This window comes from Bos grunniens, chromosome 7, assembly GCF_055505025.1.
Source record: "Bos grunniens cultivar Pamir isolate PY7600 chromosome 7, Bosgru_T2T1.0, whole genome shotgun sequence".
Classification (NCBI taxonomy): domain Eukaryota; kingdom Metazoa; phylum Chordata; class Mammalia; order Artiodactyla; family Bovidae; genus Bos; species Bos grunniens.
Window position 1 is genome coordinate 38,844,920 of NC_141171.1, and position 70,449 is coordinate 38,915,368.

At 49.2% G+C, this 70,449-nt stretch overlaps 3 protein-coding genes across 6 annotated transcripts in view; 2 read left to right on the plus strand and 1 right to left on the minus strand.

Moving 5' to 3' along the window:
• Window positions 1-19,433: 19,433 nt before the first annotated feature.
• Window positions 19,434-39,972, minus strand: LMAN2 (lectin, mannose binding 2). The gene is made up of 8 exons (XM_086410915.1): window positions 39,754-39,972; window positions 39,467-39,585; window positions 25,032-25,149; window positions 24,322-24,401; window positions 24,017-24,178; window positions 23,814-23,928; window positions 21,309-21,428; window positions 19,434-20,119 (listed from the first exon to the last, which is right to left on the minus strand). The coding sequence occupies exons 1-8, from the start codon at window positions 39,956-39,958 to the stop codon at window positions 19,959-19,961; spliced, it is 1,080 nt and encodes a 359-aa protein (XP_086267041.1). The 5' UTR covers window positions 39,959-39,972; the 3' UTR covers window positions 19,434-19,958.
• A 7,703-nt stretch (window positions 39,973-47,675) lies between these two features.
• RGS14 (regulator of G protein signaling 14) lies at window positions 47,676-62,702 on the plus strand. 4 transcript variants are annotated; one of them, XM_086410942.1, is made up of 15 exons: window positions 47,798-47,983; window positions 54,984-55,005; window positions 55,195-55,373; window positions 55,715-55,807; window positions 55,893-56,036; window positions 56,419-56,562; window positions 56,679-56,781; window positions 57,124-57,236; window positions 57,691-57,894; window positions 59,588-59,664; window positions 59,919-60,045; window positions 60,123-60,204; window positions 60,311-60,357; window positions 60,436-60,550; window positions 60,831-62,702. In XM_086410942.1, the coding sequence occupies exons 1-15, from the start codon at window positions 47,939-47,941 to the stop codon at window positions 61,031-61,033; spliced, it is 1,698 nt and encodes a 565-aa protein (XP_086267068.1). In that variant the 5' UTR covers window positions 47,798-47,938; the 3' UTR covers window positions 61,034-62,702. The 4 variants fall into 4 exon arrangements, with proteins under 4 accessions (XP_086267069.1, XP_086267068.1, XP_086267070.1 ...); XM_086410944.1 differs by lacking the exon at window positions 47,798-47,983 and adding an exon at window positions 53,095-53,370; XM_086410943.1 differs by lacking the exon at window positions 55,195-55,373 and having other exon boundaries at window positions 47,676-47,983.
• A 6,102-nt stretch (window positions 62,703-68,804) lies between these two features.
• SLC34A1 (solute carrier family 34 member 1) overlaps window positions 68,805-70,449 on the plus strand; it is a 17,572-nt gene continuing 15,927 nt past the window's right edge. The window contains exon 1 of the mRNA XM_086410923.1: window positions 68,805-68,944. Coding sequence (XP_086267049.1) covers window positions 68,806-68,944 — 139 coding nt within the window. The 5' untranslated portion in view covers window position 68,805. The remainder of the gene's footprint in view (window positions 68,945-70,449) is intronic.

Below are 70,449 nucleotides of genomic sequence, written 5' to 3' on the forward strand. Positions count from 1 at the left end.
TCCGCACAGCATTCCTATTTGTCACAGACACAGCGAGTGTCATTGGTTCTGCTGGATCATGAGGCCCAAGTGTTGGGGAAGCTTTTACTGCTGCACAGCCTGCCCTTGTTCTGGTCTCCTCTCAAGGCCAGGTGGCTGGGACTTCCCTGGTGGAGCTAAGACTCCAAGCTCCTAACACAAGGGGTCCAGGTTTGATACCTGGTCAAGGAAATAGATCCCACATGCCTCAACTAAAAGATTCTGCATTCTGCAACTAAAGAGTGCTATAACTGAGACCTGATACAGCCAAATGGATAAATAATAATAATAATATAAAAAACAGGTGGCTTTCCAGGCGGGTCTCGCTGGGTAAGGGATCAGACACAAACATGGTGAGTGTTGTCTCTCCACTATGAAACGACTCACCAAGAACTGTGCCTCTCTTTTTTGGTGGTAGGTTGTGGAAGGTGTGTTTGTCTTTTATCAGAGAAGAGATATATTCCAGACCATTAGACTTCCCAAATGAAGAAGGGGTGGACCCCTGAAATTTTATGAGGTTTTATGAGGTTCATACTACTCACCATATGACTTGCATGCATCTTATTAAGACATCAAAAGTATCTGCTGTTTCTTGTTTATCAGACCAGTCAACATCACGTCAGTGCAGAGGATCAGCATCAGGTTTTCTGGAACGTCAAGGTGGTCAAGTGGTCTATGGATTATATTACAACTGAGCAGGAGAGCTGACATATCCCTGAGGTAAGACCGAAGGCAAGTTGCTGGTCCCAGTAGGTGAAAAAAAAACACTGTCTTTGGAGAGCCTTACAAATGGTATAGAGAGAAAGGCATTAGCTAGATCAACAGCTACCAACTGTCAGGAGATGTGCTGAATTGCTCCAGTGACAGGCTCCAGTGACGCCTGGGACAGCAGCTGCAATCTGAGTCACCAGCAGCCAACAGCTGAGTTACGTGGGGATGTGGCATTAAGCTCTGCAACTCCCCTTGGGAGGCAGTCTTGTTTCCAGGTTCCTATTTTGGTACAGAGGAGCAGCTTCTGGAGCTTTCACTCCAAGGGGAAGGGAACCAACATCAGCATTCTTCCAGTTGCCAGGTATCTCTTTTCCAATTATACATTCAAGAATTGAAGAAATATCAATCGAGGGACTTCCCATCCAGTGGTTAAGAGACCACTGGCCAATGCAAGGGACACGGGTTCAATCCCTGGTTCAGGAAGATCCCACATATGGTGCAGCAACTAAGCCCAAGAACCACAACTACTGAGCCTACATTCCTCAACTACTGAAGGCTGCATGCCTAGAGCCTGTGCTCCGCAACAAGAGAAGCCACCGCAATGAGAAGCCCAGGCGTTCCAAGTAGGGAATAGCCCCTGCTGTCTGCAACGAGAAAGCCCATGCACAGAAATGAAGACCCAGTGCAATCAAAAATAAATAAATGTTTTAAAAAAAGAAATATCAATTGATTTTTGACAAGGGTGCCAAGACAATTCAATGGGAAAAAAGTCTTTTCAACAAATGGTGCCAGGATGACTGGATACCCATATGGAAAACAATGAAGTTGGACCTCTTTCATATACCATGCACAAAAATGAACTCAAAATGGATTGTGGGCCTAGATGAATGAACTAACACTATAAAATTCTTAAAGTGTAAAAGTAAACCTTTGTGACCTTGGGTTAGGCAAAGCCTCTTTAGATCTGACATCAAACACACACACACACACAAAACACAGATAAATTGAACTTCATGAGTACATCTAGTACTTGATGAACTAGAGATCTTGATTTCAAATACCATTCTCCAATGAAAGGAACCAGGGCTCCTTGGAGAAATGGCTGATTGTAGGACCAGGTAGTAACTATATAAGATGAGACTGAAACATCTTATAGTGCCAGAAAGTAAGTAAGTGATGAACATACACACACACACACAGTGATGGGAAAATGTCAAAGGAACCCAGGACAAGCTGAAAGCAGAGTTGGAACAATTTGAGCAACAAAATAAAGTAGTCATGGTGTATAAAAGAGTCTATACTGATACAGATAAACAACTGACTAAATAAATGAGAAGAGACAAGTCACCCATGCAAAAGAATTCTAAATAATGTATATGGCTACTCTGCCCTCAAGGAGTTGGCATAACTCCACAGTCCTTACATGGAGGCTGCACAGAGTGTGGACATAACTCCAGTTTAATTAAGAGAGATACATCAATTAAAAATAAAAAAAGAAAAATACATCAGATAAACTCAAACTGAAGAACATCCTAAAAAAAAAAAACACCTAACCTGTACTCCTCAAAACTGTCAAGGTCATCAAGAACAAGGAAAGTCTGAGAAATTGTCACCACCCAGAGGAGCCTAAGGAGACATGATGACTAAATGTGACACGGTGCCCTGGATGGGGTCCTGGCACAGACGCAGAACATTAGGTAAAAATGGAAGAAATCGGAATAGAGTATCAATATTGGTTCATTAATTGTAACAACTGTGCCATATCAATGTAAGATGTTAATAACATGGGAACCCAGGTGTAGAGTATATGGGAATTCTTTGTACAATCTTTGTAATTTTCCTGTAAAACTCTTCTAAAATCAAAATTTTATTTTTTAAAAACGTAAAACTTGTGAAGGACACCCTAAATAAAGTGAAAGGAAACCCAGAAGATTAAGTATTTTTCCTAGGAGAGAAAGGTCCAGAAAAGCAGGCGGGGCCAGTGATGCCGAGTACTTTCCACGTGCTCACTGGCCATGATGCTGAGTACTTTCCACGTGCTCACTGGCCATATGTATGTCTCCTTTTGTGAAGTGTATGTTCAAATCTTTTGCACTTGTAATATTGAATCAACTGTCTTATTACTGCCTTTTGAGTGGAGTTTTATTGGCTTAAAACAACATAAACTTATTATATTATAGTCAGGTAGATCAGAAATCTCATTGGGTTAACATCAAAGGGACAGCTGGACTGGGATCCCCCTAAAGCCTAGAGGATCATTATTTCCATGCCTTTTCCACCTTCCAAACCCACCTGTGTTTTTTGACTTGTAACCCAGTCCTCCATCTTTAAAGCCAAGAATGTAACATCCTCAAAAATCTGTTTTTCTCCGACTCTGCCCTTTCTGTCTCCCTCTTTTAAGGTCACTGTGATTACACTGGGCCCAACTAGGTAACCAGGCCAGTCTTCCCATCTCAAGATCCTTTATTTAATCACAACTTCCAAGTTCTTCTGCCATCTAAAGTAACATATTCATAGGTTTTAGGTATCAGGATGTGGACATCTTTGTGGAAGCCATTAATCAGCCTACAACACCCACAATCTATCATTAAGTATAAAAAGTTGGCAATAAAGAATGCACACAGATTCATTTGCATAAGAAAAAACACTGTTATCACTGAGTGTTAAGAGCTCTTCATATACTCTAGATCAAGTTTTTTATTTAATTAATTATTATTTTTGGCTGCACTGGGTCTTCGCTGCTGTGTGTGGGCTTTCTCTAGTTGGGGCGAATAGGGGCTTCTCATCATGGTGGCTTCTCTTGTTGCAGAGCGCTGGTCCTAGGCACTCAGGCTTCAGCAGCTGCAGCACTCAGGCCCTAGGGCATGTAAGCTTCAGTAGCTGTGCTGCACGGCCGAGTTGCCCTGCAGCATGTGGAATCTTCCCAAACCAGGGATCACCCACGTCCCCTGCATGGGCAGGCAGATTCTTAACCACTGGACGACCAGGGAAATCCTAGATCAAGTTCTTTGACAGGGATGTGTGAATACCATCTCCCAATCTATGACATGTTGCTGCTAAGACACACCACAACCAAGACAGATCTCAAGAACATTATTCTGAGTGAAAATGACCTTACACAAAAAATTATACTGTATGACTCCATTGAGAAGAAGTTCTAAAGGAGGCAAGACTAGTCTACGGTGGAAAAAAAATCCAAACAGTAGGAAAAGCCCTGATATTTGTGAAGCTCAGACCCAGGGGGCCCTCTGCTTAGGGCAGCTACTCTGTGTTTCAGGCTTCTGCCCTCCCAGCAGATGTTGAATATAAATCCTTAGCAGTCCATTCTGTCTGCTTTACCCTGTTCTCAGCTTAGGGACCACGGTAGAAAGAACGATGACCCCCAAGGGTGTCCATATCCTAACCCCTGGCATCACACATGTGAATATCTTAATGCTACATCACAAAAGGGGAATTAGAGTGGCAGATTAGCTGACTCTAAAATAGGATGATTATCCTGGATTTTCCATGTTGGCCCAATGTAATGATATGGGCTCTCAAAGGCAGCAGCAGAAGATGGAGAGATGCAATGATGGAAGCGACTCAAAGTGTAGAGGGATTGGTCTGGTATCGAGGGCTTTGAAGACGGAGAAAGCAGGTCACGACCCAAGGAATGTGGCTGGCCTCCAGAAGCAGAAGCAGGGGATGGCTCTAAGCCGACAGCCAGTGAGAAAGCAGGGACTCAGCCCTATGTCTGCAAGGAAGTGAATCCTGGCGACAACCTGGATAAGCAAGCACACCATTCTCTTTTAGAACCTCCAGAAAGAATCAGGGCCTTGATGACACCTCGATTTCAATTGGTTGAGGTTCACCTTGAGCTTCTGACCAATGGAACTGTAAGAAAGAAATCTGTGTTAAGTCACTACATTTGCAGGCATTTGTTAGAGCAGCAATAGAAAACTAGCACAGGAACCAAGCTATGTGCTCATGAGTCCATTAATTCTGTTTCACCAGGCATATCATAGACTATTTCCAAGCCCATCTTATCACATACATACACCTTAATAAACCCTAAAGCCCAATATATTTCGTGTGCACTTTTCTTAACCTAATACATTTCTCTTCTCAGATGTTCTGTCCCCAGGATATGCTGCTGCCACCCCCAATCTACTCCCACCCCAAGTCCTGTGTCATTCTGCTCTCATCGGGGCAGGCGCTTCTTAAGCCTCTGCCTCTCTGTGGGCCTGTGTCCGCCCACTGCTATTCTTCCGGGTTGGAAGAAACAACTAGAAGAGTTTAAAAAGTTGTTCCCTGGGAGGGTGGGGACCATAGAACTGGTGTTTTTCACGCCAGAGGGAACAGCCTCTCTTAAGATTTTCTCCTGAACAAAGCACAAGGGCAAAGCTTACAAAGGCCACAACAAGATCAAAAACCACAATCTCCAGACTGAATGGTCCATTTAGTGAAGCCTGTGGGTGGTCCATTCAGGACTGGCTGGGTTGGGCTGGTTACTAATCTGTGAACTTGCGGTTTTCCAGAAGACTGTTTTGGCTTATCCAGTCTATGACATTTTGTTTTTTCTGGGAGCTGTGCCCATTTGTTGCCTGTCCTCTGCTGATGGTGGCAAAGCCAACCCAGAGCAAGGAACCAAACAAAGATAGGATCCAATACTTACTGTGGTCAGGGCCTTCCTAAGTTTCCCTTTTGGCCACATTCTGCACTTGGCAGGGATGGGAACAAGCATTAGGTGTCAGTGTTTAGGCTGGACTAGATGGGTTTCTAGGCTAGGTCCTTCCCCTCCTTGAAAGCTGTGGCTGCCACCAGGGCTTGTGTGCGACTGGGTTACTTTGATAAACAATCCAAATAAACAGAAATGGAGGCCAAGGAAATGAGAGCGAGAGGCAAGGAAGTCAACAAATACCAGGGGGTTTCGGGGACCCGGTAACCTCGGTAGGTCACTGAGACTCAAAATGGCCAAGAGGAAGGAGGTGCCCCCGGGCATCCGGCACAGACTGAACAGTATTTGCTCAATAAGATACTGTGATACAAAATCACAACACACATGCAAGTACGTCAGACAGTTACAACTTGATCACCAACAACACTGTTCCTTGGAAAAGCCAACCCGTTCATCCTGACACTACACCAAGCAACCAAGAATTCCACCAGTGAGGTGGGAACCGTCACCATGTTTTGAATGTATATAATTACCCTGATGTGCAGGGCTATTTGGCGCATTTTCCCTATAGGGTAAGAGCTGTTCTTTAACACTTAGAGCCTCCTCAGGAAGCTGACAACACTCCACCTTGGCACTGAGTATGGGGCTTGCTAAAGCCCCCAGTCACAGTTTCCATAAAGCCAGAAGTATTAGCTAAGGTTCTCGTCAGTTCCTCCACTTTGAGTTCAGGAACCAAGGGCTATCACAACTAGCCTCTACCAGGTTTCATGGGCATAACCTTTAACTAGAGGGGTATCATCTTTCTTGAGATCCCAAGTTCGCCAGCATGTCTGACCTGCCAGGAAGTGACCTCCTTACTGCCTGTAGACTGGGACTACGCAGGCCATAAACCAGCAGCAGGTCAGCTTCCTGAAATACTCTGCAGGTATCTTTTCCATGTGTGTTCCCTGGAGGGCAGCCAGCCCTGAGTGAGTGGGACACAGCTGAGCGAGTCATAGTCACAAGTCCAGTCTATCCAGCAGTAGGAAGGCAGCCTGGTTGGGCCTATGCCAAAGATTACAGCACCAGGCAAAGTCAGGTTAAACACAAAGTTAAACACAGAATTACTATAAAACCCAGCAATGCTACCCTAGGTTTATACTCAAAAGAACTGAAAGCAGAGGCTCAAACAGAAATACTTGTCCACCCACATTCACAGTAGCCTTTTTAACGTATCTGGCTGTGCTGGGTCTTCCTTGCTGCCTGGGCATTCTCTAGTTGCGGTGAGTGGGGCTACTCTCTAGCTGTGTGCTCAGTTTCCTCACTGTGGTAGCTTCTCTTGTTGTGGAGCACGGGCTCTAGAGCATGTGGCACGTGGGCTCAGTAGTTGTGACTCCCTGGCCCCAGAGCAGCATGGGCTCAGTGGCCCCACAGCAGTCTTACAATAGTCAGAAGGTGCAAGCAACCCAAGTGTCCATCAGCAGATGAACAAATAAAATGTGGTATAGCCATATAATGGAACACTATTTGGTCATCATTGCTGATACTTATTAACCTTTAAAAAAATATTTATTTGGCTGTGCCAGGTCTTGGTCACCGCACACTCAATCTTTGACCTTCATTGCAGCATGTGGGATCTAGTTCCCTGGCCAGGGATTCAACCCAGGCCCCCTGCATTGGGAGCTTGGAATCTTAGCCACTGAATCACCAGGGAAGTCCCCCTGATACTCATTAACTTGAAGCCCTAATCCTAACCTTGAAAACATGTGAAATGAAATAAGCCAGACCCAAAAGGATAAATATTACATGATTCCACTAAACGTGGAATATACAATAGGCAAATTCAGAGACGGAAGGTAGAATAGAGGTTCCCAGGGGCTGAGGTGGGGCAAAGAGGAGTTACTATTTAATGGGTAGAGCTTCCGTTTGGGATGAAGAAAAAGTTCTGGAAATGGACGATAGTGATGGTTGCATAATACTGTGAACACACAACTTAATGCCACCGAGCTATATACTGAAAAATGGTTAAAATGGTTACTGTTATGTACATTTTATTAAAAATTTTTATAAAAATGTGGTCAGTACTAAGTCCACAAACTTGGGTAGTTTTATGCTGCTAAGTCACTTCAGTCATGTCCGACTCTGTGCGACCCCATAGCCCACCAGGCTCCCCCATCCCTGGGATTCTCCAGGCAAGAACACTGGAGTGGGTTGCCATTTCCTTCTCCAATGCAGGAAAGTGAAAAGTGAAAGGGAAGTTGCTCAGTCGTGTCCGACTCTTAGCGACCCCATGGACTGCAGCCCACCAGGCTCCATCATCCATGGGATTTTCCAGGCAAGAGTACTGGAGTGGGGTGCCATTGCCTCCTCCGAGTTTTATAGATAAAGCCAAGTCAATACGTCCTATTTTCAAAGAATCAATATCTTATTAAGATCTCTAATTATTAGCCTATAATCTACATGATCTCCCAATGGATATTTTTCCTTAGTACTGACAGTTCTCGTTCAGTTGGAAGAATATATCACTCACAGACTGCTTCATTCTAGTTTGTACAAGCACAGCCTGGTAAGCTAAAGACTAAAGATAGGCAAGAAAAAAGGTCAAGTGCTTCCTCATATGCTGCTCAGAAAAAAGAACATTAAAAAAAAAATACCCCTATGTTCTTGCATGAATAAAAAGTTATCAGAAATACCAAAAGTATTCTAAAACAAATGACCTCAGTTGGTTTTTCTCATTTTTCATCACACAAAACTAAAAGGAAAAATACAGAGCATCTGAGGAATAGAACAAGGCCGATCTAACACAGACAGATCAAACTCCACCTCTGAAAACTAACTGTGCGATCACAATGCAAAAGCTAATCTACACTTTACACCACAAAGAAAAGCTCACCTCACTACCAGAAGAATACAGACCAGATCCCAAGCGAAGGCACATGCATCTACTTCTCTCCTCTCCAAAAACCCCATTAAAATCATTAGAAAACACACATCCCATAATTTCGAGAGAAATTTCTAGAAGTTCAGTACAGACTCACAGAAAAATGAAAGCACCAAAAAAAAGCCCAAAACACACAGGATGAGACTATTCAGAGGTTAAGCACAACACCAAGGAGAACGAGTAGGAAGCGACTCGGGTGGACAGCACTCAACGAAAGAGAACCAAAGTAAGACACTGGTTTCCATCTGTCTGGTCTAGGGAGGTGGGCATGTAATTTCCTCTACAAATAGTGAGCAGATCCTGGAGCAGACCAGAGTAGACTGGGTATAAATATCCGGGGGAGTAGAGAGCTCTAGAAAGAACCGAAAAACTTCAGGGAACGGGAAACAGAAGCAGAAACAGCTGAGTAAACGTGAGCCTTTAGGTGAGACTCACAGCACACGAGAGATGACAGCAGAATCATAAACATTTTTAGTGAAAATGCAGCTATTCCTTTTCTACTTTCAAATATGGCTTGAGCCCATTGTATATAGCACAGATGAACTATATTTAGTATCCTATGATAGGCCATAATGGAAAAGATTTTAAAAAAGAATAAAGAATTTACATATATATATATAATTTTTATAATTATATGTATATAACTTTTATAGTTATATATATATATATATATATATATATATATATATATAATTTTTCCTGGAGGAGGGCATGCAACTCACTCCAGTATTCTTGCCTGGAGAATTCCAGGGACAGAGGAGCCTGGCAAGCTACAGTCCATAGGGTTGCAAAGAGTCAGACATGACTGAAGTGACTTAGCATGCACACACACACAAAAAGAGTTTGTATTTATATATTATATATAAATATATATATATATATAACTGAATCACTTAGCGGTACAGCAGAAACTAACGCAGCATTGTAAATCAACATACTTCAATAAAAATAAACATACTACAAACAGGGAGTGAACCGGAATGAAGAATTAGGTCCTAGACACATTCTTGTGTAAACGTACGTCACTTCATAGTTAACTGCGACTTTTCAGAATCATCCTTTAGGGAAACCAGTCTTTTCAGTAAATAGTTGAAGTCTCTCATGAATCCATTCAGTGCAGTCCAACTCTTTGAGACCCCATGGACTGCAGCACGCCAGGCTTCCCCATCCATCACCAACTCCCGGAGCTTACTCAGACTCATGTCCATTGAGGCAGTGATGCCATTTGAAACTGAATTAGGCTGCCAGTGACAGAGGGCCAACCTGGGGCTTAGTCCCATAGGGCTTTTAATTGTTTTTAAGTGATGTATGGGTGACTTTAACTATATCAGTTTCAGGTGCGCAACACAGTGATTCGATATTTTTATAAATTGCATACCAAAGTTATTATAACACATTGATTATATTCCCTGTGCTGTACATTATACCCTTGCATCTTATTTACTTTATACACAGTAGTTTGTACCTCTTAATCCCCTCCATTGATGTCGCCCCTGCCCCTACCCCCACTCTGCGGTGACCAGCAGTTTGCTCCCTGTATCTGTGAGTCTGTTTCTGTTTGGCTTTGTGGCGGGGCAGGGGGCGGGGGAGGGGGGTGCACAATGAGCAGTATGCGGGATATTAGTTCTCTGACCTGGCATCCCAAGCCCCACTGCAGTGGAAGTGTGGAGTCTTAACCACTGGACTGACAGAGAAGTCCCAGTCTGTTTTGTTATATTTTGCTTTTCTCTCAGGAAACAAAGTGTTCAGCATCAGGTGTGCAGGGCTGGCAGGACTGCTGCAGCCAGCAACTCCTGCCTTTCTGCTGTGACACGGGACATTGTCCTGGAGTTCACCTCTTGGATGGCCACTGCACTTCCAAACATTAGGTGGACATCCCAGGAAGGAGCAGGGGCAGGGGCAGAAAGGTGAGCATCAGGCTGAGCCAGCCCCTTCAAAGAACATGCTGGAAGCACCACTTGATGACTCCCACTAACTTCTAACCTCACCAGCAACAGAGCTGGAAAAGGTCACCCTGGATTAAATCTAGGTTTTGACCGGCATGAAGGAGATAGCACCTATCTGGAAGACAGCGTTCCCCCAACTGAGTGTGTGAAGCCTGTGGGTATTTTTCATTTTTCAGATCTAGAAAATCTTTTATGGTTTGAGGGTGATATGATTAGAAAGTTAAAAAAAAGCTATTGGATTCCAACTAGCTCAAAATTAAAATTGCTTATTTTTTAAAAGAGGGATCAGGAAATATATTAGAAAAAATTTGATAAAACTAGATTGAGCTCAACATACAATAAAATAATTAGAATAAAAGTCATGAGAAATAGGAATTTTTAGACAGAAAACTACCAACTTTACTGAGGGACAACTAATTTCCACAGCCAGAGAGTCCATGTTACAAAATGGAAGGAAGGAGCAGCATAATTTGTATTAACAGTAACAGTTACTGGGGGCTCTGTCTTGGCAGACAGACATTATTATTCCATGTAATGGGTTCATGCACGCGTTGCTCTCAGGAATCCTGAGGCAGATGCACCTGACCCCCTATTAAGATGACACAGAGACACCCAGGAGTTGAACTTGCTCCTCTCAAGATGCAAGGGTGAAGGAAGGATTCAAACACAGCCAGAAATCTACAACCACTGCACTTGTCAGTATTTCAATCTAAAATTTCACATAATTCCTCCCAGGTTTGCTGAGGTACCATTGACATGTAACATGTGGGTCAAGGTACTGTCTTTAAGGTATGTTTGGGAAGGAGGGGTCTGGAGCTGTTGGGTGCGTGTAACAGGCTGAGGCGGACGCTTGATTGAAATTCTGTCTGTCCTATCTCTAGAGTTGGGAGGAGAAAGACAACCCAAGGTCACACCAGGGGTCAGAGTTTAGATTTTGGCTAAAGTAGGCACTCGTGCCTACGAAGAAAGAGAATGAAGCCCAGGAGGAGGAGCTCTGACTCAGGAGGGCAAAGAACCTAGGGATGGAGCACCTGGGCTGGAGGGAGAACGACTGGGAAAGGAGGCGGAAATGCTGTGGAGGAGCTTTAGGGAGGCCTGAGGATCTGTACACGGGAAACACTGCAAGTTAAAAACGAGGCGAGTGGCAACCCAAGGAAAAGCTCAAAGCTGCACAGTCAGGCACTGGAACTGGGTCGGCTCTACCTGGCTTGAAAGTAGAATACATTTGCATCGTGATAATGATCACTTATTTAGCTAAAAATAGGGACATAATCACATTTGGAGGTTGGGGAGAAGGCGGATGTAAAAGAGCTGAACCTCAAGTATCGTACAAGGAAGTGAATACATAATGCTGAACACTTAGATATTCAGACAAAACAGGCATATCATTTAGAAACACAAAAGTAACTGCCAGGAAAAAGAGCTAAAAGAGTTGAAACTCCCTGCCCCTGGAGAGCGAACTGGGGATCGTGGAGAGTGGTCATTTTTGTTGCTGCTGCTATGGCCTTTGATATATTTGATTTTTCAATCATTTCATGTATTATTAGATGTGGGTTTTATTTTTCTTTTTGATATAGACCATTTTTAGTCTTTATTGAATTTGTTACAATAATTGCTTCTGTTTTATGTTTTGGGTTTTTGGGCTGAGAGGCATGTGGGATCTTCGCTCCACAACCAGGGAATGAATCTGTATCCCCTGCACTGAAAGGCAAAGTCTTCACTGGACCACCAAGTTCAGTCAGTCAGTTCAGTCGCTCAGTCGTGTCCGACTCTTTTAGACCCCATGAATCGCAGCACGCCAGGCCTCCCTGTCCATCATCAACTCCCAGAGTTCACCCAGACTCACGTCCATCGAGTCAGTGATGCCATCCGGCCATCTCATCCTCTGTCGTCCCCTTCTCCTCCTGCCCCCAATCCCTCCCAGCATCAGAGTCTTTTCCAATGAGTCAACTCTTGGCATGAGGTGGCCAAAGTACTGGAGTTTCAGCTTTAGCTGGACCACCAAGGAAGTCCCTATTTGGTGTGTTTTAAAATAAACACACAACAGAATTGATACTACCTGTAAGTTATTTCAATGAACCCATGTAATTGTTTTTAGCAAAGTCTTTTTTCTCCTTGGCAAAAACTTCAGTTCCTGATGTGATTGATAAAGTTTCTGCTTTGAGGGGGTCTCCTTTCTCAGTCACAAATGTTTCTGGGGTGTGATTCTCTAGAGTCTGTCAGGGAGATGACACCTTCTTACTTAAATGGCGAGTTGGCCTATTTACAGGAACTTGTATTGCTGTGCACACTCTACGTGACATTAACTTTGTTCTCAGATGATGTGCATGGATGAATAGAAACATAAGCAATTCAAGCAATGTTAAGAATTAGGCTGCATCCTAAAAGCATTTGTTTTTGCATTCCAGGTTTATATTTCTGTAAGTAGATTTTAGAGTCTCCTTATCAAAATTCTGAATCAGAATGCTCAAGGCTGCAGAGCTGCCACAAAATGTCGCTCCAGCCCACGAATCTGGGACTTCAAACACTAGCACAGGAAAAAGTGGAGGCTCTCCCTCAAATGAAGTTCCCTTCAAGGGAGACCATGTTCTTGGAAACTGAGGGAACTCTGACACTGGGTCTCCAAGAGAGAGAATATGAGAGTAAAATTCTAACGATTCCATCCTAAGTTTGAGAATTACCTTACTAGGTAATATTTGACTGGAGTGTTAGCAGGAATGAGCTGCCAAGGAGTGCTTTCTGGGGCTTGTCCTGACCCTGTTCCTTGCACTCACCCTTAAATGGAGATTGGTTAAGGAGATTGATGCTTGGGCTCTTGAGTTACAATGCTGTGCTTGTCTGCTTTCTTGGGGAGAGTAGGGAGTACTGTTACCAAATGGATTTTGGGTCCAAGATGATGAACACTGAAATTTCTCCAGTTTCATCCTAGATAAAGCAATATTTCTACTGGACTGTTTTACTGTTATCATAGGTTTTCAGAATGCTTTGTAGTGAGTTTGTGGAAGCCACCAGAGAATGCTAACATGGACAGCTGACTCAGTGTCTATGCTGTGCACAGACCTCCTCTTCTTAAAAAAAATGCATATTCCCAGGCTCTGCCCCCCAGCAGTTTGGGTCAGTTGGCCTGGTGCCCCCCAGACCCCACTCTGAGAGCCATGGTCTACCTTATGCTGATACTTGGATGTCTGCACCCAGCCCTCCCAAGACGGGAAAGGGGAACACTTACGGTCCTCAAAGACCTGGGCTTTGGCACCCAGTGCTCTGATGGACTTCTCCTTTATTAGCTGCAAGCATGCCTACAGTATGTTAACGCAGGTGGAGGAGGTCAGCAGCCACTTAACCCGACAGCCACCCTGTGGCCCTGTAGGTGCAGGGACTGCCCTTCCCCACCACCAGAAGTGGGAGGAGGCCGAGAGTGATGTCCCTAAGGGTTGGCACATGTCAGTCCAAACATCGCCCATCTGGTCAGCAGAGTCAACTCAAGGCATTGGCAAGAGGCTCACATCTGCTGGGGGAAATGACTGTCTTCCAACAACTGGATGACCAAGAGCCCAGGACAGCAGGGTGATCAAGGCCAAGGCACTTCCTCTCAACTGGAGCTCAGGAGAGAACCAGGAGATGGTGAGGAGCAGTGGTGGGGGTGTGTGCATGGTCCAATTATCCACTGCTGCATAAAAAGCCACCCTGAAACTTGGTGATGGAAAACAGCAATCTCTTTTTGTTGCTGTTAACAATTTGTTTATTCGTTCACTTACCGATGGACATTCAGAATATTTCTTTTTCTTTTGGCTGTACCACGGGCATGCACAGGATCTTAACTCCCCTACAAAGGATTGAACCCATGCCCTCTGCAGTAGAAGCACAGAGTCCTAACCCCCGGACCACCCTGGACCACCGGGTAAGTCCCAGAAATCCCTTTAGGACTCTGTGGTTCAGGGATGTGGAAGGAGCAAATGAATTGCTCCACATCCAGTCCACGACATCTGGGGCTTCTGCTGAAGGACCTGACAGCTGATGCAGGAGCCCGGATGGCTTTTTCCCTCACATGTCAGCACCCGGAGGGTGAGGGACGGGACCAGCTGGGACTGGAGGCCTGCTTCCATGGTGGCTCGGGGTTCCCAGGGCCAGTGTCCCAGGCAAGCGGGTGAAGCTGCCTGGGCTTTAAGGCCGGCCTCAGAAGTCACAGCACCTCACCTCTGCCACATTCCACTAACGGAAGCAAACAGAAACCCAGCAGACTCAAGGAGGGGACAGACAGGGCAGACCCTACCTCCTGAGTGGAGGCACATGAGAGAACTTTGGGCAGTGCTGTAAAACGAACACAGCAGGTCGTCAGAAGACTGAATGATATACGACAGTAACAGAAGAAAACTTCCCAGAGCTAAATAAAGACACAAATGTCAAATTGAAAGGAGATGCCTAGTGCCAAGGAGGAGAAGGAAAGAAAAAAGATTCAGACCCAGAAACATCCTGGCCATGTTTCAAACCATCAAATATAACTACTCCTAAAAACTTCTGGAAAGAAGAATCAGAGAGGAGCAAGAATCAGAAGATGACATCAGACTTACAGTTGACCTCACTAAACACAAGTATAAAATCAAAATAAACCTGTTTTCAGACAGAGAAGAATTCAGAATGATAACTCCCCCTGAACCATCTCTAAGAGAGTATCTAATAGGCATATGCCACAAAACACAACACAAAATGCAAAAGGACCTGGAACACAAGAATTGGAGAGCAAAGAGACCAGGAAGGCAAGTCAGTGCATATTTTTAAAACAGCCATTTATAACCAAAATCCCAAACAATTTCTGTTGGTTTCCTGTTCTGCCCCTCCCTCAGAATGGCGGTTTAATGCTGATTACTTAAGATTAGTACCACAGGATACTGAGGGGACCCCAGTTCAGGCACTGAGATTTCTGGAGTGCTCAGCCAAGCAGTGGTGTCTGAGTGCATCAGCTGAGACTGGGAGCGTCTGCCTCAAGCCACCCAGTTTATTATGAATCCCTGTTTCCTCCACAAGGCTTCAAGCAAGGCAGAGCAGGGTTTGCCCACTCCCCTCCTAACATCCCCTCTCCACGAGATCCACTCCCTCCCACATTCTCAATGACAAGTGAAGTTTCTACTAAATTTACCAACTTAGCCATTTAACGTCATTCCTCCTTGTACATATTAGATTCTCCTTCTGATCACCCTTGCTTGAGTTGGAATTAACTTCAACCATGAGTAAAAGGAAACTACACATGCATGCAAGTTTGACTTCTCTCCTTGTGAATGCCCTCTGCAGCAGTGGCGGGCCCAGGGACCCTGGTGTGCCACCCCCCAGGCAGCCGCGTGCCCAGCAGCCTGCTGTCTGCGGGTTAGTCGTTGTCTCTAAGCCACAAGCCCACATTTTTATACTGTTGTGTGGTGCTGTGTCTGGAACTCTGTAAACTATGCTTGCCATGCTCCTTAGCCAGCCAGCCTCCTGCTGGGTTCTGCTGTTGGGAAGTCCTGGATGGAGACTAGGAGAACAGACAGATGGGACTGCTCTCCTTTTTTCCAAGGGAAGCAGCAGTAGCCAGAGGCTCCCGCCCGTTCAGCACTCACAGCAGCACAGACCTTGCCCCATTCGTCAGCAGAAGCAACTGTTACACTGCGCTCCCTCCCTGCTGGGAGTCCAAGTATCTGCCAGGTCCCACCTTCTCCAAAGTCTGGGCCCCAACCAAAGGGCACCCCAATTTCTTAATGCCTCTTTGAGGATACAAAGATCCTCTACTGACGAGAAAAGAAAAACAAATGAAGACTTTTGTATATTCATCAGACTACCAAAAATTAAGCACTCTTAACATCATCAAGTGCTGAGAAGCGGCAGTGGGCTGGCAGCCAAGATGGGTGTGGAATGGATGAGACCCATTTTGGAGAGCATCCTGACCTGTAATAAAACTGAAACTCATGGGGGTTACAACAGTAGCTCCTGTACACTTGTGCATGAAGACTGCTCACGAATTGTGCAGAGCAGAGCTCTAAGGGCAAATCCTGGAAACCGCCTAAATGTCCAGCAGTGCAGAATGGAACTGGAGTCTGCTCAGGCCACATCTTGAGCTACATGTAGTCCAAAGGCTCACAAACAACGCTGACTTTTAAACACTGAGAAAGGGAATTCCCTGGTGGTCCAGGGGTCAGGACTCCAAGCTTTCACTGCCACAGGCCAGGGTTCAACCCCTGGTCAGAGAATGAGGATCCTGCAAACCAAGTGGTGAGGCCAAAAATAAACAGACACTGAGGAATACATCTGTGTACCATTTGTAATTTTTTAAATGCAAAATAGTACTATGTACTGAGGGATACACACTTCCATGGTAAAATTTTTTAGAAACACATAAAAAGTCAGAACCAGCAGTGGTCACATCTGAGGGGAGGGCACAGGTTTAGGGCAGAGAATGAAGAGGTATGAAACATTTTGAAATGTTTTTTCTCACACTGCACAGCAAGTCCAGGGATATGCATTTAGATATAACTTTCAGATGATCAAATAACTCAATTTTTAAACACACTTGGCAAAAACATAGATTACAGCATCATGACCCCACAGGTATGAAAAGACATATTAAGAACATACATCTAACCATCTAATTTTCTGAGAAAGCACCCCTGGGTGTGAATTTTGAGAGGAATATAAACAAGACCCTGACAGTCAAGCAAAGACCAACACCATCACTTTACGCTCTGCCTTCCAATCAGTGACCTGACACCTGCTGGTTCTCAAGCCTGGATTCTCATCAGAATTACCTGGGCGAGGGAGGGAGTACTTTTAAAACTGCCCTTGGGCTTCCCTGGTGGCTCGGTGGCAAAGAATCCACCTACCAATGCAGGAGACATGGGTTCAATCCCTAGTCCAGGAGGATCCCACATGCCACAGAGTGGCTGCGCCCAGGTGCCACAACTACTTACCTGTGCTCTAGTGCCCAGGAGCTGCAACTGCTGAAGCCCGCGTTCCATATGAGCAGCCACCTCAACGAGAATCCTGAGCACTGCATCGAGAGAGCAGCCCCACTCTCTGTAACTCGAGAAAAGCCTGCAGCAATGAAGACTCAGCACCACCAAAAACTAAATACATAAAATTATATATATATTTAAAAAACAAAGCCAAAAAAGCCTGCCCTTGCCGAGGCCCCACCTTTTTATACCAGAGCTGGAGAAGAAGGCAGGCTCACTTTCCTTGTCTTGGTGACTTTAACATACAGTCAAGGGTGAGAATTATAGAGTAGCAGATGCCAACTTGTCTACGTCAGGAATTCAGGGAACACAGAGTATGGCGAGTGGGCTTCAGATGACATGGCTGCTGCGGTCATGGAGGGGGGTCCAGGCTCCAGGCCTCGGCTGTGCACGTCAGTGTGGACATGGAGTTCCTCTCCAAGAGGGAAATGCTCAATGAGGCGGAGCCTCAACGAGCTCTCCCTACAGATCTCCTGCATCCACAAGGGCATGGAGTGAAGTGAGTTAACCCCTGTCAACCGCTTAGAACCAAATCCTTGGGCACAAAGTGCGCATTCCACGTTAGCTACTTTTCAAGTAAAGAAACCATTTTGAGGTAAGTGCTTAATAAAACATTTCAATGAGGAACAGCATATTTACTCTTATGGCTTCATGAACAAGCTCCCAAACCCATATGATGGAACCACAGCTCAGACCTCTCGAAGTCAAGTGTGTGAACAATCTCTCGACACCTAAGCCATACACACAGGAAACATCGAGAGGGACAGGAGATGGTTAAGAGTAGACCAACTAAGAGCTCTGGGAGTGAGCCTGAAAGACTGAGAAAATAAGTTCTCACTCTTCACCTCATCTACTTTTACACTACCTATTCTACAATGAAAGTCTGATAATGTCAATTACAAAAAGCCTGCCCACAACTGGAAGTGAGCGTTTGCGCTTGCTTTAAGATGGAGGTTCTATTGCTTCTGTGTCCTGGTGCTGCATTGATGCTAAAAAAAAAAAACAAAACCCATGTGGTTCTTTAGCCAAGATGTTTGAGGAAACCCAGACCCCAGACCAACTGACAGAGGAGGAGGTTGAGATGTCTGCCTTTCAGGAAGCAATTACCCAGTTGATGTTACTGAGCAGCAATACTACCACTCAAACAGTCATCTCTGAGGGAGCTTTGTTCTAAATCATCAGATGCTCTGGACAAAATTATGATATGAAAGATTGACAGACACCAGTAAACTAAAATGTGGGAAAGAGCTGCACATTAACCTCATTCCAGACGAGTAAAATCGAACCCTCAGGGCGGTGGACACCAAAATAGGGATGACCAAGGATGTGCTGATCGATAACCCTGGTGCTACTGCAAGTCTGGGACCAAGGCACTCATGGAGGCTTTGCAGGCTGCTACAGAGCTCTCTGTGACAGAACAGTTTGGTGCCGGGTTTTATTCTACCTATTTGGCTACTGAAAGTGGCTGTTATCACCACTAGAGCCTTCTGTAGGAGGATCGTCCAGTTAGGACCATTAGAGGCAAACCTATGGGCCGAAGAACAAAGGCTATTCTGTGTCTGAAAGACCTAACCAAGTTCTTGGAGGAAAGAAGAATAAAGGAGATTGTGAAGAAACACTCTCAATTTATCGGCTGTCCCATGACTCTCTCTGTGGAGAAGGAACATGATAAGAAGTCAGTGGTGGCTGAAATGTTTATCTGGGAGTGGGAAGGTGCTGGGCTGGATGGGGGCCCGTCCCATGGCGGGCGGGGGTCAGGGGAGACTGAATGCAGCAGCCAGCTGCACTGGGAGTGAGCCGCAGAGGCTTCCACACGTGGCACTTACTGTGAGCTTTCCTCACGTCCTGAACCACCTTTGACCAGCCATGACACCAACGGGAACACCACTGCTGACCCACAATCCCTTGGGTGGGAACCACACCCTCCGTGTGGGAACCACATCCTCCCCTCAGTGGGTCCTTTCACAGAGGCCCCGGGTGCGTGGAGACAGTGCAGGCCTCACCCCACGTTGCCAGTGGTTGTGTGCCACCAGGCAAGTTTTACTTGACCTCTAAGAACTGTGATTCCCCAACTAGGAAATGGAGACCCCAGCACCTGCCTCCTGGGGCCGTGCCACGCCTGAGGGGACGAGGCTTGAAGCTGGAAAGCACCTGGAAGTCAGTCAAAGAAGAGAAAAGCAGACCTCTTAGGGCAGCCACACAACTGAGGTTGGTTATTTCACTTTATTTAGCAAACCATCATACTCTGGGCCCCACCAAACTGCTCCTCCAGCCTCACCCGAGGGTCGGCCTTGGGAAGAAGCTCGGAGCGTGAACAGGAAGACCCAGGCTCCCCAGTTGGCCTCCTCTTCTGCCACACACACCACACAGCACAGAACAAGATCACTGCTTGTGTCCTCAGGCGCCCACCCCAGTGTGGCCTGGGGGGCCTCCAGTGTTCACAGCCACCTGCCAGGCTCTCAGCCCAGCACCAGGCACAGACCCCCTGCTCCTGAGAGGCCGGCACAGGGCCAGGGCCTCTGCCCCCGGCTGTGGGCATGGAAAACTCTTATTCCCCAGCCCTGCAGCCTTACTCCCCATTGGGCAAGAAGCAAAATATATGAAAATACTTTAATTATTTCTTTGAAACGGTTAAGAAATAAGGTCATCTTATTTTCCTTTTACAATCCTAGTAAAAAAAAAAGTTCACATTAGCGCCAGGACCCTTCCCCAAGCCACGGGCTGGCTGCTCAGTAGAAACGCTTGTTCCGTTCCTGCCGCTTCTGAAACACCACGGCCCCCACCACGGCGCACACGATGATGCCCAGGAGTGCGCATAGCAGCAGCAGAAACACCCGCCACCCCGTCAGGGGTCCGCTGCGAAAGTTCCCCGTTGGATCGTCCACATTGTCTAAAGGAGGAGAGAGGGGTAAATGAGAGGCCGAATGGGCTCCCAGGAGACAGCGTGATAAGGCCCCCATCCCACCCTCGAGGCAGCAGCTGTGGCCTGCTCGCAAGGCTCCAGCATGGGGCAGGGGCATGCACAGAGCGACAATCTCACTGGGAACAAGGCTCCCCGGGATTCAGGCTGAGGTGCCTTCTGCTGCAAGAAGCTGGTGAACTGCACGCCTGGGATCTCCCTGACAGCCCGAGTCTGCCTAGGTGGGCCCAGGACCTGTTTTCCCAAGACCACCCCCAGCCCGGTGCAGTGGTCTGAGGTCCCCAGCTGAAGAAACATGGCCCTGGCCACAGTCTGCCCTCCCTCACACGTGGATGCATTCCATGCCTCCTGGGGGGGCTCCCAGGGCCCTGACCCCCAACCTCCGTCCTTTCGCTTTGACCTTCTAGCCCAGTGGGCCCACTTGTCTGACCGGGAATTAACCCCTGCCAGGCCAGCCACATGGGCTGCTGGGTGGGCTGGAGCAGATGTGTCCAAAAGCCTTGGCAGCAGGAAGCCTTCAACGAAAGGCCGCAGATCAGTGGTCTATGGCAGGGTTTGTTTGGCCCCCAAAACATTTAAAAGCAACTTGAATCTTTAAAAAGTGAAATGTCACATAAAATGTTGGGTTCCAGTGGTACTCTATCTCCCGCTGGGCCCACACGCACGACTTTGGGGCTCCTGAAGTACAGTTCGCAACACACACACACACACACACACACACACAGGGGCCTCACTCCCCATCCATCCTGAAAACCCTCTCTCTGTGAGGATGGAGTAGTGGCTGACTACTACCCTGCAAAGGGCTCAGACTTGGAGGTCTGCCAAAACTCAAGTTTGCATCCCGCCTTTTTACCTCTTTTTAGCTGAGGAAGCCTAAGGATCAGCTCCCGCAGCAGTTGTAAGGATCTACTGCAGGCTGTTCACTGAGGCCACGCACTGAGGTACCAGCACGCCTGCACCAGCAAACAGCCCCTCTGGCTTCACCAGCCGTGATCCCAGCACTGAGTGCAGGACGATGCAGAGGCCAGGGGCTCACACACCTGTTCATGAGCACTAGCTGCTGATTCAAGGGCTGAGTTGGTCCAGGGAACGGCAGATGGACCCCAAGCAGCTGCCTAAGCCAGCCCAGGCCCCACCGGGAGGGGCTGTTCGTGCATACCTTTGGGCGACTTGAGGAAGTTGACGCTGGGCTCGATCTTGGTCCAGTCGATGCTCTCCTCGTCCGGTGTGTGCTCCACCATCAGTTGGAACAGCTTCATGGAGATGATGTCATGATTGTCTGCAGGACAAGAGTTAGCTTCTAAGGGGCATGGAGCCGCTTTGGCACACGAGCTCAACCCTCTCCCACCCCACACCACACAGAGTGGCCAGGTCCCCTGGGGAGAACCTAGCAGCCTCTAGCAAGCAGTATTCAGGGGCTGGAATACTCCAGAACTCAGCAATAAGAAACCTGGGAGGAAGCAGAGCAGAGAGGAAAAAGCACAGGTTTTACAATCAACATCGCTGGTTCTAATCCTGGCTCTGCTACCCTCTTTGAGGCTCAGTCTCATTTGCAAATGGGGGTGGTAATCTCCATCTTGCGGTTACTGAGGCATGTAAATGAGAAAGTACAGACAGGGCCAAAGGTACACTGCCTGGAGGTAGCATGTCCTTGAAAACCGAACCGGATAAAGACCCACACACTGCTGCATGGCTGGTTGAGAAGCCTGACCCTTCCGGGGGCGGGCAGCCACCAGACGCTCAGCTGTGACAGTCATCGATTGTACCTGGGGAGACTTGAGGAGGGCCGGGGTCCACTAAGTATGGGCAGGAGAGAACCCCTGCCTGACGCTGACAGTAACTGACAACCCCATTTGGAGATGGAGAGGTTGAGGCTCAGAAATGAGACGAGGGTCCCAGTCAGCCTGCCACCAGCTCTCAGCTCAGCTAACTGACTGGAACCTGAAAGTGTAAAGAGCAAGGACCCTGCGGCCAGGCCAGGCAGAGGCCAGCGCACTGGACAGCTGGTATGAGTGGCCCTGGAAGCCCAGGGCCAAGCAGGGGCCCTGGAGTCAGACAGCAGGGCCCATCTGAGCTCTGTCACTTCCTGGGTGCCTGAACTTGACATCCACCTCCCTTCAACTCCCAAATGCCCAATGGTCTCAGCTGTACAAAAGGGGAAAGAGACAGCTACCTAACTAAGAACACAGCCACGAGACACCTGCAGGAGGCGGGCATGCACACCCCTCTGCCTAAGGGTCACACTACCGCAGGCATGGCCCCTCCATCGCCCTTCCCAGGGCCTCCCACAAATGAAACAAGACAGGCTGTGAGCTGGTAATTATTGAAGCTGGTTAACAGCAGTAAGGGGCTTATCACACCATCTTCCCTCTTGTGGGTACACAATTGGAATTTCCATATTAGAAACCTTTAAACAATAGACACTCCGAGAACCAAATGGACCCAGATGCTTCCATGGTGACGGGGACGCTCCTGGACAGTGGCTGGCTCACAGGCCCTGGAAACATCTATCCTGACAACAAACAAGCCTCTGTCTGGTCTTCTGGACATTGCTTCTCAGCTCTGGTCAACAAGAGCTGGCCCTGAGAAGGGACTAAGGGCCAGCGCCAAGGGCCACCAACAAGTGCCACCCAGGCCTGGTGGTCCCAAGAGGCCTGCACGGGCAGGTAGCACCCCAAAGATTCCAGCACTCACCATGGGCCAAACAAGACAGAGCCCTGACTCCATGCAGCTCACAATTCAGTGAGGGAGACACGACAATGAAATAAATGACACAGTGGATACCAGGATGGTTAAATGCTATAAAGAAAAATAAAGCTAGAAAAGGCGACAGGAAGTGTGCAGGGGACTGGGGTGTGTGTGTGTGTGTGTGTGTGTGTGTGTGACTTTAAATGAGGGAATCAAGGATGGCCTCACTAGGGAAGAAATATCTGAGCAAGACCTGGAGAGACACAGGCACAAAGGCCCGAGGCAGGAGGGCAGGGGTGGATGTGAAGAGTAGCTAGGGGCAGTGTCACCAGAGAGCAGAGAGGATGCGGCAGAGGGAATGTGGCGGCAGGCAACAGGGAGGACAGCAGCCTCAGCCCTGAGTGAGGCGAAGGAGGAGCTCGGCTGTGGTGCTGGGAGGAGGGCACCCTCGGGAGGCTCCTGCAATTGTCCAAGCAAGAGAGGACGGTGGCCCAGACCTGCCTGCAGTAAAGGAAGAAGAGTGGTCTGCTGCAGGGTGAAAAGAAGACACAGCCAGCAGGACATGCCAACAAATGGGAGGCGGCATGTGAGAGAAAAAGCAGAGGCCGGAAGAACACCAAGGCATTCTGACCCAAGTAACCACTAGAGCAGAGGCTCGTTTGCCTCTGGCTGTGGGTGTGTGAAGGCTGAGAGGCCTGCTGGGCACGTTGCTGGTGACTCAGGTCTGGCGAGGGAAACGTGGGGGTCCACTGCTGGGTTCACCAGATTCAACCCCCCCCAGCTCACAGATGACAGAGAGGGAAGATAGCTGAAGGACCGCGCACACACACACGTGGGAAGAGCGGGAAGAAATCCAGGCACGGGTGGAACCAAATGGAGGCAAGTCGAGGAGGAAAGGGATCTGCCGTGTCCCAAGCTCCCGACGGCAGGGAAGGCCAGACTGAGACTGGATGCCTTGCACTGCCCGCACACTCACCGGACAGGTCGCCGGTACCGGCAGAGGCTCCAAAATAGTAGCCGGTGGGTAGGCGCACTCCCGTGATGTCAATGCAGTTCTTCCACTCATTCTTGTCCTCCAGGTCAGTCATCACCTGCGGCCAGCCGGCAGGTCAAGGGTGGCCCAGGGCTGGCCTGCCCGCCTTCCCAAGCCCTGCAGAGCTGCCCCTCCTGCCTGCTCACCGTCAGGCGACCCCGGGAGTAGCGCACTGCCAGGAAGGTGTCGTGATCGCGGTTGCGGAAGTCAGCCGTGCAGCCCGCCAGCTCAGTCCAGCGGCCGTCCTTGCTGTGGTCGTAGGACAGGGAGCCATTGTTCACCATCACGGAGATGTACGGGAACACGCGCTGAGACAAGACACCGGTCACTCCGAGGGCAGCCCAGCCAGTGGAAGGCCACGGGGCACCCACCACCCTGACCCCTGAAGGCTGCTCTCACGCAGGGCCCAGGGAGAAGTCCTGTCCTGCTCTGCAGGAGAGCAAGGGCCTACCTCTGTGGTTTCATCGTTGGGGTATGTGTCCAGAAAGATGGCTAAGCCATGGAAGTTGTCTTTGCTTCCAAACACAGGCCCTAGAATTAGAAGGAGATGCTCCTATGACGGGAGAAATTGGGAATTGCCCAAGGGGTACCTGAAAGACAGAGTAATGCCAGCATGGATGGGGTCAAAAGATGTTAGTGCACAGTCATGCTCCCAGGAGAAAGAAGGAATCTCTAAGTGGGGTGGGGGGTGTTGGAAGGGTAGTCTCAGGCATGTGGCAGAGAGGACTCAAGTTTGAAGCCTGAACTGTGAAAGAACAGCACCTGTCCATGTGCTCTGAGGTGTCGGGGGCAAGGGGATACCTAATCTGTAAAAACCAGATGGTCATGCAGTAAGGACTACCCCTGAACCCAGGGGTCACGAACTTTCTGTCCAAGGCCAGAGAGCAAAGATTTGAGGCTTTGTGGGCCACAGATGGTCTCTGTCACAGTCTCCCTTGTTTTTTGCTTCTTAAGATGATAGGACGGTAAAACCCACTTAGCTGGTGAAGACCAGGCCACACTGGGCAGAGTTGACCACAGGGTCCTCTTCTACAGGGACGCTCCCTCCAGCCACTCCCCAGGCCCCATGTTTCCTCAAAGAGGAGCAGCAGTGCCCTAACAGGGAGTGCAGAGTGAAGGATTCCTGGCCACAGCAGCCCACCTGTGCCAGCACCACCCTACCTGGCACCAGGCGGTCCCGGGTGTACCACAAGGCAATGCCATCTCCATGGAGATTTTTCTTTCCTGCGCCATGAACTTTGAAGTGAACGTGCATCTCCCAGTCTTTGAGGAAGCAAGGCTAGAGGGAGAGCAGAGAGGGCTGTCAGAGCTCCCCAGGCTTGCCTACTCAATGGAAGTGACCTAGAGTGAGTCGGGACACTCAGAACAAGGCTAAGCAGCAGGGCCCCAGTAGGGAGGGAGCAGGAGGCCACAGACTGTCCCAAGGCTGCTGAGGTCCAGACTCCACCCGCCCTGGCCCCAGTCTTCTCCTGTGCTGATTCTCACACCTTGACTTACTTTCCTTGATACCAGCCAAACCTGTTAGCCCTGTTTCTTCTCCATCCCCATTGTTCCTGTCCCCTGGGATCTTGTGGAAGGATTACTATCCCTATTTGAGTCATGTATTTTATAAAAAGAAAACACATTCAGAGATGAAATAACTTGTCCACAGTAGGTAAGTGGATGTCCTGACACACGCCCAGGACTGTCTGACTCGGAAAGTTCTGCTGTTGCCTACAGCTGCCATGGCCTTCAGGCCTGTAACACAAGCTGCACCAACTCCTTTCTGGCTTTCCATCCCCACTGTGTTCCCTTCAAACCAACCCTCAAACTGACCCACACCCAGGTCTGGCAGACTTGAAGCCCTAGACTCTCAGCCAGCACACCACCTCCCTCTTGCAGTCTCAGCCCAGCCTGAGGGTGGTGATGGTGATATCAGGCCTGGGGGCTGGAAGGGCAGCTCTGGGGCCTCTGGGCTACTGTGATGTGAGGGAAGGAAGGCACAAGGCTGGGCCCACAGCAAGGACACCAGCCTGGCCTTGCCTACCAGGAAGCTGCTCATGAAAACTATGGTATTGACACTCTAACAAGAATCTGCTCAGGGAAAGTCTGCAGATGGGTGTGTGAGCAAGTAATTAAACAAAGGCCTAGCTGAAAGGCAAACTAAAACAAGATATTGCTGACTTATCAGATTGGCAAAGCTTAAAGAGATCATGAGCAGCAATGCAGACAAGAATGAAGAGAAACATGGCCTAAATCCAGAGAACAGTGGATGCTCCCATCTTCTTGGGGGCAATTTGGCTGTTGCAGCTTTTTAACAAAATGAGGGAGATCCATAAGCTCTCACAAGTCAAGATCAAGATGTCAAAGATACTAAGAGGAAAGATAAGCTGAAAACAGTATCAGCGCTATGTGCTCATTTAAAAAAAAATATATTAGTCAATGTGCAGAGAAAGAAGGAAATGAAGGAAATATGAGCAACATTAATGAAAGCTAACTCTGGGAGGGGAATGTTTACTTTCTACATTTTCAATCTTCTATACTGAACATATTACTTCTGTAATCATAAAAAAGTCAGGTAAAGAATAAAAAATAAAAACCCTATGTCCCATCGTGGCTTGTGCATCACTGATTCACCAGGCAGTGTTCTGGGCCTGGGCTCCAGAGGCTCAGGTGAGAAGACGCGGCCCTTGAGAACACAGGGTTAGCAGGCACCTGCTCGGCAGTCTGACACAGTGTGAAGTCAGCCCTCCCAGTTTCTGACAGTTCACTGGCTCTGGGAGACCCTGCAGGTTCTGGAGGGGGGCAACGGTGAGGTGATAAAAAGCAGGTCTCCGTGACAGATGTGCAAGGAATCTGAGTCCAAGACCTGCTGAGGGGGTGGAAGGACTGGTGAATCAGTCTTGCTTTGCATTGAGGTGACAAAACTCACAACTGAAAAGAACGAATGAGAAAGGGCTCTCAGGGACTGCAGCTCAGCTGTGAGTTCTCACAATCCCTGAAATTAGACTAAACAGACTCACTCAGGCCTCATACTTTTAACAAAATATTGTACAAACACAATATCTGGGACACAACCAAAAATACCAGGCACATGAAGAGACAAGATAGGAATAAAACACAGAGAAAGGCAAGGAGGGAGAGAGAACCACCACCGCCATCACCATCCCAGGGACCCTTAAAAGTAACCAGAAGGAAAAAAAAGATTAACTTCAAAGGAGCTATAATTTGCCTGATACTAGAATTTTCAACAGAAACACTAGGAGTAAGAAGACAATAGACTGATATATTTGGAGTTGAAGGAAAATAACAACCAACATAGGAGTCTATACTCAGCACGTGTATCCTTCAAGAATGAAGGTGCTCTTTGGCCTCGGACCTAATTTTCGGCAACAGAGCTAAACACACTAAGAAGAGCCAGTAAATATGGGATCTGCTATTTCCCTCAGGAAAATGGTGAAGAGAATGGAAATCAGCCAGCACAACAAGCACACTTGCTCCTGTGACAAAACCAAGATGAAGAGGCAAGCTGCGGGGATCTGCTGCTGTGGTTCCTTCGAGAGAACAGTAGCTGGTGGTGCCTGAACCAACGCCACCACTTCTGCCATCACAGGAGGTCAGGCCTCAGAAGACTGAAGGGCCGGCAGAAGCACCACCACTGCCAGCCTACAATAAACAGTTTAATCTATGTAATCCCCTTTAAAAAAAAAAGAAGGCGAAATTAAGACATTTTCAGACAAAAACACTAAGACTGTCTTTCATTCTTCAGGGAGAAATGTGATCCAGATTCGGACATGAAGTCAGAGATTCAAGAAGGAATGAAGACCAATGACTAAACTAAGTATGAGACTAAAAATACAAACGAACACTTGGCTGTATAAAACAATACTGTTTTGTGTGATTTAAAACAGAAAGATTAATAACAGCAAGGTGAAAGGAGTTAAATCGTCCTAAAAGCCTATCATTGTCCTGGAAGGAGTTAAAAGTACATCTTATCAGTACTCTTTGGTAAAACATGATCTGTGTTTTAAACTCCAGAGTAATCACCAAAATCTTGGCAAATAAGCACAGAACTTTCAAGCTAACAGAAGAATAAAAGTGGAATAAAAATTAACCAACTCAAAAGAAGCCAAGACCAGAGAGAAAAGTGAACAGAGGATAGCCAGGACAAACAGAACGTCAATAGTAAGATGGTAGATTAAATCCAAATGCATCAGTGACTTCACAAAATGTAGACAGACTAAATGCTGGCAGGGTACCCAGGATCTCCCTGTATTCTTTTCTTTCTTTTTTTCTAAATGAAATATAGTTGACATACAACATCAGTTTCAGGTGTACCACATAGGGATTTGACAGTTACATACATTACAAATTGATCACCACAAGTCTGGTAATATCCGTCACCACAGAAAGTTATGGTAATATTATTATTATCGCAATATTATTGACCACATTCCCTATGCTACACATTACATCCCCATGACTTATTTAATTTTACAACTGGAACTCTGTACTTCTTAATCTCTTTATTTTTTCTTACAACTACATGTGAATCTACAATTATCTCAAAAAAATAGTTTAATTTTAAAAATAACAGATCAAAGACTTAAACTAAAGAGCTAAAAGTATAAACTCTTAGAAGAAAACAGGGGAAACACTAGATTTAGCAATAATTTCCTGGATATGCCACCATAGCACAGACAACAAAACAATTAGATAAACTGGGCTTCAATGAAATTAAAATCTTTTACATGTCAAAGAACATCAAGAGAATGAAAAGACAATCCACAGAATGAGAGAAAATATTTCCAAATCATATACTGATAATGTCCAGAATACATAAAGAACTCCTAAAACTCAACAACAAAAAACAACCCAAAACTGAACAAAGGATTTAGATAGACATGTTTTTCATAGAAGATAATAATTTGTATATAAAAAGCATATGAAAAGATGCTCAACATCATTAATCATTAGAGAAATGTAAATCAAAACCACATACCACTTCACACCCGTTTGGATGACTATTATAAAAAAATGGAAAATATAGTATTATAAAAATGTGGAGAAACTGGAACCCTGGTGCATTGCTGGTGGGACTGTAAAACGGTGTGGTTGCTGTGGAAAACAGTTTGGTGGTCCTCAAAAAGTTTAACAAAGAGTTACCATATAACCTAGCAATTCCACTTCCTAGGTATTTACCAAAACAAGTGAAGGCAGGCACTTCAGTAGCCACCTACATCCACCCATGTACACAGCAGCACAACAGCCAAAAGGTGGAAACTACCCAGTGTCCACCAACAGATGAATGGATAAACAAAATGTGGTGAACACACACAGGAATATTATTTAGCCATAAAAGAATGAAATACTAATACATGCTACAGCATGGATGAACTTTGCCTATGTTATGCTAAGTGAAATAAGTCAGATACAGACAAATATTCTATGATTCCATTTATGTGAGGTACCTAGTAGAGTCAAATTCAAAAACAGAAAGTAGAATAGTGGCTACCAGGGGCTGTAGAGAGGCAGAAAACAGGGAGTTAGTGTTTAAGGAGTAGTTTCAGCTTCCGATGATATGGAGATGGATGGTGGTGATGGCTGCACAACAAAATGAAAGTAGTTAATGCCACTAAACTGTACACTTAAAAATGGTTAAAACAGTCAATTTTATGTCATGTATATTTTACCACAATAAGAACATTTGAGAAATTAAAAAAAAATTTTTTTCATACAGATACATATTTACAGTAATTCAAACTAATTTTTTGTTGGTAGACGTTACACTTTTAAAAATTTTACTGCAGACTGATTCACAATATTGTGTTAATTTCTGCTACACAGAAATTGTAGAAATTGAGGAAAGTGACTCAGTTATACATACATAGTCTTTTGCGTATTTTCCATTACAGATTACCACAGGATACTGAATACAGCTCCCTGTGCTATACAGTAGGATTTTGTTTATTCATCCTATATTAATAGTTTGTGTCCACTAATCCCAAACTTCCAATCCTTCCCTCCCCAACCCCCTGACAGCTCGGCAACCACAAGTCTGTTCTCCACGTCTGTGAGTCTGTTTTGTATATATGTTCATTTGTGTCTTATTTTAGATTCCACATAAGTGATATCATAAGATACTTGTCTTTCTCTAACTTCACTTAGCATGGTAATCTCTAGGTCCATCTGTGCACGCATGCTAAGTCACTCAGTCGTGTCTGACTCTGTACAACCCTATGGCGTCTCCGTCCATGGAATTCTGTAGACAAGAGTACTGGAGTAGGTTGCCATGCCGTCCTCCAGGGGAATCTTCCTGACCCAGGGATCAAACTGGCATCTCTTGTTTACTGCAACAGCAGGTAGGTTCTTTACCACTAGCGCCCCCTAGGTCCATCCATGTTGCTGCAAGTGGCATTATTCTTTTTCGTGGTTGAGTACTATTCCGTTTGTGTGCATATGTGTTTACACACACACATCTTGATCCATTCATCTGTTGACAGACATTTAGGTTGTTTCCATGTCTTGGCTATTGTAAATAGAGCTTTAACGAACATAGGGATGCATGTATCTTTTCAAATTAAGAGTTCTAAGTATATGTCCAAGAATGGGATTGCTGGATCATATGACAACTCTATTTTTAGTTTTCTGAGGGCTCTCCATGCTGGCTGTACCAATTAACACTCCCATAAACAGTGTAAGAGGGCTCCTTTTTTTCCACACCCTTTCCAGACCTTATAGTTGGTAGATTTTTTAATGATGGCCATCAGATATGCAGATGACACCACCCTTATGGCAGAAAGTGAAGAGGAACTCAAAAGCCTCTTGATGAAAGTGAAAGTGGAGAGTGAAAAAGTTGGCTTAAAGCTCAACATTCAGAAAACGAGGATCATGGAATCCGGTCCCACCACTTCATGGGAAATAGTTGGGGAAACAGTGGAAACAGTGTCAGACTTTATTTTTCTGGCCTCCAAAATCACTGCAGATGGTGACTGCAGCCATGAAATTAAAAGACGCTTACTCCTTGGAAGGAAAGTTATGACCAACCTAGATAGCATATTCAAAAGCAGAGACATTACTTTGCCAACAAAGGTTCGTCTAGTCAAGGCTATGGTTTTTCCTGTGGTCATGTATGGATGTGAGAGTTGGACTGTGAAGAAAGCTGAGCGCCAAGGAATTGATGCTTTTGAACTGTGGTGTTGGAGAAGACTCTTGAGAGTCCCTTGGACTGCAAGGAGATCCAACCAGTCCATTCTGAAGGAGATCAGCCCTGGGATTTCTTTGGAAGGAATGATGCTAAAGCTGAAACTCCAGTACTTTGGCCACCTCATGCGAACAGCTGACTCATTGGAAAAGACTCTGATGCTAGGAGGGATTTGGGGCAGGAGGAGAAGGGGATGACAGAGGATGAGATGGCTGGATGGCATCACTGAGTCGATGGACGTGAGTCTGAGTGAACTCCAGGAGTTGGTGATGGATAGGGTGGCCTGGCGTGCTGCGATTCATGGGGTCGCAAAGAGTTGGACACGACTGAGCAACTGAACTGAATAACTAGCTTCCCAAGTGGCTCAGTGGTAAAGAATTCACCTGCCAACGCAAGAGATGTGGATCTGCACTGGGAAGATCCCCTGGAGAAAGAAATGGCAACCCACTCCAGTATTTTTGCCTGGAAAATCCCATAGACAGAGGAGCCTGGGGGCTACAGTTCATGGGATCACAAAGAATCTGACTTAGCAACTGAGTATACACGCCGGCATTGGCCATCTGTATATCTTCTTTGGAGAAATGTCTATTTAGGTCTTCTGCCCATTTAAAAAATTTTTTTTAATTATTATTGAATTGTATGAGCTATTTGTATATTTTCGAAATTAAACCCTTGTTGGTCTCATCATTTGCAAATATTTTCTCTCAATCCAGGCTTACCTGGTAGCTCACTCAGTAAAGAATCCGCCTGCAATGCAGGAGACTCCAGTTCAATTCCTGGGTCAGGAAGATCTGCTGGAGAAGGAACAGGCTACCCATTTCAGTATTCCTGGGCTTCCCTGGTGGCTCAGATGGTAAAGAATCCTCCTGCAATGCAGGAGACCTGGGTTCAATCCCTGGGTTGGGAAGATCCCCTAGAGAAGGGAAAGGCTACCCACTCCAGTATTCTGGCCTGCAGAATTCCATGGATCACAGTCCAAGGGGTTGCAAAGAGTTGGACATGACTGAGCGACTTTCACTTTCTCCCAATCCATAGGTGTCTTTTCATTTTGTTTATGGCTTCCTTTGCAAAAGTTTCTAAGTTGGACTAGGACCCATTTGTTTATTTTTGCTTTTTACTTCTATTGCCTTGGGAGACTGACCTAAGAAAACACTGGTACGATTTATGTTAGAGAATGTTTTATCGATGTTCTCTTCTAGGAGTTTTACGGTGTCATGTCTTATATTTAAGTCTTTAAACCATCTTGAGTTTATTTTTGTGTGTGGTGTGAGCATGTGTTCTAACTTCACTGATTTACATGAGGCTGTCCAACTTTTCCAACACCACTTGCTAAAGAGATTGTCTTTTTCCCATTGTATACTCTTACCTCCTGTGTGGTGACCATTTACACTTTTAAAAACTGTCTCAATGCCATTAAGTACCGTGCAGAAGAGAATGGTTTGAAAAATTAAACTGTTTAAAAATAAAAGACAATAAAAGGTTAAATGGGGGACTCCCCTGGTAGTCCAGTGGCTAAGGCTCCAGGCTCCCAATGCAAGGGCTTGGGTTCAATCCCTGGTCAGGCAACTAGACAGCATCTGCCTCAACTAAGATTCGCATGCCACAATTAAAGATCCACATGCTGCAACTAAAGACTGAAGATCCCGCATGTTGCAGCTAAGTCTAGGCAAAGACCAATAAATAAACTTCTTTTTAAGAAAGGTTAAATGGCAAATTGTTATGTTACTGTATTTTATCACCATAAAAATAAAAGGATAACCACCCAAAAGCCTGGTTATATGCTGTTTACAAGAGACAACTCCAGAAGAGGTAGGGGAAAGCAAAGGACCAAAAAAGACAGCACATGCAAATGCTAAGCAAAAGCAAGCTTGTGCAGCTGCGCCAATGACAAAGTTTAGAAGAGGACTCTTCTCCGTGACAAAGGACTCCATTTACCAGGAAAATGTTGGTCTCAAAATATATGAAGTAGAAACTGACAGACTATAAAGATGAAGGCAAATACACACAGACATTTTAATACACCTCTTCCAATAACTGATAAAAACAAGCAAAACGTCAGAAAGATAGAGAAATTTGAGCCCAATCAGCAAACAGACCTAAAGATCTAAATGGCACACTTCACTCAACCAGCAGAGAATCCACATCTTTTGCAAGCACACATGAATGTGTCCCCCAGATCCTGATCACTTGAAGGACCACCTGCAAGTCTCAACAGATGTCCAAGGACTGAAATCACAGAATCCGTTTCTTGACCATGAAGAGATTAAACTAGATATCGATAATAACAACTTAAAAAATAAAGATAACTAGAAAAGGACTTATATATTTGAAAAAAAAATTAAAAACGTAACTTACATACACAAAAGTCAGCCCAGAAACCAATATTTCAAATGGTCTCTTTGGTGCCCAGGTGTTTCCTGTCCCTGGGAACAAAGCACCCCAAGCTAGTAGGAGGTGTGCCTCGGAGAAGGGCAACTGTGCCCCGGAGGATGGGAGAGGAAAACCTCCCCGCCTGTCCCCAGCATGCCTGCAGGAAGGTCAGTTTTAGGAAAGAGTACACACACACAGAATTTGAAGACCTGGAAACTGATACCATCAAGACTATCCAAGCCTTGGAAAGTCTCCCCATACTACACGTAAAACTGCAGATCATCAGAGAGAATACTATGATAAAGACAGTACAAAGGAGGATTTTAAGCAGATGAGGTATGGGCTGGAACTAGTGTAAAGCTGCTTTTGGGAACAGAATATGACATGGTCATGGCCCTCCATCCCAGCTGAGCCATGTAGGGAGCTGAGAAATCTTAATGCCCTGGCCCTCCCCCAGGCCAACTAAATCAGAATCAATCACTTGGCAGTCATGAACCATTTTACAGCTAGGTGGTTTCTATGTCTTGGCGTGCAACAAAGTGAAAGGCAGAGCTAATCTAACAGTCAGTTGATACCTCATTAACATTTTTTTCCATTAAAATTTCTGATGAAAGATCACTACATTTGGGGTTTATAAATCAAAGGAGTTCAAAATATTGAATGACCCCTGCTATAACAAAACTCCTTGCATCTCCATCTACTACTTCAGTTCAGTTCAGTTCCTCAGTCGTGTCTGACTCTTTGCGACCCCATGAATTGCAGCATGCCAGGCCTCCCTGTCCATCACCAACTCCCGGAGTTCACTCAAACTCACATCCATCGAGTTGGTGATGCCTAAGCGAACACAAATTTTCAGCATTCATGTGAACAAAAAACAGAAGTCATGCTTAAGCTTCTCATTCTGACAATGACATTCATTCAAATGGGGATGGGGAGATGACAGCTCATTTTGAAATGCTCAAGTAAGCATTTCAAAAAATGTTTACTTGGTGTAATAATTACTCAATTTGTGTAATGTGTAAGGCATTTCTTTTGATCAATTGTGTACCAGTAGTAACTATAATAATCCCAAAGAAAATATTAAAACTTAATTTCAAGGTCCCAACAAAGTTAAAAAGCTTAAATTATTACACTTAGTCACAGAAGAACATGATAGGCTAATCAATAAGATTTTCAAGCATTACATACACTGCATTAGGATAAAATTCTGTGTGGGATATGAAATGAAAATATAAGTTCAATTTTAAAAAATGACATACAATTTGGGTTTATTAATAGTGTTTAAAGGGCCTCCCCAGTGGCTCAGGCTCCTGCCTGCAATCCAGGAGCCATGGGTTGGATCAGGAAGATCCCCTGGAGGAGGGCGTGGCAACCCACTCCAGTATTCTTGCCTGGAGAATCCCATGGATAGAGGAGCCTGGCGGGCTACAGACCATAGAGTTGCAAAGAGATGGGACACAACTGAAGTGACTTAGCACATGCACACAGCATTTAAAAGAGTGGACCTCAAATTGCAATATTTAGATTCCACTAAACAGGAAGATAAGAGAATTATATTCCAGATTGAAAATCTGATGATGGCAAGTGCAGAATTCTCTCAGCCCTGCGATATTACCAACCACCAGTGACTTCCAATCATAATTAAGTTACTTGTAACTGAACCAATTTCTAGCAGTTTCAGCACAATTTGTATCTCACTTAAAAAAAAAAAAATTTACTCTATGCTGAACTCACTTCCTTGAAAAATTTCATTCTTAGAAGTTATTCAAGGAGAGAGTAGCGTGGAAGCATATACACTAACATATATAAGTAGAAAGCCAATGGGAATTTGCTGTATGACTCAGAGAACTCAAACTGGGGCTCTGTAATTACCTGGGTTCAAACCTGGGTTGGTAAGATTCCCCTGGAGGAGGACATAGCAACCCACTCCAATATTCATGCCTGGAGAATCCCCATGGACAGAGGAGCCTGGGGGGGCTACAGTCCATGGGGTTCGCAAAGAGCTGGACACAACTGAGCAACTAAGCCCTGCACAATAATCTAGAGGGGTGGGAATGGCTGGAGGAAGGAGGGAGATTCAAGAGGGAGGAGACATAAGTACACCTACGGTTAATTCATGCTGATGTATGACAGAAATCAAAGCAATATTGTAAACCAATCAGCAATCAATTAAAATAAACAAACTTTTTTTAAAAAAAATCAAAGGTATCCGCAAGCATGGGAGCCCCCGGCGGTCCAGCCATTGGGATGCCATGCTTCCACCACAGGGGGCCCAGGTTGGGCAACTAAGATTCCACATGCCTCACAGTGCAGCCGAAGAAAAGAAAAGTTATCCAAAAACAAATGAGACCTAATGAAACTTAAATGCTTTTGCACAGCAAAGGAAACCATGAACAAAAAGACAATCCACAGAATGGGAGAAAACATTTGCAAATGAAGCAACCCACAAAGGATTAATCTCCAAAATATACAAACAGCTCATTCAGCTCAGTATCAAAAAAACCACCCAATCAAAAAAAAAAGGCAGAAGATCTAAATAGACATTTCTCCAAAGAAGACAGACAGATGGCCAAAAAGCACATGAAAAGATGCTCAGCATCGCTCATTATCAGAGACATACAAATCAGAACTACAATGAGGGCCCGGTGGGCAGCGTAGCCTCTGAGCAGTAGAGGGGGCTTGGGGCTGAGTCCTCGCTAATGCCAGTGTGGAGATGGCACCATGGGCAAGGGGCAGAGGGGCAAGTTGGCCACCACCACTGCTATCACCACCAAGGGTAGTGAAAGAGCCACTTCGGGGCAAGGGTCAGATTGGGGAGGGAGGGGAAGGTATCATTTTTCTAGCTTTTCTGGGTGCAGTGGCGGTGATGTTCCAGGTCCCCAGAGTGATGCTGGCTGCTGCCTACCTGGGGAGAGGAACACCAGCTCCTGAGCAGGCCCCCTTGGGAGAGGAGGGACGAACACCGACCTGCCAGAAAACTGCCTCCACTGGCCCAGGTGTGGAACCTGAGAGCACAGCCACCACTAGTCTAGCTTCCAGGAAGGAGCAGATAACTCTGCATGCTGAAGAAAACTGGAAACCCATCATGATTTTTGCCCTGTAATTCCTTGATGGCCTCAGATGACTTCAAACTTTTATCTTTTAGCAAAGAATAGTACTCTTAATGGATGTATGTATGGGAGAAAGCAAAAGGGGTTCTGGTTTCTCAGGAAAGAAGGAACCTCCTTCTGTTTAACCGCTACCTCTTTAGTGAAGCCACATCCACCCCAGTCTGAAGACAATAAGTCAACTCTCTCCTGATCTTCTTCAGCACTTTATACCACTGCTCTGACTCTTATCATATGCTCTTTTGGAGGATATAATAAAAAGCTACCTAAGGATTAAAAAAAAACTACAATGAGGTATCATCACCTCACACCAGTTAGAATGGACATCACCAAAAAATCTAAAAATAATAAATGCTGCAGAGGGTGAGGAGAAAGGGGAACCCTTCTATGCTGCTGGTGGGAATGTAAATTGGTATAGCCACTATGGAGAACAGCATGGAGGTTTCTAAAAAACTAAAAATAGAACTACAATATGATTCAGTAATCCCACTCCTGGAAATATTTGGAGAAAATCATAGTTCAAAAAGACACATGCACCCCAGTGTTCATCACAGCGGTATTTACAATAGCCAAGACATGGAAGCATCCTAAATGCCCATCAACAGAGAAACGGATAAAGAAAATGTTGTACATATATACAGTGGAAAATTACTCAACCATAAAAAGAATGAAATAATGCCATTTGCAGCAATATAAATGAACCTAGAGATCATACTAAGTGAAGTAAGCCAGACATCAAAAGTCAAATATCATATGATACCACTTCTATATGAAATCTAAGAGAAAAAAAGATACAAATGAACTTATTTACAAAACAAACAGACTCTCAGACTTGGAAAACAAACTTTTGGTTCCCAAAGGGGAAACGTAGTAGGGGGAGGGATAAGTTGGGAGTTTGGGCTTAATAAATACACACTGCTGCTAAGTCGCTTCAGTCATGTCTGACTCTGTGCAAGCCCACAGACGGCAGCCCACCAGGCCCCCCCGTCCCTGCGTTTCTCCAGGCAAGAACACTGGAGTGGGTTGCCATTTCCTTCTCCAACACATGAAAGTGAAAAGTGAAAGTGAAGTCGCTCAGTCATGTCCGACTCTTATCGACCCCATGGACTACAGCCCACCAGGCCCTCTGTCCATGGGATTTTCCAGGCAAGAGTGCTGGAGTGGGGTGCCATTGCCTTCTCCGTAAATACACACTACTATATATAAAATAGACAATCAACAAGGACCTACAATACAGCACAGGGAACTTTACTCAATATTCCGTAATAACCTATATGGGAGAAATAATCTGAAAACAAAATGGATATATGTATAAACGAATCTCTTTGCTGTATACTTGAAACTAACAGAATATTGTAAATCAATCATAATATAAAATGAAATTAGGGGCTTCCCTGGGGGTCCAGTGGCTAAGACCATACTCCCAATGCAGAGGCTCAGGATCGATCGATCCCTAGTCCGGGAAGAAGATCTTGCATTCCGCAACTAAAAAAGATCCTCAACGTCACAAGATCAAAGACCTCTGTATTGAAACGAAGACCTGGCACAGCCAAATAAACATAAAATGAAATTTTTTAAAGTTACATGGCAGAATAAAGTGAGAGAATGTGACTCCAGGGGAAACAAGGTAGTTATTGAAGTACTCCCTGAGTGGGTGGCACTTGAACTAAAACTTAACAAATGAGGAGAAACCAAGCAAGCACAAAGAGCCAGGAGACGGTGTCCCAGACAAAAGCTACAAGTGCAAAGGTCCTGAGGCAAAATGGCAGCCAGAGAAGCCGGAAGAATATTAACAGAGCGGACGACTGGAGATTCGAGGCACTAGGGGCCAGACCGTGCAGACATAGTGCATGTTTATCCCTTCACAGGAGACCCCAGGCTCTGAGGACCAGAGTGAAAGCTAAGCAAAGTATCTCCAGATCCCCCAAGCAGCAAAGAGAGGAGGAGGAGAAGTAACACGCAGACGAGGCAACACAAGGGCAGTGTGGGCTCTCAGAACTACATGGGGAAGTCATTCAGAGAGACCAAAGAGCGGGGGATGGAGAAACCTAGATCACTGGCCAACTGCTTAGGCCATGGAAAGGGCTGGGATCAGGCAGGTTGAGGGGAGGAGTAGGTTCTGCCCCCAGTTATTCCCCTTTCACCCCTTCCTGACCTTCCTTGGTGTGGCGTCTGTGCGGCAGCAGATAGTGGCCACTGCCTATGTATGACACGCCTGAGACACCTGAAGGTCCGTAACCTCTGCAGCAAAGGTCGCAGAAACTAAAACTGCCCATGAGTCCACTGATGACCAGACCAATCCAGCACTGAGGAAGGGGACTGACGTCTGCAAGGATTTTTAAGCGGTTCCTCCCCCATCCAGGCTGGGGTCAAGTGCAGCAAGTGAACTGCTGGACTTGGAGATGAGACAGAATTTAAATGCTGTTTATAGCCATTCACTCTCTGTGTTTGCTCTGCTTACGCAGAGTCACGAAAGCCATCTATATCAGTCTGAGAACTAAGTGCAATAAGGCACGTTAAAGTCAGTGCCTAACACACATAAAACACCCAATAAAGACCCCACTCCTTCCATTTATCCCACTATTGAGAGGGTTCAGCTGAAGCAGACAACAGCTCCACTACTTGCTGGCTATGTGACTTTGAGGAAGGCACTTTCAACTCTGAGTCTTAGCTTCTTCAGCCAGTGAAACGGAGATAACATTGGTTACTTCACATGGCTTTTGAAGGAATGAAGAGACAGGTGAACAAAGTTTCGAGAACAGCTCCTGACATACGGTAACTTCAACAGCCATCACCTGTTACTACTGGCAAGTAGTAAGGCAAGTGACCAAGGGGGCGGGGGAGCAGGGGAGGCCTTCAAATCAAGTTCAGGCCTGCTGAAGACCAACTGTAGTGGCTTACTTCATGGTCTGCCTCCCCTCTTAGGAACCACTCACCAGGTGGTTCCAGATAGAGCCCTCTTTGCTGCGCTCGTCAGGGGTCAGACGCACATACTGGCTCGTGAGCATTGTGCTTCCTTGGAAGTCCCAGAGGAGCGTGGAGCTGGAACCGATCCCTGCGGACAGAGACAAGGACAGACAGGTGCGTAAGAGGCCGGGCCAGGACTAGCTTTGCCGGAGGCAGGGAACCCACAGGGCAGCCCTGATCAGAAGAAAAAGCATCCCTTCCCCAACTCCGTCCAGCCTCGACCTTACCCTAAACTCATTCCCGCCACAGGCCTCACCGTGGTAGGGCTTGATAAGCGAATGCTCCCGCTTGAGATGTTCACTGTTGCCGTCAGTTATATCCGCAGCCACCGGCCCCAGCAACAAGAGGAAAAGCTTAAGTATTGTGGGGCCTGGGCCGGGGCCGCGAAGCCCAGACCTCCCTGGGCACCGCCGGCCCCAGCCCCAGCGCCAAATCCAGCCTGCTGCCGCCGCCGCCGCCATTCTCTGTCCCTCTCGGCCACTTCCGTCCTAGGACTTCCGCCTTCCGGGTGTTCCATCTAATAGCCTCCGGCCCGAAACCCGCCAACCCTAGTGTCACCTGGGAACTCCCAGCAAAAGCAAAGCCTCGCTGCCGAGTGGACGACGGCTTGATTTGCTAAGCAGCCCCCTGTCCTGGTCGAGTGCCTTGGCGCCTGCGAGACACCTGTCAACCAGCCTCAGCAATGGGTTCTTAGGAGCGACCAGAGCAGCAACCAATCATGGAACAGCACGTTCGGCTTGCGGGCCAACGGAGAACAGAAGGATGATTTGTGTCGGCCGGCTGCGAGGGGATCGTCTGTGTCGCGGGGCATGCTGGAACTTGTAGTTTTTATGAGCCCCTAGAACACTTGGCCTCTGGCCACTGGGGTAGTCTTTCCCAGTCAGAGGAGAAAGGAGTTCTAAATTGAAGGTGGAGGCCTGAATTCCAACTTCTGCGCCTTCTAGACCTCAGGCGGGGCTTTTCGTCTGTGGCTCCAAGCCTTTGGAGACTTAGAATTCTGTTATTTGGTGGCGTCCACTATTCCCAGCTCCTTAGGGCCAGTTGGATTTCAGCAGAAGGAGGCGTCCCGAATCCCCGTCCCTGTCATGGCTAGGGCCCGTTAATATCCAAATGATTGTAGTGGGTCCCCTCCGTGAAACGTCCAGGGAAGCCGACTGGATCAAATATGGGAAACAAGTGGCCCACAGCTAAACAGAGCTCTTACTGATGCTATTTCAATATATGGCTTAACTATAGCTCAGTCGGTAAAGAATCTGCTTGCAGTGCAGGAGACCCGCGTTCAATCCCTGGGTTGGTAAGATGCCCTGGAGAAGGAAATGGCAACCCACTCCAGTATCCTTGCCTGGAAAATCTCATGGACAGAGGAGACTGGTGGACTGCAGTCCATGGGGTCACAAAGAGTCGGGCACGACTGAGTGGCTAACACTAACACTAAACCAATATTTTAAATCATGAGACAAATGCATATTAAAAATCCAAATTTCCAGCTTCTCAGGAAAAATTGGAAGACCCAACCACACTTGGGTCATGGGGCTGCCCTGCTAAAAATGCCTTATCTTTCAAGGCTCATCTCCACTCTGGCCACTAATTTACAGCACCTGCCTGGCCCCCTCGACACTTGAATTAATAACCCTGTTATAGATCACAGGATGGAATAGTTGGTTGCTTGCTCCTTTAAGAAGTTGGCTCTGCTCTCTTTTAAATGCTGTTCTTTGCTTCAACAACACATCTTAAAAAAAAAAAAAAAAAACACTGTTTGCTTGCTCCAGGTCTTAGTTGCAGCACACAGGATCTTCGATCTTTAGTGGTAGCATGTGGGAATTTTTTTTAGTTGCAGCATGTGGCATCCGGTCCCATCACTTCATGGCAAATAGGTGAGGTAGCTGACAGTACCTGACTTTATTTTTCTGGGCTCCAAAATCACTGCAGATGGTGATTGCAGCCATGAAATTAAAAGACGCTTACTCCTTGGAAGGAAAGTTATGACCAACCTAGACAGCATATTGAAAAGCAGAGACATTACTTTGTCAACAAAGGTCCGTCTAGTCAAGGCTATGGTTTTTCCAGTGGTCATGTATGCATGTGAGAGTTGGACTATAAGGAAAGCTGAGCACCAAAGAATTGATGCTTTTGAACTGTGAAGTTGGAGAAGACTCTAGAGAATCCCTTGGACTGCAAGGAGATCCAACCAGTCCATCCTAAAGGAAATCAGTCCTGAATATTCATTGGAAGGATGGATGCTAAAGCTGAAACTCCAATACTTTGGCCACCTTATGCGAACAGCTGACTCATTTGAAAAGACCCTGATGCTGGGAAAGATTGAGGGCAGGAGAACAAGGGGACGACAGAGGATGAGATGGTTGGATGGCATCACCGACTCAATGGACATGGGTTTGGGTGGACTCCGGGAGCTGGTGATGGACAGAGAGGCCTGGCGTGCTGGGGTTCATGGGGTCGCAGAGTCGGACATGATTGAGTGACTGAACTGAACTGTGAACTCTTAGCTGGTGGGATCTAGTTCCCTGACCAGGGATGGAACCCTGGCCCCCTACATTAAGAGGACAGAGTCTTAGCCACTGGACCAATGTAGGAGATAGATGGGCTCCAGGTTAGACATTCACAACTGATTTCCTGTTTGTATTTCATAGGGCATGAAGAAGTGGGCTTCAGGCTGGGTACTAACAATTGTTAGCACTTCTTGAGACAAGAGATAGGTGGACTCCAGTTAAGGCATTTATAACCAGCCTCCTGTTTGCCCTCCAAAATGGAAGTAACAGCAGAAACAGGGTAAATAACCAGTGCTTTCCTCTTGTAAACACCTAAGGTAACAGTCATGGCAAGGACAAAGAGGAACAAAATCCTGTTAGAGTAAAGGATTAAGGGATCTCCATTCCCTCCTCTTTTGGGACAAGGGAGATGTTACACCTGTGCAGAAAGGCTCCTTGTGGGTCAAAAATCAGGGGATAATGCCAGGCCATAGTGAGTCTTGCTCCTCTCAGAAGTCTTCACTTAGAGATCCATCTTGGCTGAAGGGTGCAATGGCACCCCACTCCAGTACTCTTATCTTGCCTGGAAAATCCCATGGGCGGAGGAGCCTGGTAGGCTGAAGTCCATGGGGTCGCAAAGAGTCGGACATGACTGAGTGACTTCACTTTCACTTTTCATTTTCATGCATTGGAGAAGGAAATGGCAACCCACTCCAGTGTTCTTGCCTGGGGAATCCCAGGGACGGGGGAGCCTAGTGGGCTGCCGTCTCTGGGGTCGCACAGAGTCGGATACGACTGAAGCGACTTAGCAGCAGCAACACCCAGGGGAGTATCCCAGGGTAGGCTAGGTGTGAAAAAAGAAACCAGATAATTGGCTGGAAGGAAGACAAAGACCTGGAAGAACTGCCCTATATAAATGACTTATCCGCCTGTTTGTTGTGTTCCTCTTCACTAATGGGGATGCCCACACCCTTTCTCTCCAGTCTGTATCTCTGCCTTGCTTCTATCTTAACAAAGCATTTCTCTGTTTGCCTTCCCACTTCTTGTTGTGCTATGTCTCCAGTAATAAACTCTGTACTTGCATTTACAGTTTCTGCCTTTGTGATAAGTGCATTTTTCACTGGGGGCAAAGATCCAGGGAAAAATAGCTTCTAGCCCTTGCTGGTCTGGCAGTTAAGATTTCTGGTTCTCATCCAGGATACCCAGGTTCAATTACTGGGTAGGGAATTTAGATCTCACTTCATGCCACCACTCACTGCTGCCTCACCGAGATCAGGACCACCAGGGAAGTCCCCAAAAGTTGCCTTTTTGAATGAATGAACTTCTTTGGGATTAAGTAGTAAGACATCTTTTTAAAATTATATGGGGTTTCTCTGGTGGCTCAGTGGTAAAGAATCCGCCTGCCAACGCAGGAGATGCGGGTTCAATCCCTGGGTCAGAAAGATCCTTTGGAGAAGGAAATGTCAACCAACTCCAGTATTCTCGACTGGGAAATCCCATGGACAGAGGAGCCTGGGGGGCAACAGTCCATGTGGTGGCACAAAAGTCAGACATGACTTAGCGACTAAACAACAACGACATCAGACGAATATACAACAAAAGTCCTCTTCTGAGAAGTATGCGCTCCTGAAGAAATATCCATATCTATTTAAACAGTCAGACGTTACCAAGCGACTAAGCACAGCACACACATGCAAAGAAGGACATATGCACACACTTAGACTTCGATGAGGGTTGGGGTTTTTATCAGCTGTTGTCACTACTGAATCCTTAGCATCTAGAAAAGTGCTTGGTACACAGAAGGTGATTAATAAGTAATTGGTAAAAGAATGGATATTTGGTCTAGAATCTGGAAAGAGACCCTGACGAATGAGTCAGAGTTTACCAGAAAGGCATCCTTAGCAAAGAGAACAGGAAATGCAAAGACCAGGAAAGATCCCTGAAAGCAAAAGGAATTACAAACAGTTTGGAATGGCTGAGGAGTGGTAGGGGAAGAGTATGGCTGAGGCCAGAACTCAAAGAGCCTTTAATTCCAGCTATGGAGTAGAAGGCAATGGGATGGTTTTAAGCATGGGGGTGACCAATCATGGGGTTTCCTTGGCTACAGCGAGAGATACTGGAGGGAGGTTACAGGTGAGGTAAGGTGTTATGACCAGATAAGAGATGGGGAGCCTGAGCCAGGGAGGTTTCCACAGGGAAGGGGGAGCACAAGTCCGCAGGTAAACTAGATATCAGTAACAAATCCCCTGTGGGAAGACAGGGAAAGAAAAGTTGAGAACTGTGTTTTGTGACATCGAAGTATCACCACAATTATGGAGGGGAGAAAACTAAACAGGGGCTGAGAGATGGGAAGTCCCAGGGTTGGCTGGAGGTTCCTGGGGAAAAACTGGCATCCATTGTGGAGTGGTAGGAAGACACATCTCTGCAGCAGCAAGGGGGGGATGTGCTTAAGGGGAGGTGGGGGTTCCAGGCAGAACCTGGATGCTTACGTCTTTGCAGGGAAGAAGATGAGCTGTTGGAATCTGGACCAGTGGTGGCCCAGGGCCAGCTCCTAGCGCCTCAAGCGCACATATCCACAGCTCAGCAGAGCTCTAACCTGATGTGTAACCTTGCTGCATGCAGGCTTTCTCTAGTTGTGTTGAGCAGGGGCTACTCTTTGTTGCAAACCATTGGCTTCTCATTTCAGTGGCTTCCCTTGTTACTCAGGCTCTAGGGCACTCGGGCTTCAGCAGTTGCTGTATGTGGGCTCAGTAATTGTGGTGCATGGGCTTAGTTGCTTAACATGTGGGGTCTTCCTGGACCAGGGATCAAACCCACATCCCCTGCATTGGCAGGTGGATTCTTAATCACTAGACCACCAGGGAAGCCCAGAAACTCACTTCTGAATCTCAGTTTCCTGACTGTAAAATTATTCAATGAGCATCATTCACAAGAAGTTTGTGAGGATCGAAGGAGGTCATGTTGGGGGAAGACTTTGTAAATTTTTTTAATTCAATTTTATTTTATTTTTTAACTTTACAATATTGTATTGGTTTTGCCATATATCAACATGAATCCGCCACAGGTATACATGTGTTCCCCATCCTGAACCCTCCTCCCTCCTCCTTCCCCATAGCATCCCTCTGGGTCGTCCCAGTGCATCAGCCCCAAGCATCCAGTATCGTGCATCAAACCTGGACTGGTGACTTGTTTCATATATGATATTTTACATGTTTCAATGCCATTCTCCCAAATCATCCCACCCTCTCCCTCTCCCACAGAGTCCAAAAGACTGTTCTACATGCCAGTGTCTCTTTTGCTGTCTCGTATACAGGGTTATTGTTACCATCTTTCTAAATTCCATATATATGCGTTAGTATACTGTATTGGTATTTTTCTTTGGTGGACTTTGTAAATTTTAAAGCCTTATGAAGCTAGGCCCAGATCCATTGCACAGCAGACAGGCAGGTGGCTGCCACTTACATCACACACCTTACCACCCCCTGTCACAGATATATTGACACTGTCACAGACCTTAAGACTACCGTTGACAATGCTCCAAATGCAACTTCCAACACACACACCAAGTATGACTTACTGAAGGCAGGAGGAGATGGGGGCAACAGAGGATGAGATGGTTGGATAGCATCATCGACTCAATAGACATGAGATTGAGCATTGAACAAACTCCAGGAGATAGTGAAGGACAGGGAAGCCTGGCGTGCTGCAGTCCAATGGGGTTGCAAAGAGTTGGACACAACTTAGTGACTGAGCAACAACAATCTGGTGGCCTTTCTAGAGCAAGCCGTCTAGAAAGAAGTGAGTTAGAACTGGGCAAAGAGGTGTATTAACTAGGATAATGCTAGCTACTATAGCAAATACACCCCATGTGTATAACAGCTCGAGGAAGTTGGTCTCTCTCTCTCTCTGAACAGTCCAAAGCTGGTGTTCCTGGTTGACTGGTGGCTTGCTTTCTTACACCAATGTGTAGACCGAGGCCCCTGCCTTCCTGTGGTTCCACAAGCCCCTAGGGCTTCATCATCTTCTGTGTACAGTCAGCTAAAGAGAAAGGAAAGAATGTGGAAGACACATAGGACTTAAAAGCCTTGGCACACTCCACTCCATTCACACTCAGTTGATGGGAACTAGTTAGCGCATGGCCACACCTGACTGTGAGGGAGCCTGGGAAACTCAAGTGTAGCTGTGTGCCAAAGAAGAGGACATAAATTTGTCGTGAAGAGTCACTTGGTTTCTGCCTTTGAAGTTTTCAGGCCATGGCCCTAGAAGGGTGCAATGGAGTAGAGGGTATAATATGAAAGATGGGGTGTCACCTTATCCTTGTAGAAAGAGGGGACCGAACTGGAGTGGCAAGTGACTTGAGAGCTCTAAACAAGCCCATGTGTGTGTACGTGCTCAGTTGCTCAGTCGTGTCTGACTCTTTACAACTCCATGGACTGTAGCCCGCCAGGCTCCTCTGTCAATGGGATTCTCCAGGCAAAAATACTGGAGTGAGTTGCCATGCCCTCCTCCAGGGGATCTTCCCAAGCCAAGGCTAGAACCTGCATCTCCTGCATTGCAGGCAGATTCTTTACCAATGAGCCACCACAGAAGCCCCAGGTAAACCCATGGTGGTGGTTTTGTCACTAAGTTATGTCCAACTCTTGCAACCCCATGGACTGCAACCTACCAGACTCCTTTGTCCATGGGATTTCCTAGGAAAGTATACTGGAGTGGGTTACCATTTCCTTCCCCAGGGGGCCTTTCTGACCCAGGGATTGTAGCTGCATCTCCTGTATTGCAGGCGGTGTCCTGCATTGCAGGCAGATTCTTTACTGATGAGCCACCAGGGAAGTCTTAAGTAAGCCCACACTGAGGTAAAATACAAGTCCCATGCTGGATACATGCACATATAAAAAAGAGGCCAACTGAAGACTCTGAAGGGCCTGAGTTCATCTGGGACTGGGCCAGGCCGTGGAGGCAGGGTGCCCTTCTTCAGTCGACAATACTACGTGAAGGTGGGACTCTCACGTGACTTGAATGCACAGGCATCTTTGGGAACCTGACCTGTTCCCTGCCCAGGCGGGTGAGTGTGTGCATACCTGATTGTATGTGTCTGTCACTGGGGTGCCTGAATTCACAGGTGCCTGTGCACATGTGTGACTGTGCACAAGGGACTGTGCATTCACATGACCAAACGCCCAGATATTCCTGATGAAGGAGAACCTGTGAGTTTCTGCGCCACACACCTGAAGGGTCTGTGTGTGCGTGACCATGCCTGCAATGCAGCCGTTTCTCTGCACACACAGGAACAGGCCCGGGAAGGACAGCCTGGAGATGTCTCAGGACAGAGGTGGCAACTGTACGTATACAACTGCCAGGGGGAAAGGCGCTGAATGTGCACACGTCCAGGACACAGCAGGTGGGATAGGTGTGTGCTAAGTGAAGAACGCACATGGACACTCAGATCACAGTACATATGTCCTGGTGTACACGGGAGCCCCTGCAGCTTGTACAAGGGTACCCAAGTGTGTGAACATGTACTTCTGCGTGCCCAGACGTGCTTTTGGAACTCCCCAGATGGGCCAGACTGGGCTGAGCTCCTCTCTGGGCACACAGAGGCCTCTGCTGTATGCTGGTGCCTGCGTGGGGCATTGCCAAGGGTGCGTTGGCGGCATGTGTGTGTGCGCGTGAATGTGTGCGCGCGCCTGCATGTGTGTGTGTGTGTGTGTGTGTGTGTGTAGGAAGAAACATTCGCTCTCTTAGACCTTGCTTCTTTCTGTGGTTCGGTTTCTATAGAGACACTTCCTGTGGCAGAGAAAAGAGGTAGTGAGCTGGTGTTTCAGGATGTGAGGGCCCGCAGGAGCAGACCTGGGTTCTCTCTGTCATCTGCCCGTCATCGTGCAAGCTCTGGCCGGAGCTGCCCGCAGTCCCCATGGTGGGCGCCCCACGCGGCGGGGACCCGTGAATAGCAGCGGCATGCCAGGGAAGCCCAAGCACCTGGGTGTCCCCAACGGACGCATGGTGAGTGTGGGCTCTGGGCCAGGCCCAAGGGGGGGGGTAGGCACACCCAGGGTGGAGCCCAACAGGCACACCCGGCAGGGCTGGGCTAGAGAAGTTGTGGACAGACAGCAGCAGGTGGTGGAACCTAGTGCCCTCATCCCAGGACCTTCCAGATGGCTCTGATGGGGACCTGGGGCCACCTTGGGGATGAGACCACAGGAGAGTAGCCATAGACTTCTGGCCCAGTCCCCACTGCTCTCTCAACTGCTACTTAGGCACCATCTGGGGCTGCCGGCTTCCTAAAGGCACAGGAAGACTTGGCATGCCCTTTGCCCCCTGTATACCCCCATGAGGCCCTGAACCCCCATGCCTCACTTAGCCTCAGTCCCCTCCCTCACCTGGTATCCTGATGCCATGATGAGGGGCAGCTCCTATGGGGTCACCACCCTCCACGGAGACCTGCTCCAGAGGCTTCCTGCCACAGCTAGCAGTCCTTCAGCAGCCTGGCGTGGATCAGCAGGATCAGGCTAGGTCCCTGCAGCTCCTGTCTTTTCTATTCCTGGGCTTCTAGGAAGGGTGGGGGGAGCTGAGCCCTGGGATGGCCCTGGCTATTGCCACCACCCCACCTCTTAAATCCTCTGGTGGCTTGGCGTCCAGGTAGAGATGCCCTTGGAGAGGCAGCTTCTTTATTCATTCAGCAGATGGGACAGGCTGTGCTGGGCTTCTCGTCTCTTCCCCTGGACACCAGCCCACTTGGCAGAGACCCAGCTCTTCCTAAAAACTCCAAAAAGTCCAGACAGTATCCTAGTCTCTGACCCAGACCCAGCCTAGAACTGTCTACAGAGACCTGGGTTCTCATCTCATCTCAGCTCTGTTGTCCTTGACTAGGGACAGACCCTCAGAGACAGACCTTCCTCCACTTGAGATGATCAAGTGGAATAATGAATCTGAGGTCCTTGACCCACTGGGGAGTCTCCATTAAATGTCAGCCCAATGCCCCTCCTCATTCTCAGCGCCTCTTCAAGGATCTCCTGCCTCACCAAGAAGCTGAGCAACCTCCCACCCCTACTCCTCCTATTAATTCCTAAGACCTGTCTCCACACCTCTTCCTCCAGCATCTCTTTGTTGGGCAGGAGAGAGGCAAACCCCTCCAGGTCCAGTCCCCCACCTCACTATCTACCATCAACCTAACTTTGAAAGTTTGAGCACGCAGTGGCCTCGCACTCCCTGGAGGCATGGGGCTTGGCTCACGCCTCCCAGGCCATCCATGCCAACGAGGAACATGCCCACTCCCATACCCACCCCAGAGGTAGCTGACTTGATGCTTCTGAGCAGTGCCCAGAATTACAGGGCAGCCAGGGGGCTGAGACACCCAGCTTCTGCCCATCGCATGTCAACCCATAGCTTCTTTAAGTCCATGGACACCCCAGCTCCTCTCAGAAACTTTCACACTCAGGTTTATCTTTGCCCTTCCCCAACTCCATCCTGACTCTGTGCTACCTCTTGGCATCCCAAGGGTCACAGATCAGCCACTCACTGGCCCTTAGGCAGGCTTCTGCAGCCATGCTCAGCTGAAATGGAGAGGGATAGGCAGGCATCAGATTCAGATATCCACAGATGTGGTCCAGCTGTCAGCCTCCTTCCATGAGTTACTTCCTGAGGGAGGTTCAGAGGAGGACATGACGTGCTAAAAGCAGCTGGCAGGTAGAGGGACCTGCCTGTGAACCTGGCCGATCTGACTCGATGCCAGGACTCCTCCGCCTCCCGGAATTGCCTGGCTCGGTCCGCCCCTATCTCCCCTTGCCGCCACCCCCACCTGTCATTCCCTGCTGAGGCAGCTTCAATTGTCAGCCTCGTCTTTCTGCCACTCAGCTTGTCAGGCGGTTGCAATGCAACCTGTCACTTAGAGATGGCTCCCAGCCCCCTCCCAGAGAGGCCTTCACACGGTCCCAGCTGCTGCTTCATTTGTTCACTCACACATTCATTCAACAACCCCTCCTTAGGGCCTGCTCAGTGCTGGCCCTGTCCCAGGCATCAGGACCCAGGCCCATTGCCCTAGCCCCTGCCTTCAAACAGCTCCTGGTCTGGCAAAGCATAGAAGGCACAAGCACAAATGCTGGGATAAAATGCAGGCTTGGCTAAGAGCGTGGGTCCGGAAGACAGAAAGCTTGAGGTAGACCTGGGAAGGAGAACCAATTTTTCCAGTCGCTTCATGCATTGTTGGTGCGGAAGGTGTCCTGAAAGGATGTGCAGCCAGAGCAGGGAGTAGCTTGGGGAAACGCCTAGACTCGGGGAAACAGGAACAAGGCCTGAGGGCTGGCGAGCCTAAAGCCTGGAGTTACTGAGTCTTGTCACTCTCAGGGCACCCAGTCTTCCTGCTGGGGAAGACCTGCAAGGCAGAACCCACTTCACCTTGGAATCCAGCTCAGGGCTAGGGGTCAGCTCCAAGGGCTGACTCAGGCTGCAGAGCCGGGCAGCCGTGGGTCTTCCCAGATAGGATCTTGGGGCCTAGTCACCCCAAGCCAGGATGAAATGAGATGATGGTATAGAGGGCCTGGTTCAGAAGTTGCTCAATAAATCAGCCTTCCTTTTGAAGTCTGACCCCCTCCAGAGGGCAGAGTTCATCCAGGAGCCCCTGAGCTCTGTACCCCAATCAACCTTGCCCAGCTATGCCCCAGGGGCTGAGAGGCCCTGGGCCTCTCATCTCTCTGGTATGTCTCCTGTGCATGCAGGGAGGAAACTCTGTGGAGGAGAGACCTCAGGCTCCCGAGGCAGGCCCACTGGGGCCCTAATTTCAACTCGGGTGCTCCCTAGCTGTGTAGTTTCTTTGGGTTTCATTTGTAAAACGGAAGCCATAATACCTACCACCCCAGGTGAGGATGGAGGGAGAACGTGGCTGTGTGCCATTGCTGTCGGAGAGAGCACAGGAAACCCTGGGCCACTCTTACCTGGGTATTTTCAGACACCAGCGACTCCCCCAGTGCCCATTTCCAAGGAAAGAACTATGGCAAACTGGGGCCACATCATGGGCCAGGGGCGCCACTACCACCACACCCTTCCTCATCCCTTCTTCCCCTTTTCTCCCATTCACTCACCACTTCTCCTCAGGCAGGCCAGGGTGGGGCAAGGCCAGCCTGGCGCAGCACAACTTCCCCAGGCCCAGGAGCCTGGACAGGTCAGAGCCCTGAGTAGCAGCAGCAGCCACATCCCTTCCGGGCAACCCTGGAGGATGCGAGTGCTGAGGCCAGACTACCAAGGGGGCAACTGAGGCCCAGAGAAGGGAAGTGACTTGTTCTGGAATGGTGGATCTGGAATTGGACTCCATCCCCTCTCCCTGCCACCTCCTGTCTCAGCCCCAGCTCTATGGGTTAACATCTAGTGGGGCAAGAGAGGGCCAGGAAGAACTGTAGGCCACAGAGATTGGGGGTCCGGAGCCACAGCATCCCTGATGGAGGGGTGCCAGTGCCTCCTGCAAGGGCAGAGGAGGGCTGTGTGGGCCCCCATGGCTGCCCGGGAGCACTTGGGCTAGTGCTTCTTATGGAGGGAGTTCAGGCCAATTCTCTCATGTAGTACAGGCCTGCCTTCCAGGAGCTACAGGATGGAAGGGGAGAGGTCCAGACATAAACAGGCAGCGTGCTCTGGACAGGGGATCAGGGCAGCTGGTGTTTAGGGATAACCGATGTCATCAGGCAGAGACTGCAGGCGGGAGCAGGAGCAGATACCAGGCAGAGGAAACAGCAAAGCAGGAAGCAGGAGTGTGAAGGGGTGTGGGGAAAATAAAAGTCTGATAAAGCAGAGGGTGGAGGTGAGGGGGAGGCCATGGGGGAGGCTGAAGAGGTTCATTAGTCAGGTCCCAGCAGAGCTTCAGCTGTAACCCAGCAACTGCTCTGCCTCCCAGATGGAGTGGGACCAGAAGAGGACCAGGGAGCCAGCCCCATCTAAAGACACAATCCATCCAACAAGATGTAAAGAACAAAACAAAACACAAATGTAAGCCAGCCCAGGTCCCTCTGCCTTCTCTGGGGTCCTGGCTTGCCCATGAGCATCCTGCTACTCTGCTGCCCCACCCCTCCAACCAGGGGAGAGTGCAGTGAAGAGCGCTGAGCCAGGGAGAGGCTGAGTCCAGGTTGGAGGGCGGGCCAGAGAGACGGTGGTGGGTGTTGGGTGTGGGAGGAGGAAGGGCCAGATGGCCACTGTGGATGAGGAGGGGAAAGTCAGGCTGGTTCCTGGAGACCTGACCTGGTGGCCAAGGCTGGAAACAGACACAGAGCAGCCTGGGGAGGAAGAACTCAGGGCAGGCAGATGTCCACGAGGGCGCGAGTCTGTGCTAAGTCATTTCAGTTGGGTCTGACTCTTTGCTATTCTATGGACTGTAGCGTGCCAGGCTCCTCTATGGGATTCTCCAGGCAAGAATACTGGAGTGGGTTGCCATGCCCTCCTCCAGGGGATCTTCCCCACCCAGGGATCGAATCTGTGTCTCTTAGGTCTCCTGCACTAGTAGGCGATTTCTTTACCACTAGTGCCACCTGGGAAGCCCCGCCCATGAGGGCAGCTGCCAGGAAAGGGAAAGAACAGCTGGAAGGAATCTTGAGCTTCAGCTTGTCCCCTTCACACCCCCCAGGAGTTTGTCCCGCAGCCCCAGGGGAGAATTCTGATGAAGCTGTCAGATGGGAGAGCCCAGAGGCAGCTGGGTGAGGGCTGGGGCGGCTGGGCGAGGGCTGGGGCGCCCAGGCGAGGGCGCATGGCTTGGTTCCACGCCCAGCTTCCCTGTGCACAAGCTTTCCTTCCTCCTCATCAACGTCTTATCCCCACACTCCAGCTTGGAGACAGGCTCAGGGAGGGGCCAAGGTGGTAAAACTAGAAAAGGACAGGGCTAGGATTTGAATCCGGGTCCAGCGGACCCAGTACCTGTGCATTTCCCTCTACAGCAGGGCTTAACAAAGCTGAAAGCTGAAGCAGGGTCAGACACCAACACCAGTGCAGCAACAATAATAGTTATGTTCCTTGAATATTTACCACATGCCAGGTGGTGCTCTGAGTTCTCTCTAAGTATATTTAATTTCTTTAATTACAGCAAGCCTTTGAAGTCAGGACCATTATTTGCCCCGTCTGGTGGCACTAGTGGTAAAGAGCCTGCCTGCCCCACAGGAGATACAAGACATGAGGGTTCAGTCCCCGGGTTGGGAAGATCCCCTGGAGGAGGGCATGACAACCCACTCCAGCATTCTTGCCTGGAGACTCCCATGGACAGAGGAGCCTGGCGGGCTACAGTCCATGGGGCTGCACAGAGTTGGACACGACTGAAGCAACTTAGCATGTACAGAGAATGCCAGGCACAGAGGGATGAAGTATCCTGCCCAAGGTCACAGAGCACAAATTTGAACTCAGGTTGCCTGGGACCTTCTTCCGTAAGTAACAGAAATGCATCAAACTGTCCCCAGAGTCCTCTGAGGAGAGTGTGAACTCCTTCTAGAGGAACCAGTTGTTGCTCAGGAACAGCCAGGGTTGCCGTGTTGGGAAGAAGCTCAGGGTAGATGGGGCAGAAACCGGGTGTCATGTAAAATGCCTGACTCTTAAATGTGGGTAACCCCTTTTAAGGTAAAAAAAAAACATTCTGATATTAATAACATCCTACCTGTTTGCAGGCCAGCTTTGGCCCACAGATGTGTGACCTGGGTGCTCCCAGGTAGAAGTGGGGGACAGAGAGGAATATTCCAGCCAGGAGGGCAGGGGGAGGCTTCCTGGGGAGGAGACATCTGCACACGTGTTTCCAGTAGGGATGGAGTGAAGGGATAGGTGGTGGAAGCTCCTGGGACAGGACCTGGTGAAAATGCAGCAGGGCCAAGGCAGGAAGGAACCGGGGATCAGTCAAACCCTGGTGATGAGAAGAAAACCAGACGCAGAGAAGCTGGTTCCCAGCCATGCGCTGGTGGCTGCAGGAAGTGGCTTCCATTTGGGACTGGCTGAGCTGGAAGGGCTTATGGGGCATTTGGGTGGAGATGTCACAGCAGGAAGTTGGCTATACGTGTTTGAAGCTGGGGAGATGTGGGAGGGAGAAAGGGCCCAGAACAGAGTCAGAGAAGGGTAAAGGCCGCCTTGCATGTATAGATAATGAGGAAGCTGGAGGAGCTGCTAGGAAGGTAGGAAGACCAAGGGAAACCACTGCAAGAGTCATTTTGAAAGGAGGGTTTTTCTGTTTCACTAATGGTTGGGATTCCCAGAGAAGTCAGAATTGTGCACCCAAGGTGGGGAGCGAGGGAGGGGGCACAGAGGGCGGGATTGACCTCTGTAGCTACTCCCGGTGAGGTTCGTAACCAGCCACACCAACACTGCCTGGGAGAACCTGAAGCTCCAGAGGTGCCCCTGCATCATTCTAATGCACACGAAAATTTGAGAACCACTGCTCTCTACTATAAAATAGAACCCCGTGCCCTGCCCAAGGTAGGGTGTTTCCAAGAAGAAACAGTTACAATAAGGAGATCATCAATTACACAGGTAATCTCTCCTTTCTCAAAGAAAACAGCCAACATAGATATATCACTTGCCATATGCTGGCCCCTGTTGTAGATGCTGGAAATATATTAAGTTGATTTGACCCTCACAGCAGGCACAGGAAGTAAGTCACTATTATTATCACTCCCCCTTCACTTACAGATGGAGACAAACAAGTAACTTGCCCAAAGTCACACAGCTAGTAACAGAAACAAGATTCAAACTTTATGCTCCTACCCACCATGCTCAACATCCGGGCTCACCCAATGGGAGCTAGGGGGTCTACCAGGAGTGACTGGAGGGTACCTGGCATAAGTCCTAGCACACAAGGTGGTTGGCACATGATGGAAGGGGAGCCCAGGGCAGCCTGAACAAAACCATGAGCAAGCAGTGACCCGGCTGAGGATGCCCAGCGTGGCCCTCCAGGCAGATGAGAACACAGCTCTGGTCCCAGGGGCTGGGCCTCAAACTGTCCCTTGAGAATCCCCCCGGGGCTCTACTCTGACTTTCTGCCTTGGGTTTCTTGTAGGTTCTGGCTGTCTCAGATGGAGGTAAGTGTCAAAGTGTATAGAGAAAGCCTGGCTGGATTTGGGGGTGGGGGTTGAGGGGGGTGTATGTGGAGAAAGGGTGGGGATACCCCTGCCATTTGCTTTCTTTCCAGGGAAAGTACCTGAGATGGGATTGGGCCAGGGGCTGGGGAAGGCCGCAAGGCTCACCTGCACTTGTCCATCCCCCTGCAGAGCTGAGCAGCACGACTGGGCCCCAGGGCCAGGGCGAGGGCCGAGGCAGCTCCCTCAGCATCCACAGCCTCCCCAGTGGCCCCAGCAGCCCCTTCCCCACGGAGGAGCAGCCTGTGGCCAGCTGGGGCCTGTCCTTCGAACGGCTGCTACAGGACCCACTGGGCCTGGCTTACTTCACTGTAAGCCCTGGGGTGGGATAGGGAGGGTGGATGGCAGTGGCCACCATGGGGGGAAGGGCGGGGGGGCATGGGAGAGGGCATGGCTGGGGTTTCAGGCTGGCCAGATTTGGACTCCTCTGTCGGCTTCTTCATCCAGCATTTCTTTGGCACTCATTGCTCTTCTCCGAACTGGGAAGTTTCCTTCTCTCTGCCTCTTTTTTCCCTCTATGTGCCTCTGGATCTGATCCCATCTGTCTGTCTGGTTTAGCCTCTGGGCCCTCTTTCTATCCCAATCTCTTTGACCACATCCCCTGACTAGGTCTCTGGGTCTCCACCTGCCTCCTCCTTCTCCCCATCCCCAGGAGTTCCTGAAGAAGGAGTTCAGTGCTGAGAATGTGACTTTCTGGAAGGCCTGCGAGCGCTTCCAGCAGATCCCGGCCAGCGACACCCAGCAGGTGGGGTGAAGGGGGAGCTGAGGCTGCGAGAGATGGGACCAAGCCCTGAGCCATGCCCCTAACCTCCTGTCCGTCCCTCCCCCAGTTAGCTCAGGAGGCCCGTAACATCTACCAGGAGTTCCTGTCCAGCCAGGCGCTGAGCCCCGTGAACATCGACAGGCAGGCCTGGCTCGGCGAGGAAGTGCTGGCAGAACCGCGACCGGACATGTTCCGGGCCCAGCAGCTTCAGGTGAGCTGTCCCAGGGGGCGGGGCCTGGGATAAAGGGCGTCGCCTCTGAAGGGAGCTGGGCGGAGCAGAGGCGGGGCCAGATCCAGGGGCGGAGCCTGAGCGGCAGAGATGGTGGGGGTGGGGTGGGGAAGAGAGCAAATCTGGATGCTGGGACTCGGTTAAAGGTAGGGGCAGGGCGCGGGTCAGAGAGAAGACGAGAGTCTACTGTGAAGGAGGGGCTGGGGGGCGGCGCGTGGGGCAAGGAGGGGCTCGGGGCTCGCCTCCAAAGTTGGGGATGCACCCAAGCCCCAGGGCCGGGTCTGGAACCTTGGCGGCTCGCTGAGCGCTCTCGGCGGCTAGCTGAGCGCTCTCTGCAGCTCACCGCCCGGCGCCGCCTCCGCAGATCTTCAACTTGATGAAGTTCGACAGCTATGCGCGCTTTGTCAAATCCCCTCTGTACCGCGAGTGCCTCCTGGCGGAGGCCGAGGGTCGCCCCCTGCGGGAACCTGGCTCCTGGCGCCCCGGCAGCCCCGACACCACGAGAAAGGTGCGCACGCGGTGTTGTGGGGGGCAGTGTCCCGGTGTAGATCTGCGGGGGTCGCTCACGGTCGGCCTGAGGGCTGGCACCCCGCCCAGTGCCATTGCCTTCCGTGTGTCTTGCAGAAGCCGAAGCTGAAGCCCGGGAAGTCGCTGCCGCTGGGCGTGGAGGAGCTGGGGCAGCTGCCACCTGCTGAGGGCCGCCCGCTCCGCAAGTCCTTCCGCAGGGGTGAGGGCAGAAGCGGGCCGCAGAGATAGAGAGGGCAGGAAACTGGGCAAGTCTGGAGAACACCCCCTTCCTCCTACTGGTCCTGCAGTCTAAGTCAGTGAAAATCGAAATGCAGGGCCCTGTGGACCCCCACCCCCACCCCGCCACGTTCCCCTGGTGGTTCGGTTCCCACGCTAGAGCCCAGAAATTTGGGAAGCCCCCATCAGTAGCGAAGCCTCCCGGAACCCAAACACAGTTAGACTCCTGAAAAAGGGCTCCAGCAGAGTCCGCTCGGGTGCGGAGAGGCCTCAGCAGAGGGGTGAGGAGAGGGACCCTGTCCTGCTCAGTCTTCCTCTCCTCTAGAACTAGCCGGCGGGGCGGCCAACACAGCCTTGCGCCGTGAGTCCCAGGGATCGCTCAACTCCTCCGCCAGTCTGGACCTGGGCTACCTTGCCTTTGCGAGCAGCAAATCTGAGGTAAGCCAACTGCTAGGGGAGATGAGGTGTGGGCCCAGTTCACTGACTCTTACCCCTTTGAGTGGCCACCGTGATCATTCTCTGTCACTAGCCCCACTTCATCCCCTACTTGATCCATATGGCCAACAACTCAGCCTCCTTACTTTCTTCCTGTCCTCACTGCTTTGGGCCCCATGCATATTATGGGTGAACTCTTCAGCCTGTGTGTGCATGTGTGGGTGACCAGGTGTATAGAGCGTGTATGTAGCAGTCGGTGGGTAGACCAGCCCCTCGGGTGCCCATAGGCTTGGGTGAGTATACATGTATTCCCATAGGAGGATGTATCCTGCCTGCCTGCAAGTGTGCCCTTGGGCATGTGTGTGCCTGTGTGTGCCCCAGTGAGCTTACCTGTGTACCTGTCTTTGTGTCCTTGCATGTGTACACATCACTTCCCTTGACATCTGCTCTGGATCAGAGCCACCGGAAGAGCCTTGGGAGCTCAGAAGGTGAGAATGAAAGCCGACCAGGGAAGTACTGCTGCGTATACCTGCCCGATGGCACAGCCTCCTTGGCCCTGGCCCGACCCGGCCTCACCATCCGTGACATGCTGGCAGGCATCTGTGAAAAACGAGGCCTCTCTCTACCTGACATCAAGGTCTACCTGGTGGGCAATGAGCAGGTGTGAACCCGGCCTGGTCTCCAACTCTAAATCCCTTCCTGATCCTGAACCACGCCCCCCCCATTCCTGTCTCTGCTCAGCGGTGACCCCAACACCAATTCCATCTCTAACTTTAACCCATCCCCCATTCCTACCCACTTCCTGACTCCAGCCCTCACTACAACCTTCAGCCCCATGCCCAACTTCAAATCAATCCAGCACCAGTTCCTCACTCAAATTCAGATATCTATTCTTACCCCACAAAAATCCTGTCCCCATCCCATTCCCATCTTGGTTTCCATCTTCATTCATATCCAGAGACTGTGATATGAATATGATATGAAGAGACTCCACTGCTGGAGCTGGGTTTTTCCCTGTCACCCCCAGACTTCAGACTGCCCATTCCTGAAATGGCCATTTGGAGACCCTTCACTCCCTCCAGGAAAGCCCAACTTCATCCAGCCTATGAAAAATTTTCCTTTAGGTACAAACTAGCATAGCTTTGAACTTAAACTAAACCATCCAATAAGGGGGAAGCTAAAGGAAGGATGCTATATCCCAGGGAGAACTGTCAGAATATCATTCACCCAGTAGACATTCCTAAGGCCCTGCCAGGTCAGTGAGCAGAGGGACCCAGGGTCCTCCAGGTCCAAAGGCGGGAGGTGAGCCAAGCAGAATGTGATCACGGAGGAGGAGTTGACTCTCCAGAGAGTTTCTGGGGCAAGATAGGCATTTCTGGGTGGTCCCAGGAGGCTTCAGGGAACAGGTGGTGGTTGATGAGGATGAGTTTGCCTGGCAGAGCTGTGGGGGGAGGACATTCGGGCACAGGGGGATCTAAGAAGTGCTGGGCACATTCAGAGGCCTGGAGCACAGGAGTGTGAGGGCCACAGTGGGAGAAACTCTGCCCATTCTCTTGGCCTCCCAGGCAGCCTCCACAACCCAGATGGGTTCTCATGTCTGCTAAATATAACTTCACACCCACACTCCACCTGTCCCTGCAGACAGCACAGGCCTGTTCCCTGGGACAGGCTGCCTCCCAGCCCTCGGCTGGTGCAGGTCGCCAGGTGATCACTATCTCTGCTTTTATGTACCGACTGTGTCAGGCACTGTGTAAGATACTTCACATCCTTCTGGCCTCACAGGTGTCTTGGAGGGAAGAGCTCTTTTTTTTTGCAGTGAGGAAACAAGAAGTGTCCTTAGTAGGTGGGAATAGAGAGAAGTGGACAAGTGTAAAAAAATAAGGACAAGGCCTGGGTGGCTGACCAAAGGTGGGTGGTGAGGGAGGAAATTCGTCCAGCTGGCCGGGTTAAGTTTCACATGCCTGAGGGACAAAGGGCAGCTGTCCAGGGGGCAGATCCCCACTTGGCTCAGGAAGAGGTAGTTTCTTCCAGCCCTTAAGCTGGCCCTTTTAACCAAGTAGCCCCATTACTATTTCCTGCTTACCTCACCTTCATGTTTCCCATAACTCTGCGCCTTTTCCAAGTCTTTCCAGCATTCTTGCCACCCTTCTCCCTAGTCTGGGCCACTCTAGGCTCTGATCCAGCCTGGTCTCTTACTCTGTCCGAATCTCTATGGCTCACCCGACCATCAGCCCTTCCCTCTGACCCTTAGGGAGCCTCCATAGTCTAGGTCATGGAAGGACGTGAGAATGACCTGGGATGGGGGGAGGAGGAAGGAGAAGGAATTCTGAAACTCTGCCCTTCTGCGTCTGCAGAAGGCCCTAGTCCTGGATCAGGACTGCACCGTGCTGGCAGACCAGGAAGTGCGGCTGGAGAACAGAATCACCCTCGAGTAAGTGGTGAATCACCCTCGAGTAATCACACCTCAGCCGAGGGTCCCAGCACTCACTGGGGTCCCAGTTCAGGCTGCTGTTGTCCTTCCAAGTTCGGCCCCTGTACTAACCCCGCCCCCTAGGCTAAGGCCCCACCTCCCATCGGTCCCACCGCCCAGTTCAGGCTCCACCGCTTCTCGGGCCAGTCCCTGGTGGGTTGAGGGAGAGGCGCGGCGGCCTCTCCATCCTTCCGCAGCGCTAGGGTCCCGCGCAGGCTCGAGGTGTTGGCGCTGGAGCGCCTGGTGCGGATCTCGGCCAAGCCCACCAAGCGGCTGCAGGAGGCGCTGCAGCCCATCCTCACAAAGCACGGCCTGAGCCCGCAGCAGGTGGTGTTACGCCTGGTAAGCCGCGGGGCCGAGGGACCGGGGCACAGCGGGGAGGGCTGCCTGTCTCGCGGGCTACTGACCTGTGGCTTCAGCCAGGCGAGAAGCAGCCGCTGGATCTGGAGAAACTAGTGAGTTCGGTGGCCTCCCAGAGATTGGTTTTGGACACTCTCCCAGGTAAGGGATGTTGGCCCCATGGCTTGGTCCCCCAGAATACCTCTGCCCCAATAGGAAGGGGGTCCAGGCAAGAGGCAAACAGGAATTGTGGTGCCCTCTGCTGCAGGTGTGACGATTCCTCAGGCTGATGACATACCTCCCTGCCACAGTCAGGTGAGCCAGGGGCTGGGTGCCCTCTTTTGCCCATCAGTCTCCCCTCCTAGTTATGGCTCCAACCCCACGTTCTCACAGGGTGGACCGCCTAGAATCCAGGACAAGGCCACCAACCTCCCTCCACCGTCCCTGAACTCGCTGGCCCAAGTGCCCAGTAGTATCACTGGAAAGCGGCAGACCTGTGACATTGAAGGTATGTTGGGAATGGTGGCGGCTAGGGACCAGAATGGTTGAGGACCATTGAGGGAGGGTGGCCTCAGAGAGCCTTGAGCTGAGGCAGGGGCCTGGATGTCACTGGGTTGGAACAGGGTCCCCTGGGGTTGAGGGACCAGAAGGGCCAGGATGGGGGCAGGAAGGGAGCATTAGTGCTGGGTTTAGGGAGGCTGTGGCCATAGTAAGGACAGTGGGTCTGTGATGGACCAGCATAAGTAGGTCTGCACCCATGGGCCCCTCGACTCTGCCACCACCCCCAGGCCTGGTGGAGCTGCTGAACCGAGTGCAGAGCTGTGGAGCCCATGACCAGAGGGGCCTTCTGCGCAAAGAGGACCTAGTGCTTCCAGAATTTCTGCAGCTGCCTGCCCAAGGACCCAACTCCCAGCAGCCTCCACCACAAGTGGAATCAGCAGCCCAGCCCAAGGGGAGCGCCTCGGACTCCACTGTCCACTCTGCCCTCTGACAGCTACCCAACAGTCCAGGCTGGCTGCATGGCACCTGGCGGGCCAAGCATGCCATGGGCCCGCTCTGCATGCCCTGTCTGTGCCATGAGTGTCCCTGGCCCCTTCCTGCCACGGGCAGGCCCGCAGGAAGAGGTGGGAGGAGTAGAGAGGAGACTCAGGGGAGTGACCCCCCACAGCTGCCACCACTTGGTCCCTTAACGGGTTTGCTCATCCATCCCTCGCTGCCAGGCCACCAGGGGGAGGTGGACCTAGCCCCCAGTGCAGATGTGCCCAGTGCAGAGGGGCGGCATTGGCAGTGCCAGCCTCCCCACCTCATGCCAGGCCTCAGCAGGGAGCAGGAAGAGGGGCCGGCCCTTCTTCCAGTAGTTGGTCTGAGTAAGGCCTGGGGGTGCAGACAGGCAGCCCCTGCCTCTACCCAGAGACTTGGACTGTGCAGTTGGCTTGGGGCAGCTGGGTTTGTCCTGGATGTATGGTATTGTTATTATAATTATTATTATTATTCTGCCATAAGGTGTCTTCCTTGTGTGCCAGTCTACACTGTGCGCCGCCCCCACCCAAAAATTGCATTGCCTTTGTCACTAAGGTCAGTGCCAGGAAGTTCTTGGGGGCCTCAGGATGTACCCCCTGACTTCCTGTTGTCAGAGCCTCTCTTCCTGATTGCACGGGAGTATAGGGTGTAAGTGTAAGAGACAGAGACAGCCAGAGAGAGGGAGGGAGGGACAGAGGAAGTGGGGGAGGGAGGAAGGGGAGAAGAGAGGAAAGGGAAGTGGGGGCAGACCCCTCTGGGGAGCTGTGCCTCTGCTGGCGTCCTTGTGCTGTTCCTAGGTCTCTGAATCTGAGTACAGTGTCTGGTCACTCAACTCCTTTGCTAGTGGAGACTAAATATGTCTCTGTAGACATGGCAGTGGGCTCCTTTGGATTCCTTGAAGGCCTCAAGGAGGACACTGGCTGTTGTGGCAAGGGTAGGTTCTGGCCCTACCTGTTTTGGCTGTTTGGTCTTCCCTGTCTCCAGGCAGCCAGGGAAGCCCAGAGCCCACCCAGGAGGAGAAGCAATGATCCCTTTTAACATTCTGTGGTTCTTTTGGGGAGAAACACACTCTTTTTTAATTGAAGTATGGTTGATTGATATTATATTTGTTTCAGGTGTACAGGAAGGTGATTCTGTTTTAAGTTTAATGGAGGTATAGCAAACATATGGAAGTCATGACTATATAACTTGAATTATCATGAAGAGAACACAAACCAAGAGTGATTCCTTTTTTTGGTTTTTTTTTCAGATTATGAGATAAATTATGAGAATGGGATTAACAGGTACAAGCTACTTAAGATAGATAAGCAACAAAGATTTACTGTATAACACAGGGAACTATATTCAAATCTTATAATAATATATAATGGAGAATAATCTGAGATTGATTGTTAGATTGATTGTTATATATTTATCTTGTATACAGCCAAGTTCTCTTATTAATTCTGGGTGGGGTTGTTTTTATTTGTTTTTGTTTTTAACTAGATCCTCTTAGGGTTTTATAGATATTCAATATCATCTGCAAATAAAGGGAATCATGTCTCTTTTTCCACTGGCATACTTTAATTTGACTTTTTATTAAAGCAGTTTCAAATTTGTAAAAAGTTACAAAAATAAAAATAGTACAAGGATCATCCATATACCTGTTTGTTCTAGCATTTGCTCTGAGTGTGTATCCATGTGTGTGTGAGTGCTTGGGTTTTTTTTTTAGCACTTTTGAGGGTAAGTTATGTCCAAAACTCTAGTGTGTATTTCTGAAGAATAAGGTTATTCTCTTACTTACCACAGTAGTTATCAACATGAAATTGACAGATACTTTTATCTAATCTACAATCTATATTCCAATTTATAAAGTCTCTTATAACATTTTCCCCCCTCTAATATAGGATTCAGTCTAGGGCCAAGTATCACATTTAATCATCATGTCTGTTTAGCCTCCTATAATCTGGAATCAGGGAGAACCCAGGAAGGAGAACCCCAGCCTTCAGGCACAGAAGCCAGACTCAATCCCAGTGTCTGTGATAGAGAAACAAGGGGGCACAGGAGCCTTGAAAAGGCACCGGGAGGAGCGAGGCGTGCTCGTGACTACCTTTGACAGGCTGAGCTCTCTTCCCCACTCCAGTTCTTCACCCTCTGCCAGGGGGTCCCCATACCTGCCCCCTATCTTGTAACTGACTTTTTACCCTTGAAAATTCCTGGGAGAGATGAGTGGGGTTTGCTGGCCTTTCTCTAGAAGTTGGATGCCATGATCTTAGTTTTTTGAATGTTGAGTTTTAAAACAGTATTTTCACTCTCCTCTTTCACCTTCATCAAGAGGCTCTTCAGTTCCTCTTCACTTTCCAGTAGTCATATATGGATGTGAAAGTTGGACCATAAAGAAGTCTGAGTGCTGAAGAATTCATGCTTTTGAACTGTTGGATAAGACTCTTGAGAGTCCCTTGGATGCAAGGAGATCAAACCAGTCAATCCTAAAGGAAATCAACCCTGAATATTCATTGGGAGGACTGATGCTGAAGCTGAAGCTCCAATACTTTGGCCACCTGATGTGAAGGGCTGACTCACTGGAAAAGACCCTGATGCTGGGAAAGATTGAGGGCAGGAGGAGAAGAGGGCAGGAGGAGAAGAGGACAGAGGACAAGATGGTTGGATGGCATAAAGACTCAATGGACATGAGTTTGAGCAAACTCTGGGAGATGGTGAAGGACAGGGAAGCCTGGCGTGCTGCAGTGCATGAGTTGGATATGACTGAGTGACTGAACAACAACTCTAGAAGTTGAGTACATGGCTTCCTCTTGGGGCCTTTAGCCCTCTGCCCCCTCAGCCCATTTTGTTTGGCTGTTGGGGTCGTCTCATGAGCCAGGCTTGGCTACTGAGTGTGGTTCAGGAATGATCCTCTGACCCCAATCAGAATCCTAATCCTGGTCATTTTCTACTGTCCTTTGAGGGATTTGCAGAAAAGGCATTCAGGGAGAGAACATGCGTGCAAATGAAACCAGCACAAGAAAGCAGGTCTGATGGATGGCGATTCTTGATGAAAAGGATCTGAACTCCTAAATTCACCCATCTACTCCTAGACTTCCTCATTAGGCAAGCCGATGTTCGTGTGTGTGCTCGTGACTCTGAGTGAGTTTCTAAGACTTACAACCATAGACGTCCCTCTTCACTGAAGGTCTTAGCTTACACACCTCAGAAGAGGCTTCCTGACCACATTGTGCTATGGTCTAAACATTTATGTCTCCCTGAATTCATGTGTTGAAATCCCAATCCCCAAGGTGATGGTATGTGGAGATGGGGTTTGGGGAGGTGATTAGGTCATGAGAATGGAGTCCTCATGAGTGAGATTAGTGCCTAGTACCCTTACAGTGACCCCAGAGAGCTTCCTGACCCCTTCCACCATAAGAGGACACAGAAATTGGCTGTCTATGACCTGGAAGAGGTCCTTGCCAGAATGCCACCACACTTGCACCCTGATCTTGGACTTCCAACCTCTAGAACTGTGAGAAATAAATTTTTGTGGTTTACAAGCCCCCCAGTTGCTGGTTTTTTTTGTTAGAGCCACCCGAACAGACTATGATAGTCTATATGAAGTGCTTCCCAACTTTGTGTGTGTGTGTGTGTGTGTGTCTTTTTGGCTGCACCAGGTCTTAGTTGTGGCATGTGGGATCTAGTTCCCTGATCAGGGGGTGAACCCGGGCCCCATGCATTGGGAGCACAGAGTCTTATCCACCGGACCCCCAGAGAAGTTCCACGTGCTTCCCAACTTTGTTCTCTACCATTTTATCCATTTTTCTTCCCTCACAGCACTCAGCCCACTCTGTAATGACCCTGTTTACTTATTTCTACTTTGCTGACAGAATGATATATGTCAGCAGGAACTTTGTCCGTCTTAGTCACTGCTGTGTCTGCTTGGCCTAGTGGGCTGACAGATAGTGCCATAGCCCACAGATCTAGCCCCATTGAGGAATTCAGGGCAGCAGGGCAGTGGGGGTGCTGGGCAGGGGACCACATAGCACCAGGGTCATAGTCTGTGGCCAGACATGGAGGCAGGGAGGCAAGCTTTGTCCCGTCTCTGATCAGCTGCAGAACCTTGCTCCTACTTCCCAGGGACTGGAGCGTCTCCCTTGCGGCATTCTTCCACATGCCCTGGGATAGAGAGGTGGGGACACCAGGTGAGAGGCAGGTATCTTCCCAAAGTTGGAATATCCTGCAAGCCAAGCCCACTCTCCTACAGACTTCCATCCCCACTCCCAGAGATGATGCCTCTTACTCTTAGGGACCAACAAGATTATCCCATTAGAAAGGGGATCATGGACCAGGCAGGAAAGCCTTCGTAAAGGTCAGTCCCTGCAGGAGGAAGACTTCACATCTACCAAGGTCCCCAAGTTAGAACTGCTCCATCCTTTATCTCATTTTGTCCTCACAACAAAACAGACTGGTGTGGATGACATCAGGGCTGCAGGAGGCCAAGTGACTAGTCCAAGGATCACACAGGGAATTGTTGCTGGGGTGTCACCAGCACTCAGTCTGTCTGATTCAGGGACAGACACCAAGGAAGGCCTGGATACTGTAGGACCCCTGTTGGGGAGCCTGGGCCCTCTCAGGAGAGGATATGGCTACTTTGGGGGTCATTTCAAGAATTTCTGTTAAAACTTAAAAACACACAGTGTGTGACTCTAGCAACGCCCCTAGAGAATCCTTCACTTATGGACACAAAGGAGCCCATCCCTGCAGGATGGTATATTGCCTGAAAATTGGGAAAAGTGGATGGGGTGGGGTTGGGGTTACACAACACGTGCATTCCAATACCACACAGCAGATAAAGAATTGGGTACAGCCTGTCCTGCTACGGAAAGTTCTCCAAGACATGTTATTGTTTGGTTAAAAAAAAAGAAAAAGCAGAGCAATGAACATGGCATAATACCTTCATATAAACCACAAACACACTAGGCACTTACAAGTGTACAGAAAGGAGAGGAATGTCCTGGAAGGATGCATATCAAACTCACAAAGAGATGGGAAGAAGACCAGGATGGAATAGTAGTCAAAGGAGACTTTCGCTTTTAATTTGTTTTTTAAGAACACAATTAAAAATAATTATACTATCACGAAGCACTCCTCTAGACCACTTCTTTATCACTGCTGGCCTGCCATCTCTTTCTCAAAAAGTGGTACTAAACTCTTCCTTTAGGGTCTTCAGCCCAGGGGTCTTCTGCCCCCTCAGCCCATTTTGACCAGCTGGGTATGTCCCTCTGCCACAGTCCCCTCATGCTCTCCTCCCCATCACACCCCTAGAGGCAGCCCTGAGCCCTCATCGTCCATCTCAGCCTGGCCAAGCCCCATCTACAGAGATGGGGGCAAGGAGCACCCACTGGTCAACCCCTGGGACCGCGTTTCAAAACCACTGCACAGACTCCTGGGTGGGTAATGCAGCAGAGCTGCTTGTCCGCATGCTACCAGCAGGGCAGCTCTGGGGGCAGTCGACCTGTTCACCCAGTGCCCAGGGTGAAGGAAGGGGGAGAGTACATGCAGGACCATTCTGCAGCCGCCACCACCCCCATCCTACAACCTTCACAGAGAGGGCAGATATGACTTCCTCAGGGATACGCAGGGGCCCTAGGCCATGGGCTCTGAGCCTCTAAGAGAGAATCTGCCTCTTGTCCCCCTACTCACCTTAACAGCCTGGGAGTATGGGATGGACACAGGGACCTTGGTTCTGAGCCAGGGTGGGGGCAGGGTAGAGGCGCTGGCTGCTCACCTGGAGCTGGGCTGCAAGTGCTGATGTGGCAGCGGGCTAGTGCTCCGGGGATAGCCGCCCCACCCGCAAGGGCAGTGCAGGGTACACCCAGCAGGGGGCCTGGCCTGGTGGTCAGGTGACTCGGGCTTCTGGGGGATTAAAGACTGGAGTTCAGCTTCCACAAGGAAACGAAGACCTGGATAGGGAAGAACACACATGGTTGGTTACACTGAATCAAATGCAGCCAGATCTGGGCACAGGCCCCTACCCCTGCACAACTGCAGGGGGTGCCGTTCATGTCCACCATGGTCCTGAGGGTCCAAGAAGAAGGGACACGGACATGTGTACGTGTCCAGTGACTCCTGCAGGGACTAAGTGAGGAGTGCTCTGTGACCGTCTCAGCTCCTGTCTCCAGAGAACTGGCTTGTGTGTAGAGGGACAGAAAGCCAAGGAGAAGCCCCACTGAGCATCCGACCTCCAGGCTGGCCTGAAGTGCCAGCTGACAGAAGGAAGCAGCCAACCAAGGTGGACGGGTCAAGGTAACCCCACCAGCCAAGGAGGAGACCACCATCTTCCTGCCTCGTTGCCAAGGCGCTGAGGAACACAGAACCTAGACCCCAAACCTGAAGCTTGGAAGGTGGAACTAGAACTTGGGATCTAGAGCACAAAGCCTGGATCTGGGAACTGAAGCTCCGACCCAGAACAGGGAGCCAAGAGCGGAAAGCTGAACCTGGCATCTGGATCTGAAATTGGAAATGAGGACTCAGAACCTGAAGGCCAGTGCCAAGAACCAGAGCCCGGAGCTTGACATCTGATGCTTAAAACTGGAGCCGGAGACCAGAACTCAGATCCCGGAGCCCATTTGGAGGCCAGAACCAGAGTGGGGGCCCCAGAAACTGGAGACAAGTTCCATGTCCAGACCGTGGAGGCCAGGACCCTAAGTCTGAAGCCAATCTCTGAGCTTCAGGTCTGGAACCCAGAAGCTAGAGGCTGGGACCACCAGCTGTGAGTTCACAGCCTCCCATTCAGGCCTGTTCCTGAGGCCAGCAGGAAGGGCATTGGGCTGGGGCACATAACGAACAGAGCTGCAGGGGAAGAAGTGATTTCTGAGAAAAGCCCAAAGCGGCCTCAGCTCTTTTGGCCACAGACTTTGGCCTTGTCAGTCAATGAGTGACTGGTGACTGGGCCATCAGGATTAATCATTATATGGGGCACAAATCCCCTATACAAGGACACGGCATCCTCAGGCCAGCCACCCCTGCCCTGGACACAAAGGATCTAATGCAGTCTTGGCCCCACTCTGGAAAGTGGGGCTCAGATGAAACAACATCTCCGGGCTCTGCCTGCTCTGTGCCAGGCAGCTCAGATCAAAATCCAGCTCTCTATGAGAGGCCAGTCAAGAGGGCTGGGGAGGGAGGGAACACTCTGTTCCCAGAAGGAGGTGACAGGTGACAGCCTGCTGGTTAGAGTGGCTGCCTTGACCACAGATACAGATATGAGACCTCCATGTGTGCAACGCACACTCATGCTGGGTGTGCAGTCTGGCTGGCCACACGCTGGGTGGGAATGTTGACACCCATATTCCCAGTGTACAGCTCTGTGCTGCCTCCGTGGGGCTTATATGTTGGTTGAATGAATAAATGTGGATGAGAAGAGGCACAAGTTCCCCAACCGTGCTGATGGGAAACCCTGTTGTGGTCATTGAGATCCCCTCAAAAAGTCCGGTTCAGGGCTTCCCCGGTGGCTCAGTGGTAAAGAATCCTCCTGCCAATGCAGGAGACACGGTTCAATCCCTGATCTGGGAAGATTCCACATGCCTTGGAGCAACTAAGCCAGTGTGCCACAACTACTGAGCCTGTGCTCTTGAGCCTGGGAGCCACAACTACTGAAGCCCGTGTGCCCCAAATCCCATGCTCCACAGCAAGAGAAGCCACTACAGCGAGAAGCCAGTCCACAGCAATGAGCAAGTAACCCCCGCTTGCCGCAACTAGAGAAAAGCCTGAGTCGCAATGAAGACCCAGGGTGGTGCGGTGCTTAGTCCTCAGTCGTGTCCGACTCTTCGTGACCCCATGGACTGGAATGTTAGTTGTTCCTCCTTTGCTTGTTGTCAAACTTTAGGTCCCACAGAAAACTCATGTGAAGCAAACGGTGTATATTTAAGGAGAAAATGAATCTCAACAGAGAACTGCAAAAACAGAGCTGGTTGTGCCGGATCCCAAGGCTCGCACCCTTTCTGATCCACATACTGGCTCTTGGTACCATTCTCCACTCCATTCAGCAATTATGCAACTCCTAGAGAGACCCTTGTCATCCTTGTGATGAAATTCCAAGTCTGTCACCTGCCCCATTCATGTTAGCTGCACTGTCTCTGCTCCTACCTCCCACTCCTTCCCCTGCCTAGCACTGCCCCGGTTCAGCTCTCCCAGGTCACTCAGTCTGCTCTGTTCTCACATTTCCTGACATCTCAGCAGTATTTGATCATGCTGACCAGGGTGTCTCTTTCAAAACGGGGATGATCCTGGCTTTTGGGGCACCTGCTTTTCTGCTCTTCCTCTGGGTTCCTACTGTACCTCTTCCTGTGTCTGCCCTCAAATGTGGGTGCTTGGCTGGGTCTCTCCTCACTGTGCCCACTCTCCCTGCGGGCACCTTCACCTGAGGCCATGCAGGCAGTAAGTCAAGTCACACTGGGCCCCTAGCTGTGACCGGATGCTGGTCTAAAGGCTAGCAGGGACAGGATTTAAAAGCAACAGGGGTGACATGGTGAGATTTGCCTTTTGAAAGGTGGCTGGCAGTTTTTCTGGAGATGGGATTGCGGGGAGCCACCGGACAGAAAGGCTATTGCACTAAGCCAGCTGAGAAATGGTGGCCAGGACAGGAGGTGGCAGAAGGATTAGGAAGCTCCCGGAAAAGAAAAATTGGGAAAATAGGGGGATGGATCTGAGACCAGGGGGTGGAGGCAAACACGTGTCAAAGATGCCTGCTCCAGGTCTGGGTCTGGGTCTGGCCCATGTGCTGCTCACTGAGGTCAGAATGTGCTGGAGGCCCCACGTGGGGGTAGGAGCATGCCGTGTGCATCAGACCCGCAGCTCCAACTGCCTGCACCAGAGACATCTCAGACACAGCAGTACAGTTCAGAACAGACAGATCTTGGCATCTTCCCTCCAAAACTGCTCCTCCTGCGTGCCTTTTCTCAGTGTGAGGCACCGCCAACCACCCAGGCTCCAGGTCCAGAGGTCTGGGGGAGGCCGTGGCTGGAGTAGAGGTGAGCAGACAGGGTGGGACCCACCATTCAGGGGACACACAGAGTCTGTCACAGAGGAGGGGAGGAGGCAGGCTGTGAGCAGAAGCTGAGATGAGCAGAGGGGCTGAAATGCTTGGGGGCTGGGGTGTGGCCACCTTCTCCACTGCTCTCAAGAGTCCCAAAGGCAGTTCTGATCACCTCTATGCTTTTGCTAGGGCTGTGGTAGCCCCATGCATGAGTGCTCAGTCACTTCAGTTGTGTCTGACTCTTTGTGAGCCCATGGACTGTAGCCCACCAGGCTCCTCTGTCCATGGGATTTTCCAGGCAAGAATCCTGGAGTGGGTTGCCATACCATCCTCTAGAAGATCTTCCCGAACCAGGGATCGAACCCACGTCTCTTGCATCTCCTGCA

What these genes read in the sequence shown, in the direction of transcription:
- LMAN2 (XM_086410915.1), bottom strand. Translation starts at nt 39,958, where the DNA reads ATGGCGGCGGCGGCGGCAGCAGGCTGGATTTGGCGCTGGGGCTGGGGC. An exon ending in CGGTACCGGCGACCTGTCCG is followed by an intron (nt 21,429 to 23,813) that starts GTGAGTGTGCGG and finishes CTTGTCCTGCAG; the next exon opens with ACAATCATGACATCATCTCC. An exon ending in CTTCCTCAAGTCGCCCAAAG is followed by an intron (nt 20,120 to 21,308) that starts GTATGCACGAAC and finishes CTCCTCCTTTAG; the next exon opens with ACAATGTGGACGATCCAACG.
- RGS14 (XM_086410944.1), top strand. Translation starts at nt 53,206, where the DNA reads ATGGACAGAGGAGCCTGGCGGGCTACAGTCCATGGGGCTGCACAGAGT. An exon ending in TCTGGCTGTCTCAGATGGAG is followed by an intron (nt 55,006 to 55,194) that starts GTAAGTGTCAAA and finishes ATCCCCCTGCAG; the next exon opens with AGCTGAGCAGCACGACTGGG. An exon ending in TACCTCCCTGCCACAGTCAG is followed by an intron (nt 60,358 to 60,435) that starts GTGAGCCAGGGG and finishes ACGTTCTCACAG; the next exon opens with GGTGGACCGCCTAGAATCCA.